Below are 60,948 nucleotides of genomic sequence, written 5' to 3'. Positions count from 1 at the left end.
GTACTCTGCCTCTGCCCTTCCCTTTACTTAATCTTGAAATTCTCCTTCTCTTCCATTCCCTCCGTCCCTTCCTGTCACAGCCCAGGCTGGAGCCAGCCCGGCGCTCCGTTGGAAATCGCGCTAGGTGTAGGAAAAGCAGCGGCTGGGCACGCGCCGGCACCGACGGGAGTGAGCCTGAGGGCAGCGCACAGCTCGGTCACCGGTCTCTGTATACAAATCCCCCACCGTGCAGGTCTATCGCTGTGCCTATCTGTATCACACACACCTACTCACACAGGGACCGCAGAGCCGCCTCAGGGCAGGCAGCGGCCGCAGCCGAGGGGGCGGGGTCACGGGGCCGCGCCGCTCTGCGCCCCGCCCCCAGGGTGCGCGCGCACGCCCGCGCTCGCGGGCCGGAAGCGCTCGCGCAGCGCAGCTTCCCCTCAGCGTTGGGGGGGGGCAGTGGAGGCGGCGCCATCTTGGCGGAGCCGTGCCGGGAGCTGCGGGACCCGTCCGAGCGGCGTGTCCGGTGGGTGCGTGGATGGATGGCGTGAGGGACAGAGCACGCCTCCCCGGGATGCGGCGTGTGGCCGAGGGCGGCGCGGAGTTTGCCGGTTCTCGGTTGCCCGACCCTCACGGAACCGCTGCGCGGCCACTCCGCGTTCCCCGGCCTCCTCGTGTCCCTGGGCTTCCCATTCCCCTTCCTCGCTCCCGGTGCCTCCCTCAGCCCTGTCCCGGTGTCGGGAGGCAGACCGCCTTCTTCGTGGGGGCGGAGCCCCGGCGGCTCTGGCGGGCCGCAGCACGGGTGGCCCTCGCCCCGTGCCCCTCGCCCGTTCCCTGCCCCGGCCCGCGGGGTCCCAGCAGCGCTGCTGCCGGCGGGGCCACCTGCTCGGAGGCGGCTCCGTGCTGCACTCGGCTGCAGAGCTCACTCATGTTTTCCTTCAGCACTGTGAAAACTGCTATTCGCAGCAGCCTGCTTCCTCTATTAATGCTTATTTTGAAGAATAGAATAAGAAACCTTCCCCTGTTCCGCTGGTTATTCTATACTGGTCCAGTTTCGTAGTTGGGGTGTTTATGTGGGTATTCTTTCTAGCTTGCGGTCTGTGTAATCTTTTCAATGTTACGATAAAAATACTAGTCTAGTGCAGACTTAGTTTCCTAGTGTGTTTACAAGCTGTGGATTATTTTAATGGCTTTAATGTTTGAAATTTCCCGAGGTGGAAGAATAGGTATTGTACAATAGGTATTGTACTATTTTCTAGCCAATTTTGGTCATATATAAAATTTCATAACTGTACACTTCTGTGCTTTTAAGTTGTGGCATTAAGTTGTTTATTTATTCTCCAAATCCTTGCTCTCTGAAGTCCTTGTTCAGTTGATGAATTGCTCTTACTTTTCATGACAAGTCAGCTCTTTTTGCTAATGCACTTTAAATTTTTGGATGGCTTGTCTATGCTTTCTACTCATGTGTGATTGTTTGCTATAGGGTCAGTGAGAGCTGTTATTTGAACTTGCATTTGTTTATGGACTTCTTAGAGATCACAATATAATCTGGAATCACTGTCTGGTTTTCACCACTGAAGGTTGTGTTTTGTATCCCTGGTGCATCGTGGAGAACTTGCTGTGTATCACCGAAGAATTATGGAGGAGAGCTGTTGTGAATGATGTTTAAAAATTGGGATCAGAAAGAGGAGTTGTGAATCCAGAAGTACTACAGATTAAACACATCATGAAGTAGCAGGGCAGCGGATTTGCTTTTTCAAGACACGAAGGTGCTGTATGAAAATTCTACCCTTGAATTCTCCATTCTTTTTGGCACTGCCATTGCATCTGTTGAGAAGACACGTTGTAAAGTGTTCTGGGTCTGGCTGGGATGGAGTTAACGTTTTTCACAGCAGCCCGTACAGTTCTGTTTGGATTTGTGGCTAAAAGAATGTTGTCAACACATCGGTGTTTTGTGGCTGAACGGCACTTGCACAGTATCAAGGCTTTATCTGTTTTCCCTACTCTGTTCCTCCAGTGAGTGTGCTCAGAGTAGGTGAGAAGCTGGGAGGGAACTCGGCTGGGACAGCTGACCCAGACTCACCAAAGGGATATTCTGAGACCTGTAACGTTGTGCTGGGCAACAAAACTGAGGTAGAGGAAGAAGTATTTTGATGGTTTTGGTTTCTTTATGTGGATTTATTTCTTGGCTCCCAAGGCTGTTGTTATTTGGAGGAAGGCTGGACATCAGTCAGCCTGTAGGAGGTGGTGAGTTCCTCTGTGTTGGTTTTCCTTTTCACTGATGAAACTATCTTGACCCACAAGTTTTCTGGACTTTGTTCTTTCCCATCCCGCTGGTGGGGACGAGGAGTGAACAATCACTGTGTGGGTGCTTGGCTGCTGGCTGGAGTCGACTCACAAGAAAAGTACAGAGAACAGATGGTCTTCAGTGAAGTTTCTAAATGGGCAGTTGTTTTCAGTTTGTTGTGCTTATAGAGTATTGGTGCTGAAGTGACGTGGAGTCTGTTAGTGACAGAATTTGGGCTTTGCTCTTCTTTTGCTAAGTTCAGGTGGAGTGAGAGTTATGGTTCTTGACAGATAACTCGTCATCAGGATCTAGTGCTTTACAGAACAAGGTTTGTAGGAGTGTTCTTGAATGCTCAGTGTTGGGCTGTTGTGTTTGTTCTAAAGGGATGCAGTTTGCTAGAGGTTTGTGTTTGTTCTGAGAATATTGTGCCATTTATTGTGTGTTGTTAGAAAATGTTGAAAATCAGGGTATGTTAAGTCAGTGTATTCAAGCTTTTATTGTTCTTATGTTTGAAAGGCAGTAGAATAAGGACATAGGGAAAATAAGTTGGCTTTGTAAATTCAGGTACTTCTGAAGTTTGTCCTTGTTGGATATTTTTGCTCTTTCATTTGATGGTCTTCACTGTGTACGTTAAGTGGAGCGCTGGACTGGTGGATAGCATACTCTTGTGGTGAAGTTTGAAACCAGGTGGATTTCAGAAGAATGGATGTGTCGTGTAATCCTGAGATGGACCTAAGCACCTTTCAAGAACTCAGTTGAGAACTGTTCCCTCGATATACTGTCAGTCTGTTTCATTGCAACAGTTCAGTGTGGCACAATTGATGACCAAGTAATCTCATCGTACTTTCATCGTTTCCAGAAGTCAACTTAAATTTTGAATTTCTTTTGCTTCTAAAATGGAAACAAAGATGCAGTGCATGGCATCTTGGAACAAGGAAGGAGTTCTTCACATGGGTTCATAACATGCTTGGCTTTAGTATTAGCCACTGCTATGGATGGGCTGCAGCAGTGTAGCACAGTGTGTAAAGCAAAGTACAGGTATCAGCCATTAATTATGTTTCATTTTCTTTCCACAGTTAAGTTGATTTTACAGAATTTATCAGGTCTCCAAAGCAGAAACAGGTAAGCTGCCAAAAGCTTAACACTTCTCACTGAGTATTGTGACAAGATCATACACAGCCTTTTTTCCTCCCAGAGTTGTGGCTGGCAACTAGAATATGCTTGTGGCCGCTGCAGTTAATATTCTGACTACGCCAAAGAACAACATTTTTGAATGCTGAGAAAACGTACATTATTGAACAGAACTGATCACTGGGTAGAGCAACTTGTCAAAGCAGTGAAGTCATCACTGTTTGTGAATTACTTCATTTTCCAGTGACACAGTTATTCTTTTTCCTTTTTCCTTTTATCAGTTAGTATCCTGTTCAAAAGTAAACTGGATTTTTTTGTTCTTAGGAGTGGGCAGAGATGTCTGGCATATAGTAACTATGCCATGAAAGACTTGAGGTGTTTGTTAGGTATTGTGGATGATGAGGAGTGACTTAGGTGGATTTTGTTGCCCTTAGTGTAGGGAATATTGATAGATTTGTGCACGCGTGCTGGTGGAGTAGCTAATTGTTCTGACTAATGAACATTCAGTGAATTGTGTTTTAATCTTGTTCTTGTGAACTTGTGGGTTTTTTGATACCTTCTCTCTTGATGAGACAAAGGCATTCATTAAAAAGGCTCTAGCTTCTTAAGTGATAAGATACTGTAAAATAGCTGAGTACTAAAGACGTGCTATCATGTGTACCTTTTTGTCTGCAGGTGATTTTTGCTGTGGGTTGAGCTCAGCATGGCTGTAGTCATCCGTTTACAGGGGCTTCCTGTTGTTGCGGGTCCTCCAGATATTCGTCGTTTCTTCTTGGGATTGAATATTCCTGATGGAGGTGTGCATATTATTGGAGGAGAGATTGGGGAGGCTTTTATTATATTTGCAACAGACGAAGATGCACGGCGTGCCATGAGCTGTTCAGGAGGGTTTATCAAGGACTCGCGCATAGAGCTCTTTCTCAGCAGCAAGGCAGAGATGCAGAGTACCATAGAAATAAGCCGGAAACGATTTGACCGTGGGGGACGAGAAACTATGTCTGGCTCTAGAAGAACAGGTACTAATGGTTCTAGTATGTCAAGTGTTGGAGATATACCACATTTAGTTACAGCTTCTCCTAAAGGAATGAGAAAACCTAGTTACGGGCCACCAAATCGCCTGGAGCCTGGTTTCCATACCAACGGCACAAGATACGGTGATATGGGTATGCCTAAGTCAAACTATCAGATAAGAAAGGATTCTCACCCATTTAACCCAGATGATCGTTATTTATTTCTACGTGGTATACCTTACTCTGCAACAGAAGTTGAAGTACGTGGTTTCCTTTCGGGGATACGTGTGGATGGAGTGATTCTGATAAAGCACCGCAATGGTTTAAACAATGGTGATTGCTTGGTAAAATGTGCTACACCTGGTGATGCCTTAGAGGGACTTAAACGTCACAGACAATACATGGGTCAGAGGTTTATAGAAATTAGTCCAACTACAGAGGAACGGTGGATTGAATGCGGTGGGAGGATAGACATGCCAGATGAAATGGATGACTTTTTGTGCGAAGACCATTCTCCAAGAAGTTCAGGCTACGTGCATTCAAGGAAGCGTTCTCGTTCAAGGTCACCAAGGAGACAAAGAACACATTCTCGTTCATCTCCTACCCAGGAGTATTACATACACTTAAGAAATCTATCTTTTAATGTGGAGAAGAGAGATTTGAGAGATTTTTTTCCTGATTTAGATATACACAGCAAGCAGATCAAGATTCTAACAGATAAGCATCAGAAAAGGACTAGAGATGCCTTTGTGGTGTTAAGGAGTGAGAGAGAATATCAGGCTGCTTTGGAATGTCATAGAAAGGTTCTTCTCAATCGTCCTGTGTACATTTTTCCAATTTCAAGAAAGTCAATGTTGAAAATAATTGACTCTTGTGAGAGGAAAAGATCACTGGACAGAGATCATCTTGGACAGGCCATATCAGAAAAAAGTTACCGGGAAGGTCATTCCAGCCCTAAGACTTGTGTTTATGTAAGGAATTTTCCATTTGATGTGTCAAAAATTGAAGTGCAAAAGTTCTTTGCAAGGTTTGATATTGATGAAGATGATATTTACTTGCTCTATGATGAAAAAGGAGTTGGACTGGGAGAAGCATTAGTGAAGTTTAAATCTGAAGAACAAGCTATGAAAGCAGAAAATTTAAATCGTCAGACATTTTTGGGAACAGAAGTATTAATAAGACTGATATCTCAGGATCAGATGCAGAAGTTTGGTGTACCTGCACCATTATCTGCACCAAATGAAATGCACGGTCATTCACATCATTCACATCCATATGACAGAGCTGACCTCCCCCGTCCGGTTGGTTCACCATCTGGACCACCACAGGGGCCACCCATGCATTCATTTGGTCCCCCTGGGAACTTCAGGCATCATTCTGAATTTAGACATCCCCCTGAGGACTTCATGTGCCCCCCTCCTAAGGATTTTAGGGGTCCACCACCTCTCATGGATTTTGGTGGTGACAGTGAACCTTTTGGCAGAATGGAGTTTGGGAATAATAAAATGGGAAATTTTCCTGAAGGAAGATTTATGCCAGATCCAAATTTCAGTGGTGGTTCTGAACGTGTTGTTCCTATTCTGTTGAAAAATTTACCTTTTAAAGCTACTCCTAATGAGATTCTGGATTTTTTCTATGGCTACAGAGTGATACCAGAGTCAGTTTCTGTGCAGTACAATGAACAAGGACTACCTTCCGGTGATGCCATCGTTGCTATGACAAACTATGAGGAAGCTATGGCTGCTATTAATGAACTGAATGATAGGCCCATTGGTCCACGGAAAGTTAAGTTGAGTTTGCTGTAGAGGAAAAGATGTGCTAACAACACGTTCTAGGTTTGACAGTATTGACAGTTATTTTAACTTTTAATTACTGGAAGATGGAAAACAAACACTTTCCATCAACGGTTGTAAATAATACCCAGTTCAGTTGTTTAGCTCTTGGTTGAAATACCTGTAGGACATTGAATGTCATACATCAGGGTATAAAAGAATGGAGTTGTAATGCTTTGGGTTTTTGTTTTTTTTTTTTTTTTTTTAAAGATTAATTTCAGCCTTACGTTTTTATTTGATGCAAAGACATAAGTGCTGGTTGACTGACCACACAACGGTTCAAATAAAAAATTTTCAGTGCTCCCTGCATTAGTAAATGACACTGAGGTTAGCTTAATAAAATTTTAAAAATTACTGATTTTTTTTTTTGTTTATTTTTGTCTAAACTTTTCAGGTTTTACTCGGTTTCATGTGTTTGCAGGCATTCCTGTTTAAGAGCTTCCTGTTCTCATTAGCTGGCTTTGCAACTTTTTTAAAATAAAAAGGAAATTGCCTTTTAAATGTGTGTCTTATATTTAAAACTTGTAGAGTTTATGATCTCAACTGTTACACTCAGCAGATCTGGGTCTTGGTGAGAATGATGCTGGCTGCTTTGTGTGGAAAGAGTGAACTGGTAGTTTATCAACAAAGCAAAGGATGAGTAGTTTACAGAGATTGCAGAGGCTGTATTCATCAGTTAGGCTTTTTTCTCCCTCACTGTAGTACCTTGAGGCAGAAAATGAATGTTGGCATTAGATCAAGAATTCTGACTTCAGTGGTTTTGTTTTATCTTCACATATGCGTAATATGAATACTAACTGGCTCATGATGTCTGGATGCATTCCAGGTCAATCTCTGATTAGTTTTAACTAACATCTGTCACTGGCAACCAAGCTGACAACCAACGATGTTATTTTTTTACATAATAAAATAAATGCTTATGTCAGCATTTAGAATGTGTTGTTTTCATTGGTTTGTTACCAGCACATTTAAATTTTAGGAAGAAATAAAAGGTAGCTTGGAAAAGCTGTGTCTTCAAAATGAAGGCTTAGTAGGAAACTTCGATTGTGTAGGAAAGGACTTTCATTGAGATGGCAGCTGTACAAGATAGTATCTGTAGTACTAAAGGATTAAGCTTCCGTCACCTCAAACTGAGACAACAGAGTTGTAACTTGGCAGTGAAAACTTCTAACCTTTGCTTGTTCAATACCCAGAATTCCTAAATCCATGAAGGAGGGAGGTCTCTATTCCAGTCCCCTCCTCAAAGCAAGTTTTGGCTACTTAAGGCCTTGTCCATTGCATTTTTAGTAAGTTTAAGGACAGGGCTGTCTGGGCAGCCTTTCCAGTGCATGATCCCCCCTCACTAGAGGTCAAACCTTAATTACTTTATGTGAAGTTATTATTGTCATTGCAGAACTTCCATGCCAACTGTTTGGTACAAGAAAACAAAATGAGTAGAATTTTTTGTCCTGCAATATTTACAAGGTTAGTGTAGTTTTATTTCTTCTGCATATTACTTTTTCTGTGTTTTAAGTGCCAAGAAAAAAAATTTGAATGATAATGGAAGGTCTGTATATATAGATTCCTCTGAGCAAAGAAATGCAGCGGCCAGGTTTTCAAATTCACTTGCTTTCTGGTAGGAATTAGCTTTAGAATCGTACAGTTTTGAATCTCCCTCTGAAGTTAAAAGGAAATAAAACTCAACAATTTTGGGCTTTATTTAATTGCTTACTGTAAAAGTGATCAAGAAGCAAGAAGGTGTTGCAGGGAAAATAAAGACATGAGAATTCTCAAACTTCCCTGATCGTCATGTTGAAAACTTCATTGTGATTATCTTTGTAAGCTAGTATCTTTACTACTAAGCTGTATTGAAAATGTGAATACAACTAACTTCTCCAGTTAATCAGTTTCAGATGATTTGTTGATTTTAGAGCACTTCTAGTTACTACATAATAAGAGATTTCAAACTTGGAGGCTGGAAAGGTAAGAGTTTAGCAGGTTGTTTTTCCAGTAAAGTGTGAAATTAACTTTTAGAAAAAAAATCTCTTTTCAAAAAAGGTTAAGAGCAATTGCTGATAAGATGCTATTAGTTTTTCAGATGGTAAACTTTTTATCCCCCTTAGTGAACATATAAAAAATATCTTGAAGCTTGTAATGGCAGAGGTCATAATTCAGGCACTACAAAATGGTCTCTTGTTTGCCCTATAGCTGATTTGTATTTAATTTAAAGTCAGATTAGATTTTATGACTTTTTCAAGTTCATCTGAAATGTTTGATTGATAGACCAAAAAAATTTATTTTTTCAAGGTCTATAAAGAGCTGTATCTCAAAGTAAGTACAGATGCACTGAAGCATAGATAACTTGGGAAGGGATGCCAGTACATCAGTTAAATAATACAGTTAATAGGACAGTTGGTTCTTAGTTTATAGCTGTTATCTGGTTGGTGTTTGTGGTCTGTGTGTCTGTCTGCCTCTGTTCCCCTGGCCTCTCCAGACTGGGCATTGTATACTGATTCTGCCTGAATGGATGGTACTGGTGCAAGGTTGTGATGACAGCATTTCCTGAGAGTAGGGTTTTATAACAGATGTTTAGTGATTTGGAGGCACTGTATTTCCAGCACAAAGGACAAATCAGAGACTGTAATTACATGGCTTGAAATACTGTTCTTCCTTTTCAAGTATCATCCATATAGTAAGGAGTAATGAATGAAATGCTAGTTTGTGATGCTGATATAAACATGGCAAGTTTCCTTAGTTGTGTCTTCTCTGAAGTTGCTTTTGCTACCATTGTCCAAAAATTCTGATGTAAAAGAGAAAAGTTTCTGTTGTCAAAGACTAGAAATAACGATTACCTACGAAAGCAGCGTAAGGCATTTAGGGAAGGTCTAACAGGACAGTCTGATGAGCACTCTTAATCCCAAAGGAATGTGCCAGTGTGTTCCACAGAGAGGTAAAATAATCCAGGTAAGAATGGATACAAGCCTGCATCATCTAGGTGCCAGTAATAAAAAATACAAATGAGTGAGTGGAATAACTGCAAGTCGGTCTTGCAGTGTGCACTTGTACCATGTGAAAATGTTGTCCAGAAGTATCTTTAGGTAGTATTTAATTCTGAATTGTTATTCTGGCTGTGCAGTATTTTAAACAGGGACTTCTTATCTCATTGTGACCTGTTTCAGGTCACAATTTCTGTGCACCATGCAAAGTTAAGACATCACGCATGCAGGACAAAATGCCCAACACTGTACTTCTTTTCTGGAAGTTTTTTTGTGATTCCTGAAGTTGACTTTTTTGTGACATAGGGAGAATGAATTTTATGCTTGTGAACTGCATAATCTTAGGGGGGCAATTAATCAAAACAAAACTGCCTTTTTTTCAGAATTGCTTTCTCAAGGCATAGCACACAAATATTTGCTATTTGTATCTATGTATATTATATGAAATCCTGAAATTGTTATGAAGTTAGCCATCTGTTTTGGAGATGGACTACTTCATTGCATGTGAAATGGTGAAGTGGTGATCACCAGAATTCTGATGTGATACAACTATTTATTGAAGTATCTTAGTTGCTGAAATAGATGGGAATTATTTACATAGCTACTTTTGAAAGTTTTGCTCATCGGTATTTACTCCTTGCCAGCAGTAATTCAATATCAGTGGTATGTAATGCTGGTGTAAAATTATTTTCTGGGTTTAAAACAGAACCCTATATTGTGAGCTTTTCACTTACTTTCATCACATTAATTTTTGGCAAAACCTGTTTTTTCACATGTCGAAACAGGTATGCATTGCATACTTTGCAGTAGTGGACAAAAGCAGCATCAATATTATAAATGCACTTTATTTCTGTAACTAAAAGAAGATTTTGTTATGATTTTAAATTGTTTTCTCAGTCACAAGTTTAAATTCTTCTGCATTTGTTCTTTAGCAGATACTAAAGCTGGAGATGAACAGTGTAGTAGCAGCTTTCTGACAGAACCACACACTGTTAAAAATGAACACATGTAACCTCTATCTCCAAACAGGATAAGAAATTACACTCAAAATGTGTAATTTCTTGTATATTTGATGGAACCAGTAACTGTTATGCTTGAACTATGTATAGCATGTCAACTAATATAGTAAACATCAACTACGTAAAATATCCACTAGTTTTATCATGAAGGCACTTTTATTTAAAAAAGCAGAGCAGCAGATTGAACATAAGATACTGGGCCAGGTCCTTATTTTTGACTGTTCTTTCTGTATGCATACAGGAATCAAAAGTCATCTGTACCTGTTGAAAGCCTGAGGAAAATAAAAGTACACCTCACCCTGCCTTCTGCCATCCAGTGTGGACAGCAGAATTAAATCTTAACAGGTTGTTGCTGCAAACAGTTTCTTAGCTACTACAGTTACTTTAGGATGTATAAACCAAATTATAACAGTTACAGCTAGAGTACTTAATAAATTCAAGAGGTGTATAGCTAGAGAGGTAATATATTGGCAAAGTAACAAGAAAACAATGTTTGTAACTGCTTCAAAGCTTAGTGCAGTTTTTGGACACTTTATCGTGTAAGTTTAAGCAAATGTGATTACAATATAACATCTATGCAAATATAATACAGGCATCTATTTAAATATTTAATTTTCTAGCTACTGAAATTGTCCACTTTCAGTGGCTTTTTTTCCATTCTTTGAAACCAGTCATTTGTCTGGCACTCTAGAATCAGTACTGATTCTTGCTCCTCCTGGAATTCCAAATATACAGCCCCAGTGAAATTTTAGATCCAACATATAAAAGCCTTTAGGTAAAGGGCTTTTTTCCCCCCCTTAATAAAAAACCCCTACTTAGAACAGCTTTGTTATCTCACTTCCTTAGTAGCATCAAATTCATCCTCCTCATCCTCCTCTTCATCATCATCATCTTCCTCCTCATCCTCTTCTTCATCTCTTCTTAGCATTCTGCGGGAAATCTGCTAGAACAAAAATCCAACAAAAGGATATCAGCTGTTTGTTCTCTGCAAGCAAAAAATAATTCTCCAATGGCATTTTCAGTCTAAATGTTTGTAGGGATTTTATTTGTGAGAGGGGATAAGTTGTTTATTTATTAACTCTTCATAACATGTACACCAATGGAATGATACATGACACAGAATAAAAATATATAATGATTTTTAAAAGCTAAAATTCATGACAACTATTATAGGATAGGGAAAACGGTATTTTTATCCAATTAACGCTAAAAATCAACAAGATGCAAATAATTTTTTTCCTGGGTTGGCTGTTGAAACAGCAGGCTGAAGATGAGTAATCTTGTCTTGATGACATCAGACCTCTTCAGTTAAAAGCTCAGAACTATGGTGCTCTAAGCTTTTTACTTTTTTTTTCAAGAAAGAATTAGACAAACTTAGTAAGAGTTTGATTCATAGATGAACTTCTTTCCCTGCCCATCAGTGCTTTTCTTTAGAGTGACTCCTCTTTTTGGTTCATCAAACATTAAAAATAAGTGCCAGCTGCCAAGCTTTCATCTCATTTGACAGATTCTGCAGTCTGTACTTTTTTTTAATGAGGGCTCAATCTAATTCCTATTGAAGATAGATTTATCACAGACAATGCAACATTTACAATTTAAAGAGGGATATACATTTGGTTTTTTTTTTTCCCAATGAGAAAGAGAGCATTGAAGACAGTTATCTAAGTCATCTGGAATGCTTTTGAAAATTTTTTTCAGGTTCAGTAGTTCTCTAAGGGCATCTGCAGCTCTTATTTTGGTTATATTTTCTGTGTCTTCTCACATACAATGATATAATAAAAACTTCTGTACTGAAGACAGAGCTTGCCTTTGTTTTTTAAAGCAATGCCCTGTTTTCAAAGTCCTTAAATGCTCATTATTAAGTTGACTTCTGAGATTTTATAATTCATACAGCCATGTATGTAATGGTTTTTTTGTGTGTGCATAAAGCAAACTGTAGTCACTGGACTTCTAAAAGCAGAAAAATCCTTAGTCTTGTTGATGCTCACAAAGTACATAATTTAGCTCGAAGCAAATACTTTCCTGAACACAACAGAAAATGGAGTTAATCATTGGATGAAGCTGGGTTAATTTGTGCTGAAATGTCTAAAGCAGCAGCCTCATTCTGTGAAACAAGAAAAAGACAATGACAGTGATTTGTAATTGGAGTTTAAGGAATGCTGCAGATTGAGCCTGTTAAGGTGAAATGAATGTCACTGGGATAGACTAATTTTCTAAGTTTTATTTTCTAGTTCAGAGTATCTGAACTTCTTCAGCTGAACTTGCATCATATTTCTGAAGAAAAGCTAGTTTCCCCTTTCCTGAAATAAGAAGTGTTTTGGCTTTATGGCTTTTTTCTGCATGCTACTCAAATACCTCTGACCATGCAGCAATTAACTAAACAGTATATTAAATATTATCACTGGTGGTGCTAAGATGACTATCCCTAAGAACCAAACTGGATCAGGGAAGGAAAGTGAGAAAAGAAATTATGCAATTTAAATCCAAGTTATTGTGCCAAAGAACTAAAACATACCGGTATTGAAATTTAATTTTTCATAACTTAATGCACAAAAAGAATATGAAAATTTGTTGACTGTAAATAATTTTATGTAAAAATCAATTCCATCAGTTGCATGTAGGTGATGACTATCTTGGCTTAAGCAGTTCAGCTCCATGTTTCACTGCAGATGCTGCTACAGAAGCATGGCAATTCTCTCCACATCTTAGTGTTGGAACATTCAGATGCAGACGTTTTCAGTAATGGTTAAAATGATACTTTGCTGTCCTACAGAGTATCAGTGCAAAAGTTTGTTATATTTCATGCATATAGATAAAACCTGTGTAATAAACTTTGATTTAAAATATCTGGAAAAGATCATTTTGTTTTGCTATAGTTCTAAAATATAAGATGTATCAACCTGAATTGGTAAAGCAAAACGTTGAGGATAAATTGCCAAGTGAAGTGTTGTAAAATGAAGGACATAGCTTTTTGTAAAAAAAAGAATCAAGCCCAAGGAGCACTTTATGTTAAAAATCTAAAAATAATACAAAAAGTTAGTCCACAGAGCCAGAAATAAATTCAAGGATGGTATGTGTTAAATCCTCTGAAAAGTTCTGAATTGTGTTACTGGCACACTTTATTCTGTCTGGTATGCAGGTATGCAGTGACTTCCCACACTGTCCCCTCCCTACAGGTTAGAGTTTGTGTGTGTCTGTCTGTCCTCCCATGCCCTACAGACTTGGGCCGTGTGAGTCTGTGAACTGCTCCCAACAATATTTATACTGCTTTACATTGGAAATTGCGAAGTACTGCATTACAGTCAGTAAAGGATTACTGTGTAGCAGGAATCTAGATTTGTCAAACGTTTCAGAGTGAAAGATCCACAGAAAAGATAAAAACCTGAAAGTTTTTCTGAATACAGCATTTTTTCCCATGAGATGTTTGGTGGTTCCAAAGATTAGAGGCCTTAGTGTAATTCAGCACCATGCTATTTGCAGAATCAGGAAGGGCTGCCCTTTCTTCATGTCCTATGGTGACTGCATTAGTAGGGTGTTCCACCCCTTTTTTCTGCCATATAATCCTCCTCTGCAGACACACTGCACAGCCAAGTAAGATGACCTTATTTTGAACTGCATTGCAGTTTCCCTCTGAGTCTAGATGACTTCCTGTTCTTTTCAGGTAAGTGAGAGGTTATGAGAACACTAACACCCTAAGTTATAATTAAGAGAGCAGTTTAGGAAATGAGAAAGGTTAACTTGCAAGTTAGTCACCTCTGGGAGATACCAGTGTACACACTCAGTTTTCTCCTGTTTTGTGTTTTTTCTCTCTTACATTTTCTGAAGTAGCTTGAACATGAAATTTGCCGGAGTGATAGGAGTGGCAAGTTAGTCAAGGTAGTATCATGCACTGAATCACGAGGTTGTATCTCTTCAGATGACACAATTCATACTTTAAACAGTAGAACAGCTCAACTGTAATAATCAATCTGTTTTGTGTTGAGAGCAGAGAAGGTATAAAGTGTGTACAAAGTCAAGAAAGATTTTCCTTACTACAATATCAGTGCATGATTCTGGTCGAAGAAAAGTAAGACATACATTTTAAATGTGGCTTTGTCTTTAACTGAAACACTGGTAAGAATCATTGTAGTTACAGGATTACAGCTGCAATAAATTAAAAATAATTTAGCTATTTTACAGTGTCTGCAAGTTTACTGCTGTAAACAAAGAGATTTGCAAGGTAACTGGTCCAACAAGAGTGGCACTGTCTTCAACTGTTTCACTCATTTTTATCATCCTTTTCCTCATCACCTGCTGTGAACTTTCAGAGTATAAAAGGAGAGGTCTGTTAGTCATGGGTTTGCTCTTCTGCTAGAAGGTATCACAAGTCTGGATTAGGATCTGGTAGAGAGGCCACACTCTAGAATCTGAAATACTAGAAATGTGCAAGTACTTAAAGAATGCCACTACTCTTTCAAATAAGCTGCTAGATCTCTTCTCTGCAAGATGCTACAGTTGGTTGATGAAAGACCAAGTATTGTTGGAAATGGTATTTGTCAAAAATAAGCAACACGGCTTTAAAAGCTGAGGGGTTTTTCTCATCAATGATAAAGCTGCATTATCAAGAGCTTAATATGATATTTATATCATTTAAATTTTCTTTTCATATCTGATGGTCCTGAACTGAGTAAAGACAGTGGATCCATGTGCATTAGCTGAAAGATTATCTTCAGTAGAGGGTTAATACAGTGATTTAGTATGTAATATTTTTCTTACCTGTGCTGTTCTCAGTGAAGATTTTGAGGAGCCAGTTCTTTGCAGGGGGGACTTGGAATTTGCACGAACTATGTCTAAGCGAGACTGATAGTCTGGGGGATAAAGTGAGCTCCGAAAAACCTGATCAAATGGAGAAAGCTGTGACTTAGATGCTTGCAAGCTAAGAAGCGAGACTGAAGCTTGCAGAAATGCAGCACTGGACAATGAAACTTGATCTAGAGATACGCTAGATCAGCTGTAGTTTGGACTGATCACTTCTAGCTGAAACAGTGTCCTTGCTTAACCTGAGACACATCAACATACTTACGTGGTCAAGGTAAACATTCTTCGGAAGTTTGGGGGCATTTACACAGGGAAAACTGCAATGGTTTCCCACCAACGTAAGTAGCTGAGTTTCAGGCTAAGCTAGAAGTACGAACCCCAGCAAATCCTTCAGGCTATCCATTTCTTGCAAAGATGAACTCAGCCCCTTCACAAACAAATCCCTGCCATTGGTCACAACTGCATCAGAAAAATGTTACTTGCAACATGTACTACTCAAGAAAAATTTGGGAAACCTCTTAGCATACAGGGGAGACTGTAACATCCATTGTATTTTCATGTTATTTCAACAACCAATAAAGCTATTTGTGTAAGACTTTAAGTCAAAGAGATGGTATATTATGGTCAGTATTTTTATGAAAAGTAAATAATTGTCCAATTAACAGGAAATTTAAAATGATATTAGAAATTTGGTTGTGAAAGATGAAGTATTGACTTATAGGAGATTTCTGAATTGGTGCCATGTGACATGATGACTGTGAAACTAAAATAGCATGATCTTGCCATGGCATAGTTTAAATGAAGTAAAATTACCAAGTAATCTAAAATATGACTGTCACTGAAGACTCATGGTTTTTTAAGTATTGTGCTAACTTGGTTCTGAGCTATATCAAAATTATGACTGGTAGGATTTACAAAAAAAGACTGAAAATTATTCAACTTTTTGCCAAACCAAACATATATACACAACACGCATTTCAATGATACTAAGTTTAAAGGCTCAACATTGAGAAGAACAGCAAGAATTAATAAAGGACTGAAAAGCATATCTTGGGAAAGAGAGACTATAATTCAAATAGAAAAGAAAGGGGCGAGTTGAAGCTGGTTACTGCCACAAGCAAAAAAAACCAAAGTAGTAAATAACAAATGTCTCTTAATTCTAGAACAGCCTAATGAAAATTATTATAAGATGAAAACAAGCAAACAAAATTCAGGTTAGAAGGAGATCTTTAATGCAGTAATGAGTCTTTACATCATCTTATCACAGCAGTGTAAGATTTTTTCTAAGTGCATCTTTAGAGCAAGACTCACTGCAGAAGTGTTCTTTAAAAACTATGTTAGTTGAGCTTGGAGTGGCAGGTAATTTTGTGAGTCTCTTTTCTGTGTTTTGTGGGAAAGATTAGATTGCCACTGCAGTCGCTCTCTGCATGCTGAAGAAGTTTTTTCTGGAGTTTTTTCTGGAAACCTGAAATACTTGTTGCATTTTTCTGTGTGGGACTTGTAGCCCAACTGTGAAAACTGTTTTTATGTAGGAAGTAAACAGAAAAGCAAATCTCAATCACTCTTACCTCCAAATCTTCATTTTCATCAATATTTTGGATATTTTGGTAGGCAGCAGTATATATCTCTAAAGCTTTCCCATGGAACAACATTTCAATAGTTATAAATTCAGAAAATATGTTCTGAAAGCAAATGAAAAGAAAGATTGTCTTAATGCAGTAAAATACATTTGCACTTCAAAAATTACTCTATTCTATGTTTGGTATTTATATGATAGAAATAAATACATGCTACTTAGTATTTTATGTAGTAAGACTGAATTTTAGGAATTAAACATAAATGTTGGCTGGGCTATCACTTATGCATGATAATTAATAATATAATATGCCTGATAATAATAATATATAATTATTATTTTAATAATAAATTCTAAATAAATACTTCAAAAGTAAAGAGGAAACATTAGGAATAACATGTCTTACTGAAAAGTCACTTGATAATATCCAGTAAGTATTCACAAGATGCAGTCATTCAGAAGTTTTGCTATTTTGGAGGCAGACTTTTATAACAGGTTGAGGATAAATTATCTGTAGATTCTACACAGATCTGTAATTTACAATTCTGTGAAATATTCAGAAATACCATGACATTTGCATTTCACTGAATACACAATGTTGCTAATCTTGCCCCTATAACTATAGTAATCTTATCATGCAAGATGAAATGTGAGCACACATACTTTTATGTCCCTTATCTTCTGTTTCTCAAAATTATCAATGGTTTCCTCTAAATGCCGAGTTGTTCGAGTAGCATCCAGTGTTGCTCTCTGCAGTTCATTCTCAGCCTGGTAAAGTAATACAAAGGTGAAATTAGTCTTGCATTTGATACAAAGCTATTTGCTGTAATTGCCATGAGAACATTTAAGTCTTGAGTTTCCAAAACAATACATATCTGTGTTACAGTATTTGAAATCTGTAGCTTAGTGAACATATAAAGATGACTTCTACAGTGTTGTGACTTTGATGTGAAACATGAAAAATGATGAGCTGCAGCCAGTCAGGAAAGTCCCTCTGCCCTGATTCATTTTCTGTAATAATCTCGTGATAGTTTTCTGAGCCAGCCCTGACACCTCATTGACAACACAGTGACTGGGTTTAGGTATTTAACCCAGCACAGGCCAGAGTGGTGGATGAGCAGGAAGGATCACTCCTTGTTTTATACTGGACATCAACCTGCTGGGTCCAGAAAGAGACTTTCTCAATATAGTGTCATGAACCTCACCTTACTAAGATTTTATAAATTATTTAAATAGACAGCTATAGCAGAAGCTGGAACTAATGTACTTATCCTGTAAATATCTCAATCTTGCAGGCTAGAGTTATTGTAATTTTTAGATTCAAATGCATTTTAGGTATTGTATGTTTTTAGTATTTTTATTATTTAAAAATATTTTTATTATTAAAATATCTTATAAAAAACATCTTCAATAGGGCACTGTTAAGGGAACACATCAACCAATTCCTAACCCATAAATACACAGTGTTTCTTATTTTGTTTCTACAAAAAGCATTTTAATTAGATATAATTATGAACTTAATAGAAAGTTCACTACCATTTAATGAAAGAGATTGAAACTATTCTGATTAAGTGAAGTCTGAGAACTGTGTATATTACAAATTAACAATGTACAGTTAGAAGAGCTTGCACTTGAAATCAACAAGATTTGGGTCTAAACTTCTGTTATTTTCCATACATTATTGGTCAAACATCATACACTAGTGATACTTTCAGGCTCAGTCAGTAAGTATTATCACAAATCTATACTGTCATGAGATTTCAAAGTAGTATATGGATTAAAGACTGTATCCTATGGTCAATTTGAAGGGTTCTTCCCATTTTTACAAAACCACAACTTAAGATAGAATTTTTTTTAATGGAAAAAGACACCACAGGTTCAGTTCCTGTGATCTAGCTTTTTTTTTTTTCTTTTATAAAGAAACCTAAGGCAAAAGGCATGCCCTATTCAATTCTTTGACTGTAATCTGCTAATCTCATTTTACAGGGTTATCAGTTTGAAACAATCTCCTTTCAAAAATAGCCTAAAATCATAAGACCCAATTCTGCCATTACAGGGCAAACAAAATTGATAATAGTAGTACGTAAGGTCACATGTTCATCTCTCTTGATTTTGCCCAAACCACAGGAGGGAAGAAAAGAGATTTTGTGTATTTTCAACTTCTTCAATCAGTCACTCTGTAAGTGATGGCAACTATTATGCATATACAGCCCTTAGACATACAAATACAGTATGTTATTTCTATGATAATCAAATACATCTCCTCAGTACATCTTAGATTGGACATAATTTGTGCAGATATGCTTTGGGAGAGGAATTCTGGTTGTTTTAGGGTGAAGTGTCTAAAGTTGCAGAGCCTGCATAATTTGGACAACAGCAGTTTGGTATTTTCTCTTCTGAACACTCACCTGTGACTGGAAATATTAGTAAAGGAAAAAATGGCAATGTAACAACCAATATTCACGGACATGTTAATGTTCACTTCCACTTTTAATATACCGTGAAATATTCACCTTATTTGTTTCAAAATATTTAGTGCTATTATTATGTTGTCTAAAGCTTCTGGCTGTAAGATGTACCATTTTTTAGAGCTTTGCTAGAATTCAAGAATCTAGGGCAAAACATTTCAGGACAGCTGTTTGTTTTGAACTTTTGAGGGTTTGGTTATTTATTTTTAAAAGAATAACATAAAAAGCAGGCAACCTACAATTTTGCAGACTTCTTCAGTGAAAAAAATCTATTTTGATCTACAGAAGTGTATTTTTGTATTTTTAAAAATCTGGTAATGTTTTCTTTTCAAAGTTGTGCTAATTGTAAGATGGGAGTGAGTACAGATCCTTTGCTGTCTGTGGCTGAAGTTGTTCACTGCTGCAATATCGCAGTGGCTCAAGAATAAGAGAACCCCTGCAGGAGCCCAGCTACTGTGCTCTAATGTGGGAAAACTTCTCAGACCTGAAAGCTGACCTGCACACACCCTCAAAAGCAAATGAACACATTCCTACTCCTAATACCTTTCTATGCATTTTGTGTCAATCACTTTAAAATGCAAATAGGCGGCATTTGGTGCCTTTGCCATGTGCAGAATCAGACTGTACTGAGATTTTATAATTTTTCAGCCAAAGCCTTCAGTAGAGAAAACAGGTGTTACAAGAAGCTAAGTCACAGAAGAGTATTTGGGAGTATTTGGGAGAAGCTTAGAAAAGAAAAAGAAGAAATTAACTAGGTGCCAGTGACATACCCATGAAATGAAATGAAATGGGAATTAGCTTGAGGGAGACAAATGGGACCAGTTTCCCTTTGGGGAAAACAGCTTATTGTTATAATTTACTCTCTTAATTTCAAGAAAAGAGAGCTTTGCAACTCAAGTTCTAACCCTGTGGCTGACACATATCTGTCTTGATTACATGACGAATTCTAATTAGCCATGACTTGTTTTAACTGATTTGATTAGTATTAAATGGAAATTCTCTGGCAGAGACAAAAATAAAATGTATTTCTCCTGTGTTGCGTTTGACCAACAGAGTAATTTTCACTCTTCCTACAGTCTCATGCCCCAGTCACTAGAAAGATCCTGAAGATTCTGAAATAGAGTTGTTAAAACCCAACAATGATCAGGACTGCTTAACTCCCAAGTCCACCACAACAATGTAAAAAAACAGTAAACAGCACATCATGAACCTAGATCCTGAATCATAATACATAAGCATAAAGGAACTGAAGTAGGATTGCCTCTATGCCATTTAATTTGGCATTCTCTAGATTCTGATTGCTTCAAAATTTGAAACTTTGATGAGATTTTAATGAAATTCTAATTCAGTTTGATGAAAGCTTAATTTTTCCTGCTGTGATACAGAATAGTATACTGGGGTGGGTCTTTGGAAAGGAAGAGTAGTCTGAGTATTCTACTAACAGAATTCTGTATTCTACTAACTTATCCTTTCATGCAATGGAGAAAACTCATATCCTGTCTAGGTACCAGGAAACACAATTACCAAAATGGCAGGGAGAAAAATAATAAAACAATAAATTCACAGAAATAAAAAAGGAATTGTCTGATTACACTTACTTTCAAAAACTTCCAAATTCCTAGATGTAATCTATGCCTACCTCTCTTGCATAAACATATCAAATAATTTCTAGTTTCTTTTCAATTCAAAAGTTAGTAACTACTGTTCTGTAGCAACTGTAACTCTTCATGAAGTTTAAGAAAAGATTCAGCATTGGAAACAGTCCCTCTAAGGAGCATTATTGTTTCTACTACTTCCTAAGCATAACAGTTTAGTTCCCAGGAAATTTTAAAAATATTTCTCATAGTGACTAGAAATGCAGGATACAATAATGTGTAGATCTGATGGATTCCGCTGGCGTGTCTTTTCCAGTTGAGATAATTGCTTGGCTTCTCGGTTCTTTGCTGTTAAAGTTGCTTTAAGATCATCCTGGAAATAAAATGTTTTAGACATGTTTGAAATACATCTGGGATAATGCAAAATATGCTCTCCTTCATACATGCATTGTCTAGAATACACAGACAAAACTTCTGCTTTGAATAGAAACAGATTTTAGTGATCTGTTAATTGGTCCTACGAAAGAGAACTCAGTGGAGACTGAGAGAGTTTAGCACCTTGTGCAACTCCCTATAGCACATGCTGTAATTGAAAATGTGGGGAAGGAAAGAAGCTATTCACAGCTTTACATGAAAAGTGTAGCAGATGGTCAAAAGCATTAAGAAGGCAGACTAATTTCTGACTTAGCAATAGAATAAATGTACTTAGAAATAAAAGCAGCGCCAAATAGTGGCATCATAAAAAAACCAAAAAAACAGGCAGCAGTCAGTACCAAGGAGAAATCATGAACAAAATGTAACTGCTGTCACCAGTCCACTGCCAACTGCTGTCACTGCTGGCAGTGGAGCTGCTGAGGGGGCTGGAGCAGGAGTCTGATGAGGAGCTGAGGGAGATGGGAGTGTTTAGCCTGGAGGAGGCTCAGGGGGAACCTTATCACTCTCTACAACTCCCTGAAAGGAGGCTGTAGCCAGGTGGGGGTCAGCCTCTTCTCCCAGGCAACCACTGACAGGATGAGGACATATAAGCTGCTGCAGGGGAGGTTTAGATGAAATATTAGGATCTTTTTTTCCATTGGAGGGGTGGTTAGGCATTGGAATAGGCTTCCCAGGGAACTGATGGAATCACCATTCTGGAAGTGTTCAGAAAAGGTATCAATATGGCACCTGGGGACATAGTTCACTGGTGAACATGGTGGTGCTGGGCTAATGGTTGGACTCAATGATCACAGAAGTAATTTTTAACCTAAACAATTCTGTGCTACAAGGTACCATAGGAATTCCATGGCTGAAAAGGTTAAACTGCATATTTATATATATGCATCCAGTTAAAGCTTTTAAAACCATTTGAAACAAAATACATCCAAATAATGATGTAGCTGGAGAAGATAAAACAACTGATCTAGGAAAGGCAGAAACTGTTGATAACTGTTTTTGCTCATTTCAAAGGAGATGTATATATACTTCTAGGAAGTACATTTCCAAAGTATGTATTTCTAGGAAGACCTGTGACAATTTAAGAATATTCATCTACCAGTTTTCTCAAATTTTTGTTCATGCTATAAAACTGTGTATTGCAAACTTTATATAATGGACTGTAAGATTAACAGTCAAGTATTTGTCACTCCACTGCTGCTGGTATGAAAAGGGTCATTAATTTTAAAAGGAGCAGTAGTTCAGAATAAGCAGAAATACAGTCTAAAGTCTAACAAAATCTGAAGCAGGATTTGGCATGCATTTCAAATCACATTTTACTCTAAAAATACCACTTCCCATTTATTTACAAGTCCAAATTGGAGTTAGATCTATTAGAAACTATCACATTGGGAAGTCGTCTAGGCTCCTTCCTTGGATTTCACAATTTTAATGCTTGTATGTCTCCATCACTCAAAAGGATACGCAACTAAGAATGTGTCTTTCAGGAAGTTTTGTGTTCCTGTGACCAGATTACTACTCAGTGACAAGCAGAAGATTGCCAAGTTTCACAATGCTGTGTTCCTTTAATAACGAGCCTGCACATGAGGTCAGGGTCAAAACATGCAGCTTCTTCTATCTCTATCCTTGCTTTCTGTGTGTCCTTGTATATAACTGTCATTTTGCTTCATCTCTAGGGAAAAAGAGTCGCTTCGGATAATAAAAACTGCTTCATCTTCAGCCCATCAAAACTGACTTCACTGCTCTTCTTCCAGAAGGGAATTTACACCACCTCTAAGGTCAAAGACTACTGAAAAGGCCTTCTGCTTTTATGAAAACCATGTGGCTACAAGAAAAGAAAGAATAGAAATTTTCAAAATTGTTTTTTTCCAGCTTTAAATTTTAAAGGTGGAGGAAGAGAATAGAACGTATTTATTTTTGAAACAACAAAGTTTTCTATCTAATGGTCACAGCTGCATGTTTAGTGCTATTTAATGACTGAGCCCTGTTAACAGCACTGACTTTCTAGGCCCACTTAAACAGTCAATCAGATTTACCACTGTGGCTTGAAAGGGTTCTGACTTTCATTCAAAGTGTACTTGAGGATGCAACCAGGAACAGAGTTGCCAAAAAGCAGAAAAGTGAAGATATATAGAATAATGAAACAGAAATAAATCCTCATATCCTACATTTAAACCATGTTACAGGACAAGAATATTGTTTTTGCTTCCACTGAAGCTATTCAGCATCACAAACCAGAACAATGAATGAAACAACTTTACTGCATTAGCAGATAAAGGACAACACTGCTCTGACTGACCTGGGCCTCTATAAAGCATTTAACAGCACAGGACATTGATGACTTACACCACAGAAAAAGCAACAGTTGTTTTTAGATAAAGCCCAGAAACACTGCTGTGTACTTCCTGGAACAGATCCAGTAAGTAAGTAGCAGTGAGAACATCCCCTTTATAGAGAGTAGCTATAATGACATACTCTGCCTGATTTTACCTAGTCAGCTAAAGCAGTCCTAGAACTAGCAGCTTGTGCTAGATTTACATGAGTGACAAAATTTCCTTTGTCACTAAATATGTCCCAGTGATTATAGATAATAACTGAAGAACAGGTAGTTGAAGTTTTAACCAAGGTTTATGGGCAATGTGCCATGGGAAAAAAAACCCCACTTAATGGCCTACATCTTTAGTGAACTCTATCTTAGTTGAAAGGTAAACTTGTAAAATAGTTGATCCCATCTACAGTTTAAAAATGTTCTTGCGCTCCTCAGTGTAGCTAAAATAAACGTTACGCAACGCTTTCTGACATTCTGCAAGACAAAGACCACAGGAAATTCAATTCACTGTTGCAAGCAGTGACTTGGTTTCAGTTGCTTCTGTCCTCAGCATTACTGGCTATCAGTGGCAGTGCAACTCAAGGCAGACTCTTCAATGCTTTGGAAGGCCCACACGCTGCTGTCATGTTTTGTGTGTCCTCAGCATCCCTACAGCCACAAACACAGGAAATTTGTGTTCCACCCTCAACATTCATACCCCACAAAGTACCCGGTTCTAGATCTCACAAACTGAGTTTCAGAGTGACCATTAAGATACCGGGTTTTAAACTCTATAGTCTACAGCTCTGCTAAGGACTACCATGGGTAGTCCTACTCAAGTGCAGAAGGCATTTCCTTCACTATCATTTCTCTAACCACCAAGTGAGGTAACTGTGCAGTAAGTTCCAAACAATACTTGGTTCTTCACCATATGGGAAAAAAACCACTACCAAAGGTCCACTCAAATTAATCATGATGAACACACCGCAAGATTTTTGTTTTGGTATTTTTGTAAAATACCATCTGATAATAATAATTTAAGCTTTTGATTTATATAGATTATGGTACAGACACACACATCAATTATAGATTTGAGTTTGCAGGATTAAGGTAATCTATGTATAAGATACAAGTATGATGAAAATCTAATTTTAGAATCTGCTTATTAAAAATTTCTAGCTCAAGCTTATCTTTCCTGGAGAAAAGAAACTCATAGATATTTTAAGGGACTATCTCAAACCCCTGTTTTGAAAATATAAGTGAATGAAGAGAGCTCAGATTTTTGTGTATCTTCAGGTCATCATGATGACTTAACAGAGAGGGATTTAGGCCAGTAACTACTTACCAGGTTCAAATGTGTTTTCTAAGTTATGAACTTCAATTTAGAACATAGTTCTGAGTTAGAAAAGCTGTTAAAGGCAGCATATTGATGACTAAGAACCAAAGTAGTAGTAGTAGCAGTAACAATATTATCACCATCATTATCAAAATGAAACAATAATAAATTACATTATTTATAAACAAAAAGTCCTGAATTTACACTATCCAGGAAGTTTCATACTAATGCCTCTTCGGAGCATTTGCTTGTGCTCAAACAGACTGAATATTCTTATCTTCACATAAAAGCTCTTTCCTCCAATATATATATATAGCTTCAGTTCAGATGTCTAACTGCATAATTAAGTTAAACTGATAACTGAAATATGAAAAATCAGAACCCTTTTCCCCATAAACAAAAAGTTTTCAACTGAGTGGCCAGGACAGTGAAATGTACCTTGTGAGTAAACACATGTTTAACCTACCCTTTTAAGTTTCACTATGGTCCCGTAACATTTCAGAGGTTCCACAACTTTGGCTTCCAGCCTGTCAACCTAAAAAAGAAATCACAAGGTTGCTAAAATCATCCATATCCACAGTGTGAGGAAAGGGGAAATCGATTAATTTAACAGCGACTCCTCTTACTACGAATTAAATCAATGTACACTGAAAAAATATTAGGATAAGAGTTTTCAAAAATTTTGTAAAAACTACAGTCAAGTAGATTAACCAAGAAGGAATTTGTTTTCTGAAGAGCTCAAGCTGATTTCTAGTGGAATTCCTATTTTTAAAATTAGATAAGGATAAATGAAACATGGAAAATGATGAATATATCAAACTGAGTAATAAATACATCCAACATTGCATCTGTAGTTTTCTATCTAAAGATCAGTGTATTTGCTCTACATGTACTGATACATTATGGACTAAGCTATCTTTGCTATTAAATATACTGTACAAAATGGAACACTTCTTAAAAATAATGGCAACAGCATCACTGGTACTGAGTGCACTAAAAATACCATACAGGGTATGTAAAATGCATAAATGCTCTCACAGATGAGTGGTTCTGAATTTTTGTTTCAGTTCTCCTAGTCAGAAAAACAGCTACATATAGTCAGACAGGCAATAGGATAAGACCTGCTTGTCAAATCTGACAAAACTGTCTGAGTGGCCCCAGAGTAATCTGCCAATGAGTTTTGGACCATGAGTGAGTCCTGTGGCCCATGGCTGTTACATCCAGATTAGAACAAGGTGCACACTCTACTGGGAAGGGATGGTTCCCTCTATACTGGTAGGTAGTCACCAGTCAGCCAGAATCTATGCCAGGTGAGCAAACGTTTCTCCTTGATACCATCTACCAGTGCATTGCCAAACAATTTCACTTGAACTGCCAATGGAATAAAGGAATAGGGCAGTAAGGCTCTAAACAACACATGTTACAGATGTACCAAATCACCTGCCCATGTGATACCTCATACCTCAGTATTTATATATCTAGCACTGCAGCCACAGACCAGAAATTGGTAATTCTTATAAGCTTATTTTCTCTTGCCCTCTTTGTCAGCATACAGGAAAACTGTTACATGACTTGATGCCCAGAAGAAACAAAGCTGAGATCATATATTTTGTTTGCAGGAGCAAAGGAAATCTTGATTTAAAGACTAAAAGCTTCTCTTTTCCTTTGCTGCTTCTGCCTTTTTTCTTTCAGAGGGCAGTGTTGGTTTACACACAAGCATGGTAGGAGGATGCAGGCCAAATGTCAGTTAAAAAACCACAGATTTAAATCAACAAAAGCAAAACTCAAGCTGTTACATATGTACCTCAAAATTACAGGTTCATAGTTTAATGATGAAAACAGAGAGATCGTGCAGTTTGAGTTCACATTCACCTTTGGCCACAATATAAATTTAACAGGAGAGGATAATTTGCTATTACATCAGTTGAAGCATAAGGACCTACATGTGGCTCAGCTGGAGTCAGCTGTATAAGAGCTTATGGAAAAATAAAAATTGCACACACCCTAAGGTTTCCTATTACTTCTTAAAAATCCCTCCCTAAGCAGATTATTAAAGATCCACACATCTTTCTTGCATTTCAAACTCTCTGACTCTCTGCTTCCCATATTAACTACTTCTAAAAGGTTTTCTTTTTCCACTTTGTTATTATGAACTTGCAATGCTCTCCAAAATAAAAAAGTCCTATCTGAAGACATAAACAATGCCAACTACTTCAGTCTCTTTTTTGAACTATAGTGGGTCTTAGCTGTTCAAAATATAAATGGGAATTTTCTACTAATGGGAATGTTCTACTAAAAGAATAGATACATACTCCAAAAACTAGTATATGTGAATAAATTTTTCTTTATCTCAGTATTTTGAAATCTGCATCATAAGTTCCAGTTTGACTGGCACCACACATCAATGTGTAATTGGCATAAACACCTTCCTTTACACTCTCACTCATCTAGCAGAAATGTCACTATATAGTCATATATGATCCAAATCAAGTTTGTACTAATGTTGAACTACAAACTTATGAAACCTACAGTGGTCCCTGATGGTACCTCTTCAATGCTATTTCTGATAATGCTCACCAAAAGGAAAATGACTGATTTTATGTCAGTTGCTGCTAGACAACTCGTCACACAACTGAAAAAGAACACTTTATTAACCATAAATCATAATCTAAAGTCTAAGACTAATAAAAAAACCCTTGCTCTTTCTCAAATACTTTAAGTGTTCATAGGTATAATTTTGCTAACTTCAACAGGACTAATTTTAGACAGTTTTCCCTGAAGTGATTAGGAAGGTAAATGATGAATGCTTTGGCAGCCTATCCTGCTCAGACATTAATGTATTTAGATGTGTTTTCTCCTGTTTCTCTTCTGATTGCAGAATACGATTTCCCTTTTAATCACAGATAAGTAACTGAAAAGTTCAGATGGCAAACACAACATGTGCAGCTTTAATTTTGTACCTCTGCCTGGCGATAATCCTGAAGTCTGGAAAATTCATCTGCAAAGTTTTTCAGTCCAACTTTTAAGTTTGGTGTCTCTGTAGCTGCATATGCATATATTTCATTTACTAGAAGATCTGCTTTGTCTCGTAGTCTGGCAGTTTTACGTACATATCCAGCAAATATTTGGCACAATTCACCAAAATGTTTTTCCACATTTGAAACAGCATCTTGCATTTGTCTAGTCTGATTGTCCCTGGATACCAAAGAAAAAGAAGTGAAAAATAAGAAGGGCAGAAATGTTTACAACACATACAGAAGAAAAACTATATAATTATACTATTAATAATTTGGATGTCTCAGTGCAAAGTAGAAATTTATTCTGAAAAAGAGAAGGTTTTAACCGTAATATGTGCTTATTATGAATGAATAACAAACAAAAAAGCTGATTTACACTTAAAGATTCAATAGTTGAAAACCCAAATCACAAAAGTCTGCTTGGAAGCTTTCCTCCTGCATTTAAGCAAAAGCACAATATTACTAATGGTATTAGTTACCAATGCAGTGGTAATGCCTGCAGTCTCAAACAAGACTTCTGCATGACCACCCCTTCCTGCAACAATCTGCAATCTGAACAGGCAAGGCAATGGCTGGAGAAATTAGGCAGTAGAGGACAAACTGGCAAAGGTATTCAATGTTCTTTAAATTGCAAACAGTTACCAAACTGCACTACAGAGAATAAATACCACAGAGAATTAAAGAAGAAAAGTGAATGGACAGAAGAGGTGAAAACTCTAATACCACTGAAAGGACATTTATCACACTAATAAATTACTTTCTTTCAAACTATATAAATCTAATTAATTTATCTGATCCAATGCCTGTATGTTTCATTATTAATTATTTAGATACAGTAACTCACATACTTCACTTTGTATTTTCCTTTCATCTCCCTGTATTATTTGATGGTCATGTGAACTCATGCCAGTTGTTGATCTGAGTGAACCAGGTCTAAGACAATTCAGCTAACAGAACCTGCCAGACACCGGGTCCTAAGAAGTCTCTAGGGTGTAACACAAGGTTATCGATGTGAAGTGCTAGCATTTCCTGCAAGAGAATTCACTCCTACCACCATCTTGACAAGGGACAGAACCAAAAACTTCCTTCATATCCTCAAGCTATCCCAATACTGCCGACCAATATTTAAATACTGACTTCATATCAGGATACATGATGATCAGAAAAATTCAAAGAAATTTGGTACTTTGAGACTAAACAACAATGCAATCAATTCAAATGAGGAACACCGTTACTTCAGGAAAAGTATTTCATGCCAAAGTTCTGCCTTGGGCAAAAACCCACTTGGGCTGCTTCATGGCAAGCTGTCTGGAAGATTGTTTAAAAGAGATTCCATTAAGGTTAAAAAAACAAACAAGGAAGTTATTCAGTCCCCCAGGACATGCGGGAGCACAGAACCACTTGAATAGGGATGGTTTCACCAGGTGAGTAGGCAAGTAAGAATTTCATTAAGTACTAATAAACCTGTTTTTCAAAATTATACTACCTCATAAGATCTTCAGTAAAAGGTATGTATTTCCTATTTTCATGAAGGATTATCATGTCAAAAAGTGTTCCCCTCCAGGAGGAAGACGTAATCACCCACCTTACAATTCAGATCTTACAGTACACCCATGCAACTAGTACTTAATTTTGGGATGTGAAACACGACGTTTTCTTATATGGCGGTGTAAAAGTTTTTATTCCCCCCTCATTATCGCAACCGCTTAGAAATGCCCACAGAATTATTCGCGAGAAGTCCAAATAAACACCGGCAGCACATCTTTACTCCATCTCTGCACAGCACACCAGGCCTGGAAAAGTTTCGCGGCCTTTGCCGGAGAAGGCAGAGGGCCCTTCTGCAGGGAGGCAGATGCGCTGGGAAGGGCCGGGCCCGCACCGCTCCCCGAGCCCCGCGCGGCGCGGGCGCTGCTCCGAGCGGGGCCTCCTCCCCCCGCAGCCCGGGGCCGCCCCGGCCCTCCGCGCCCCGTACCTGGCGTCCAGCCCGCGGCCCAGCAGCATCATGGTGGCGATCGCGGCGGCGGCCGGCGGGAAGCAGGGAGGCAGGGAAGGAGGGAAGCAGGGAAGGAGGGAAGGAGGGCGGCGCTCCGCGTGCGCTCGGTTTCCATGGACACCCGGCCGGCCCCGCCTCCGGCCTGCGGGACGGGCTGCGGCAGCTCCGCGATCGGAGGCGCCGCGGGGAGAGCGCGCAGTGCCAGGACACCGCAGTCAGTGCGGCGGGAAAGGAGCGCCGGCATGGATCATCGAGTCCAGCCTCCGACCGAGCACCAGTGTCAGCTGGAACACGGCACTGAGTCCTGATTTCCTCCAACACCTCCAGGGACTCCACCACCTCCCTGGGCAGCCCGTTCCAGTATCTAATCACTCGTTCTGTGAAGAAATTCCTCCTTATGTCCAACCTAAACCTCCTCTGGCGCAGCTTAAGACTATGTCTTCTTGTCCTATCACTCGTGGAAGAGGCGGACCCTTGTCTGGCTGCCGCCTCCTTTGAGGGAGCTGTCCAGAGCCCTGCGGTCCCCATGAGCCTCCTTTCCTGCAGGGCTAACGCCTCTGTTCTCATTTAACTCCCGGCTCCCTCAGCCGCTCCTCACAGGATTTGTGCTCCAGACCCTTCCCCAGCTCCACTTCCCTTCTCTGGACACGCTCCAGCTCCTCAATGTCCTTCCTGAACTGAGGGGCCAGAACTGGACACAGCATTGAGATGTGACCTCACCAGTGCCCAGTGCAGGGGGACAATCCCTGCCTGATCCTGCTGGCCACACCATTGCTGGTACAGGCCAGGATGCCATTGGCCTTCTTGGCACACGCTGGCTCATGTTCAGCCACTGTCAACCAGCACCCCAGGTCCATCCTCAGGGGCAGCCTTTCAGCCACTCTTCCTGCAGCCTGCAGCACTGCAGGGGGTTGTTGTGACCCAAGTGCAGGACCTGGCATTTCACCTTGTTGAACCTCATACAGTTAGTCTTGGCCCGTTGATCCAGCCTGTGCAGGTCCCTCTGCAGATCCTTTCAACACTCCTGCCCAACTTATTGTCATCCACAAATTTATTAAGGGTGCATTTGATTGCCTCATCCAGATCATCAGTAAAGATACTGACCAGGACTGAGATCTGTACTGATGCCTGGGGGACACAGGTAGTGACTGGTGCTACCCCCACATGAGCCCACCCAAGGGCAGGGGCAGGGTCTGTTCAAGGACAAGTGCACTGTCAGGGCCTGGGCTGATACAGAGGCAGAAAGCCAGAAAGCACAAACCTCTCCCACTACAAAAAAAAAAAAAAAAAAAAAAAAAGCCAACTTTTCTTGACCTAAGGGAGAGCTCTCAAGGTTGGCAGCCATGGGAAAAATCCCATGGAGCACCAGAAAAGATCTTAAAAAAAAAGAACAAACCAAAACCAAATGATACTGAAAGCATGAAAAAACCCCTAATCCCCTCTCTGTAGTGTATTGGGAATGTGGCTTCAGGACTATGTGACCATGATCCTGTCAGAGTCCCTGCACATGCTGTATGAGACTAATGCAGAAAAGAGGAGAGTGGGAATTGTGCTGTGTCCAACACGAACACATCTGATATTACAGTGGTCCATGAGAGCTTGTTGGACAACTGTAAGCATGCTACCACAGAAATATGTGGCAACAACTTCATACAGATAACAAAGTTTAATTTGCAACTACAACCAATGGCCAAAAGTAATGAACAAGGTGTTCCCATGGCATTTAACAGGTTCCAAGTTTGGTGTACCCATTGAGATTTGTTGCTACACAAGATGTATATGTGCACACACATACACACACATACACAAAGAGATCTCTCACTCAAGCGTATGCAGAAGATCTAAGGGTCAAAGGATATTCAGTGGGAAAATAGTCACTGCTGTGGGAGAGAGTGGTGAGGGGCACTCAGTCCAGGAAAGTCTGTTTGGATGGAGGTGATGGTGCAGAAATGTCTCTGCCCTGTTGGCTGGAGATCCTGTCTGTGGACTAAGGGGTTCTGCCTCTTCCCATTCCAGCCTTGGCTCATGAAAGGTTGGTTATCCCCATGTGTCAGCCAAGCAGAATGTGAGTGCTTCTACAACACATGTATGAAAATAATTTTATAGGTTTGCATGAGCGTGTGAATAGAAACTGATTTAGTTAAAATTTGTTTTTTAACTTTTCATCTTGTTTTTTTCTCTTGAAAGTAGATAATTCAGATCACTTCAACGAAAACTTTAATTCACATAAAACATAATATTCTTCAAATAATGAAGTTCAAATAAAGTTGTTTGCACCAACTTTAACTTAGGCTAAAACAAAATGTTGCCAATCTTTCTAAAGGCAGGTTTGTGAAATCAGTGGTAAAACTCACTCCAAAGGTTTGCAACCATTAAGGACTTGGCAGACTTGTATGTGTAAATGGAAGATGTCTTTCAGAGGATGCAAGGATGAGAGGGCAGCTATTACCTGGAAGTCTTAATGTCTCAACTTCAGACCTGAAAGGAGATGCTTCAATGTTTATTATTGAATCTACCCACTATTAATAATCTAATAAATCAGCTAAATGACCTGGCAAATAATCACTAATAAATAATTACTAAATAAATAATCACTAATAAATCACAAATAATCACTATTATTACTGTGCAATCCTGTAGCTCCCCACACTATAGCAAGATCCAAGTTTATCACTCTTGGATCTTATTCATTCCACACAACTACCACTGAACTGCAGTTCTATCACCCCTTTCTTGACTGCATCACACTGCTTGTCATTTGGGGAAGACTTTTCCCCCAAATTCCCCTTCAGTTATGTAGTTTCTACTCTCTGCATGTTGTTTATGTGGCACACTTTCTGAGACATACCATTTCATTTTAGTCCCTCCTTCACCCAACTCCATTTACATCCTAAGCACTTTATCCTGTATGCAGACAGTTGAGATACCAGAGCAAGGCTTATCCTGTTAATTTATTTTTTCCCCCACTATTTCTGTGCTCATATAGCATCCTACTCTCAAGTGCTTAATTGCAAGTCATTGCCCTTGGCATGTTCTTTGGACAGTCTCCTGGTCTCTGGAGGTAGCCTTGTCTCTTCACAAGGACCTGTACTCCAGCTGGACTTCTCACTCACAAATTTCAAGAGCTCTGAAAGTTAAAAACATCTATTCTGCTACTTAGGGCATGTTTGAACTTCATCACCCAGGAATAGTCAAGCAAAGCAAGTTCCAGAGTACCCAGAAATTCTTAATAAACAGCTGAGCTGCTATACAAAGAGTAAAAAGAAGTACATTTCTATTTGCTTCAAATTATGAGTCAATGAGGAGCAGAGACTGCCAGTTAATGAGAGGCTAAAAGACTGAAAATAAGGAAAAGTTGCTTGTGATTAAAGTTCAAGAAGCACTCTTCACTGGAGTAAGACCTGAAAGAGAAATGACAAGTCATCTTCAGTTATTGCAAACAAATTCTACTTCAGTCCTGAAGTTTGGTACTTGTCATAGAGATTAAAAAAATTAATTAGTATGTGCTGATTTCACACATGATTTGCCTTAATAGTTCTTAATATGATTCTGTAGATATCCCTGGTATATATGGCCCACCAGCTCCAGCTGCACATAGAAAGCTGAAAATAATGTCATGAGGGACTGTTGAAATTTTGAGTCATCAGAGTGTACAAGAGCACAAGCTGCATAAATCATGGAGTGGAAAAATATTTTTGTACTATGATTTAGAAATAATTACAGAGAATTATGTTGAAAGTAATGCCAAATTTCCTGCTCATTACCTCTAAGTAAGTTTCCAGAATAACATAGTAAAGATGATGACATCTTATAAATGACAAATTCTGCAGATAAGAAAGCTCTGAAATATCCATTTGACAGTGTTTTCCAATATTCCTCCAGAGGATAAGCAACACACTCTTCCTGACTTTAATCAGCTTGAGTAAATTCCCTGTACTTGTTTATTGAACAACAGTATATAACTCCAGAAGTGTTCAGCAGCAGTGAAGAATTGCCTGTCATTACTGTGTAGAAAAACAGGGTATGCATAAGTCTGTGGAAACTTCAGGAACACTAATTGGATAGAATTTCTTTCATCGTATTTAGGGAATGCCTTAGCCATTAGTAAGGTAAGGTAATATTTCTGGGTTGGAATTTCATCAATGAGTGTATTCTAGATATATGTAAAATATCAACAGAATGTTGGAACTTTATTGTTAACTGATGTTAATTTATATGGTATAGTAATTACAGAGTGACCCACACAGGTCCAGAGAGATGCACTGTGGTTGATTAAGTCTCTATGTAGTTGATGAGCTGCTTGTATATTCATGTTACTCTTTCTTTTCTTACAGTGTATTTATAACTTCAGAATATATATTTTTGCAATCTTTAAACTTTTTATATAATGTTTCATTTTCCTGTTCACCTATGCTATCAAGTCTTACATGTATTGAAAGGCAATCACTGTAGACTTTGAATGTCAAACAAAATTATTTTAGCAGAGAAGTTTAGCTCCTAGCAGATTTGGCATTATTTAGATTTCATAATTTCAAGTGTTTTCTCCTTCTGCAACCATTTCCCTCTTTGTGCTATTTCACTGCTTTGGTTTTGCAGCTCCCTTACTTAATGCAGGAACTAGACCGCCTCTTAATCCTAAATCTGTGTTTTCCCAGGAACAAGAGGCAGCTTTTGAGAAACATCCTTCTCTGATGCACAAGTCTCCAATACCGAGTTTCAGATATCTTAATTAAAAATCAGTTAGTTTGTTAGGGAAAAAATTGTCAACATAATTAGAAAAAGAGTAAAACATTGTTTCCTCAGGCTAATACCCGCAGGCCAGTATAACCTTCTGTCTCCATTTTGTCAGTATTGGTGAAAGCATAGCAGCCTCTTGATTTATGCATTTGCCTGTTGTTTTCTTACTTCTGCAATAGAGCTTTAGCTGCTGTCAGGGGCAGGAGGTTGGGCTAGCAGGGTCTTTGTTCAGCACAGGCACTCATGTTTTTAAGATGTTATTTTTTTATAAACAAAGAGGAGTTCTTTTGTTTGGTTCCCTGTTTACCTCTGTGTAAATATTTCTGCTCCTGTGCTTCTCTTTATGCAAACTGCGTTCAAAGGTGAAATGCAAAATATGTCTGGAACATGCTGCTGTACAAGTTTTTTTTATGTGTCTTGTTTTCAGTGATTTGTCAGACAGTAAGGTTTTCTTCAGTGTTACTGCCACTTTTTTCTACCATGTAAACTTTCAGACTTGTTTTTCCCAAACTCTCACTTACATAGTAGGACCCTGAGTCCTTGGCTTGCTTCCTCAGCCTGACTAATCCATGTTGTTTCTGTTTTATCATTAAGACCTACATTCAAATATGGACAGATTAAGAAGTTCTTTGTTGACACTGGTTTATGATGTTTGATGCTCTGTTTCAGATAATCATATTTATTGTGATGAATATCATTTGCTCAGTTATGTTTGGTGAGTACTGATTCATATTCCAGGGAAGGAATTGGAAAACACTGTCTTTGTGATTCTGAATGCTCTTGTTCATTAGTATCAACAAATGGTGCTCCAGTTTTTGTTGGTTGCACTGTAGAAATCCAAGATTAGACTCTCGGAATGCTTCACCTGAAATCTGCTCATGATTCCTGAGCTGTGTGGGCACACTGTGAATGTTTCCAAAGACAAAGGGCCTGTGCTAATCTACTTCTGTTCTCAAAAAGACAGGGCAGAGGGGACTTTTGGAAAGAGACTATTACTACACATGTCCATGAAAATCTTCAGGAAAAAGCAAACTATTTGTTTGAACTTAGTGTATAGATGGTGAGGAAAAGAAGTTTTGGGTAACAGGTCTGCTACTCTTTCTGCAGCAGTGTCTCTCCTTTCTCCAGTGGCAGTAGCACTGTCACAACCTGCTCAGCTTTCCAGGGCTCTGGCTGATGAAGGCAGGCAGTGGGGCCAGGCTGTTTTGCCATTCCCCTCAGGCTAGTGCCAGAAGCAGTCTAATCTGCCTATTGTTTTCAGATAACTGTGTTAATATACGCATTAATTAAATAGATATTTTTATTTTTAACATAGTACATAATTTTAATTAGTAAATAGCTTTTTTTTCAGACATACTTTATTATTGAAATAAGTATGAGTTAACAAGAACAAGTAAGTCAGAATTATTCACTTTCAATTTGGTATTTATTAAACTACAAAACTGGTGGCAAGTCACTTGGCTGCCTGAAAAGTAGAGCAGACAATATAGAATTCTTTGATTGCCCTGTTCAGCAGGCAGGGAATTTCTCCTGTGTCCTTCACAACTGGAGTGAGGTTGGAAGAGTGGTAATATGGATGGAGGTCATGTACAGCAATTTCACGATTATAAGCCGCACCATTTTGACTAAAATTTTGGTCTGAACACAAAGTGTGGCTTATAATCAGGTGCGGCTTATATATGGACAAAGAACAGAAAGTTGCTGTTTTAGTTTGGAGGACAGGTGTCTGCTGAGAAAGGCAGGAACTTCTCTTTGAAATGGAGAATGTAAACCCCCTCTCTCCAAATTATTATAATTTGGAAATCAAGGGGCTTTCAGGAAAAAATATGGGAATTAGGAATAACAGTTCTTTACTAGGGAAATTAAAATAGAAATACAGTACTAGAAAGAAACAAACTCCAAACCCTGACAAAGTCAGAGTACAGCCTGACACCCCGTCAGGCAGGGTGTTGGTAGCAGTCCCATTAAATGGTGGCTGCATCCTCCTGCAGTGACAGATGTGATTCAGTTGGAGCAGTGCTCCTGTAGAAGGTGCAGTTTCCCTCTGGAGGTCCAGTGGTGATGTGGAGAAATCCAGTTTTCCTCTGGAGTCCAGTGGAGAAGGGGGCTCCCTTAGTGTCCCAAAACCTCTGTTTTTATCTTGGTAAGAAATGTTGGGCTCTTCCCCCTGGCTGGAGCAACTTCCAATGGGATGAAGTAATTTTATCAGTCACACAGTGGGACTCAATGGCCATTAGCAGACAATGACTCCCTGGAGGAAGGATGGGTTGTGAAAAGATAAAGAACAATGCCCCGCCTGGTTTCAGTGGATGGCCCATTAGCAGATTATCTGCCATTGAGATAAGGATCACTGTCCCCACCCTCAACAGATGGTGATAGAACAGATACCTTTTATCACACTCTGTATTGTAACATGCGGCTTATAATCAGGTGCGGCTTATATATGGACAAAAAACCAAAAAGTTGCTGAAACCCAGAAGTGCGGCTTATAATTGTGAAATTACTGTATTTGAATCAGGTATCTCCAGCATGGGCCTGGTGCAATGCCTTTGATGAAAGGTTCTTCATGTCTTCTCTGCCAGACTTATGGTGGTAGTCATGGCAGAATTCCTGAGTGATGTCTATAATGCTCTCCAAGAATGAGATCATAGACAGGGCATGTTTCTAAACTGCTTCTCACATAAGCAACTTCTTCCCAGAAATCTCAGCAAGCAGCAGGGGTTGTCTTATACTCTTGCTGTAATTCCTGGCAGTTAGGGGTAGAGGCTGCCCACCTCTGTTCTGTGCTGTGCCTGGATGGATCCTGTGGCCCTTTTGCCAAGCCACTGTGGCTGAAATAATGCAAAGGCATGAAATTGCCCTCGTGAGTGCTCTTATGGCATGGAACTGAGACTATATATGTCCTGAGATGTGGTTTATGAGATATTTGCAAACCTTGCTGCAGTATTGTTGAAGGATGGTAGAGAATGCAGAGAGTTAATCGCAGAGCAAATGGGCACAGCAAACTTGGAGCAGTTTCAGCCAACTGACTTTTGTGAGCATTCCCTGGAGGAAATTGTTCCCAGCACTATGCTTATACTTTGTCTGAGAGAGAAAAATTTGCAACTGACAAAAACAGGGTAGTGATAAGACAGATAAGCAATACTTGGATTTGTCTCATGGCCCTACAGCATTTAACAGTGTATATATACCCAAAGAATCAGTAAAACTCACAGAGTCTCTTCCAAGTACACCTGGGATCTCTCTGCAGGTTTTCTGTGAATCTGAACTGCAGATCTGGTCTTTTAATCAACCTTGAATTTACTCTCAGAAGATTATAAGTATTTTAAAAGATTTCAAAAGGAAGTTGGTATCGGTTTCATTTAAGTCCTTGACAGTTCTGTCATTAGCAATAGGAATCAAACTTTTTTTCTTAAAGAATTATTTTTCTCTTTTTGCAATAGTAATATTCCATTCCTGCTAGATGTCTGTACCAGGAATATTTTCTGCAACTGAAGAGTTAGCCTAGAGCAAGGCCATGCTGAAGACACAAGTATGTGATAGCAGCTACCACTTGGTGGCATCCACACCATACTTTATTTAGCTGAAAACTCCACAGCCAGCAATCTGAGAAAACTTTGGGAGTACCTGGCTTGACATTCACTCCTTCATGGTGTTTAAAATAGTTAACCTTACACTGGACTGAATTGGTCAGGGCCTGGCATGCATGACCCACCTTCTGTTTGTATTTTAGTGTGGGAGCATACACAGTTACTGACCTTGCAGTTGACTCAAATAATCAAAGTGATTAAACTCTATCTTGCTGCCATTCTTTGGAAGACTGTTCAACTATTTTTTGTTCACAGAAAACATGCTTGGTCTTGGACCCTTGGTCTTGACCTTGCTGCTTACCTTACCAGAGTTTTAAATAATGTTTGATTTTAGACAAGTCAATTAGAAGCAAAAGTGGCATAGATCTGCTTAAGGGGAGAGTGTATTTAGAAAGATCTCTTGAATCTTTGATTTACACTTCAAAGGAAAAATATTCAGACTCATTCAGGAAAGTGTGAAAAATTGGCATTACTAAAGAATGTTTATTAGGAGATATAAGCAAATACAGATTCACTTTACCTAAATTTTGTCATTTAAATAAGACGTCAGAAATGTATTTCACTTGCCAAAATCTTAATTTGAAGGTCTTTTTCTCTGAAATGACATATAGCACAAAAGTTGCATTCAGTTTGAATCTTATGACTACCTAACTTGAGATTTAAAGTTGCTGTCCTGCTAAGCCTGTCCTGCTTGTATTTGTTGTCAGAGTACTGGGAATCGAAGCAAAAACAGGATTAATGGTTGGACTTGGCAGGTTGGAAAAGTCTTTTCCAATGTAAACAGTTTGGTGATTCTAAGACTAATTTTTTTAAAAATGGCTGCTAATTATGAATTGATTTTTGATTGGTTAGTGTATATATTCTTAAGTGGGCAATTTTTCTGATAGTCAGGTGTAAGGAGAATCAAGAATTTTTCAGCTGTTCAAGACTTGGTCTGCAAGTCCTTTGTCACTTCAGGGAACATAATAGAGCAATGAGAGTGGTGTGAGATATAACTTAATGGCATTTGGCTATTTGTGAACTGGCACTAGAATAATATTTCTACTTTTACATATTTCACGCATAAAATCCACTTGTGATGGAAATTAAATAATAAATGAATAAATAAAAATCTTAGAAAACCCTATACTTGTAACTTGTAAACAAAATGCATTACACAATGCTAATTGAATGGTATTTGAGTGCTATTCATTCATTGCTTTCATGCTTGGATTCTTTGACCTCTTGGAACTGAATTTTAAAGGTTTGGAGGTTATCTTTTTTTCTTTTTTAAAAAAATTTAAAATAAATTTCATTCCTAATTTTCATTCATTGGGGAGTTTATGGAAATCAGGCACTTCCCAGTGGTTTTTAGCCTTTTTTTCCCCAACTAATAAGACCAAAATGAAAAAAAAAAAATTCCAAGCACTTGATAAATAATTATTAATACATGAGATTGCTACTCCTTTTGGAGGCAATAAAAGATTTAACTATCAATCAAAACTCACTGACTTATTTTGTGGTTCTTTCATCCTACCCTAATGAATCTCCCATTCCTTTCAGTATCCTGTATCAGTGTGGTGAGGATTGGGCTTTAAATAAACCACTCACAATTCTAATATGCTAATTTTAAGTTTTATTAAGCAGAATGAAGCAATAATCTGAATTAACTTCTCCTTGAAAGTTTGATAATCCCCGAAACAATATATGAAACTTACTTGTTTCAAACAGTGATGTTATCAAATAACTGAATTTAGAGAATACTTCAAAATTCTCCTTTGACATTGCTCAGTGTTGTTGTTAGGTGTGTTTTTAAAATTACAGTGAGAAGGCCAGTACTGAATTAAAGCTAAAGTGTGTGTGTCAATCTGCTTCTAGAGGGCAGCAAATGACTGTGTTTTAGTCACCAGAGAAACAAAAAGTCACATGCAGGTCTGCCAGCAAAACCAAAGGCACAATCCAGCAAACAGGAAAACTTCCCACTTTGATGGGAGCAGGATCGGGCCCCTGGTGCTTTCCTTGCCTACTTCCCACACCCACTTTTAAAGTGGATAAATAGTGTATATAAAATGCTTTGGACTCCTGTTGTCAATTGTAAATTTTTTAAACTATGAACTATGGATGCAAACATTATGGTTTTTATTAACATTCTAAGGCTACAGTTCATCAGATATAAAAAGTACATGACACAAGTGTAATAATATTTATATAAATATGAGCTCATTGGGGTTTTTTATCTGTTTTGTTTTGTGGTATTTAAAGGAATGTGAATGATTTTTTTTCTCTGTCCACACATGGTAGAGAACTGTGGGGGGTGCCCCTTCTTTTGGGAAAAAAACACCACTAATAAATTCACAAGTGTTGCTTAATACAATCAAAAGAAAGAAATAAATATTGCAAGTAAAATATTTATTTTAAATGTATTTCACTTTTATTTACGTAGGTTTACTTAGCATAGGTTTTTCTGTAGCCTTCCTTATCACAGCCCTGCTATGTTCACAAGAGTTTATACCAATGTAGTGTGACCTAAATGGTGATGAATTGACTAAACATCTCATAACTACTATATTTTTTCAGTCAGTGATCTATCTTCACAGAAGCGGTTTGAACTTTGTAGCCTCCAGGATCCCTTTCTCTTCCTTTTTTTTTTTTCCCAGAAAAATTATACAATTTCTTCTCAAAATTTCATGGGTTGAATTTGTGTGAGGTAGAGGAATGGGAACAGGTCAGATAGCAACTCCTTTAGAGAGCCTGTTTTGACTCTTTACCTTTTTGGCTCTTTGCTTAGAATGAGCTGAAGTTTTGTGCTCCACATACCTAGGGGACAACCTGGCTCCAGATATAAACTGATGAAATTGTTGAGCTTCTCTAATGTGTGATTTATTCCTCATGACTACCTATGAATGAAGAAGGCTGCAGCCAGCCACAGTTCAGCACATTCTGCTAGTGCAAGCTCTGTGCTGCTGGCTGGGAACATTGGTTGTATCTCCTCTAGCCTAGAGGGCTTTTGTACCAAGTATCGGATATTAGAAATATATCAGTGTAACAGAATCAGGCTCCAGTGTCATTTCAGTGCTATGCAGGTCAAGAAAGGGAATTGTTCCAACAGAGAAGTAGAAACTCTCAGCTGAGAAACATCCCAGAGCATTAGATGGCATGCCTCTGTTTGAGGGAGAAGCACTGTGGATTGTGTTTGCACCACTCTTGCCTGTGGTGACCTTTCTGGGGAGAGTTGTGTCCCTTGAGGGTACTCAGAGTGCAGAGCTGTGGCAGGAGGATGTGTGTGGTAAAAGACTTCTCTTCTGGAGTCCAATGAAGCCTGCAGCTATTATTTTTTGTCTCAGAGATAGCCTTTACTTCTTTTACTAGTGTACGATTCTTGTAGCAATCCTGGTGCAAATCAGGTCTCATTTCAGTTGCATTTTAAAACATTGAACTGGAGCTGCCTTTTCCAGGTCTCCATTATTTTTTTACTCTGTTTCCAGCGCTGGTCCTGGGTATCTGTGTCTGAAACCATTTACAGTTCTGATTCAATTTTCTAATAGAAAAGTCTAAAGAGTGACTCACACCAGAGTTTCGATTTTTCTTTTCAATGGTTATGAATAAAACATAGCATAAAGGGAAAAAAAGCTTTTGTTGTCTACTTCTGAGGGTACAAAGGAAACATAGAATATTCTGTGTGACTTAGTGCCTGAAAAAATCACAGCAAGGCTTCTAGAAAAGTCAAGAGGTGAAATTCTTTAGCTAGATATGGTATCTTTGAGATGCTTCAAACAGGGCACTGTAGAATTTTGCACCCATAAAAAGCAAGGTTTTGTTCTCCAGAGTTTAGACTTAGTTTTTGGCAGTTTGCATATCTAGAAATGATGATGTTAGCAGTCACATACTTGTTTCTCAAAATAGAATAGTTATTCATTAATAATTTCTGAAATATTTGCACAGATACTGGCCCACAGCATAGTGTGGTTTAGGCTACTAAGCGTACTACTTCTTGCCTGCTGACTTCTCCAGCATATGGAACTTTATTTTGTTGGCCACAGAAATGTTCTATAGCCTTGCAGTAGCTTCGAGTGTGGTTCATGGCTTTCAACTTTAATTACGCTTAATAACATAATACATATACAACAAATAACATTTCCCATATTTAAAGTGTGGTTCTACTTTGAAATGTGATGATTTAAAGATAATTCAATAAATAAGTTCCTTGTGCTAGTCAAATCATAACTTACTACTAACAACAATAAATTTCCATATCTGCCTTTCCCTTATGTAGTGGGTTGAAGCTGGCCAGACTCCAGACACCCACCAAAGCCTCTCTATCACTCCCCTCCACAGCTGGACAGGGGAGAGAAAATGTAACAAAGGGCTCATGAGCTGAGATAAGGACTGGAAGAGATCACTCACCAAATACCAAAACCAGACTGGAATTAGAGATATTAACTGAATTTATTGTTGACAAAACCAGAGCAGGATAATGAGAAGTAAAATAAAACACCTTAAAAACACCTTCCCCTCATCTCCTCCCTCTTTACCAGCTCTGTCTCCTCCCCACAGCAGTGCAGGGTGACAGGGAATGGGGATTATGCTCAGTTCATCACCTGTGATTTCTCCTGCTGCTCCTGTAAAGGAGCCCTTCCCCTGCTCCACCGTGGGAGACAGTTCTCTGTGAACTTTCTGATGTGGCTCCATCTCACAGCTCTCTCTGCAAGCTGCTGCAATATGAGACCATCCCATGGGCAACAGCCCCCCTCCAGCTGCAGCAGTGTGGGTCACTCTCCCTCGGGCTGCAGTCCTTCAAGCACAGGCTGCTGCCCTGTAGGCTCCTCTCTCCACAGTCCCACAGGGTCACAGCCTCCTCCAGGCATCCACCCTCTCTGGAGTGGGTCTTCTCCTTGGCTTGGGTGGATGTCTGCACCCCATGGACCTCCAGGGGCTGCAGGGGCACAGCTTCACCATGGTCTTCACCACAGTCTGCAGGGGAATCCCAGCTCCAGTACCTGGAGCATCTCCTCCCCCTCCTTTAGTGACCTCACTGTCTGCAGAGTTGTTCCTCTCACGTGTTCCCACCCTGCTCTTCTCTGGTCTCAATTACAACTGAGCAATAACTTGGGTATTTTTTCTTCTTAAATGTGTTATTGCAGAGGTGTTGCCACCGTTTCTGATTGGCCCAGCCTTTACCAGTGGCACGTGCATCTTTGGAGCTACCAGGGATTGACTCTGACAAAGAGGAAGCTTTTAGCAGCTTCTCATAGAAGCTGTCTCTGTGGGTCCCTGACTACCAAAGATTGGCCATGCAAACCAAGTACACCATAGCAGGGCAGAACCAGCAGAGTCGATGCCCATGCAGAAATGCATCTGGTGTATTCAAGGGTGAGTATACTGCCCTGTGGCAGCTCTGTGAACTCTTCCCTTATTATAAAACACCTTTTAGGATCTCTGCCTCCACCCAGCTGAGTTTTTTATACTGTTTATATTTGTTAAGCTATCAGAAAAGTCTTAGATAGACCTCAGTAAATGACTCAATCTTTTGTTCACATTTCAGCAAGGACATCAATGAGAATCAATAAAAATAATTTAAAAATCTGCAGATTGCTGACACTTTTTTCTTATGCTGTAGAGAGATGATTATGCTGAGGTAGGGTTTTTGTTTTGTTTTGCTTTCTTTCAGTTAGACTAGAGGATTTTGTTGTCAGCCCTTTTAAACTAGCCATGCTTTCATTTTGATACAGAAGAAGACAAGCCAGCCTGACAGACACAAGCTCAAACACAAAAGCAATTGGGAAGTAAAGGACTGAGACAACAAAATAAAAGTTGAGACTTAGCTTGGAGCGGTCAATACCGGCTTAGTCTATATCTTACCTTGTATCAGGATATAAATATGCTGTGGGCACAAGAGACAGCAGGCTGTGTGCTGCCCTTGGAGCTGGAGGTGCAGCCAGGGATGGGGAGGTTGGTGCTGGCTCCGGGAGCCATCCAGGCACAGTGTGTGCTGGCTGTGGGCTGGTGGATGAGCTGGTGTCTCTGCACAGCAGTGCGCTGTGCACAGGGCAGCTCACCTGCAGTTCCCTGCAACAGGCTCCTTTCTTTGCACACGAGATGGCTTAATTTTCCTACAGAGAAATGGTTATGAACAGTTCCCAGCTCTTTGCACTAAACCTGCAAAAAGCAGGAATTTGGTCCTTTTACTTTAATAAACATGACCACCTTTACGAGCCAATATAAAACCCCAAACCACCTCAGACTAATAGTAGTGAAATAAGCAAAATAAGCCTTGGTTGCTGGTTTGAATTTCCAAAAAAATCCATTCAATATCTCACTCAGAGCACATGTGGAGGCAGTCCTGCTATACAGTAACATGTACTGCAATAAACTCATCCCAGAGTTTCAAATACAAACACACACACACACACACACACACAAACAAAAGTAAACCCTTTAACTTAATCAGAAAGTAATTGAAAATGGAGATTTTTTTTCTTAATTACATTGAAAAGAACTTTGTTTTAAATGGTCTACCAGTTTTCATTTCGAATTCCCCTAGAGATGGTGATATTGGATGAAGAATTTATTTTCTACAGCTTCCTCAGTATAACAGTCTCTGGTTTGTAATAGGAGTAAGGTAAATGTAGATTTGAAAAGTAGCACTAAGCAGGGCAGCTGTTGCTTAAACTTTGTTTCAAAGATCAAGGCAGCCCAAAGAAGCTAAATCTTTTGGCAAAACCTAAACTCAAAGATCAGAAGAAAATGCCATACCCTAAAAATAATTTCATAAATTATTTTCCTTGTGTCCCTAGCCAAGGTTGCAATAAAGTTCACAGAGAAAAAAAGATCAGTCATTGACCATTTTTGTCCTTTAAAAGATTGCATTAACCCTGGTCTCTGCAGTTTTAAACTTAGTTCAGATTCTGGCACTCAAGAATACCCCTGGAAAGGTGTGCTAATGGCTTTGTGAGTAGGGATGTTCCCTGCAGAGGTTCAGCTAGTGCTTGCCACAAGGCTTGGAATTGTAGTGCCAAGGGTTCTTTAGACTGGGCCTGGCCATGGTGAGGTCATGCTCTTCCTGCAGAGTTTGTCATCCTGGCTGCACAGCTGCCAGCTAGGGAGCACTTGGGCACGTCACCTTCTTGCTGTGACACCAAATGTTCAACCCCTAACACTTTCCAGGTGGAAAGGAGGAATGGGACACTTGGTTCAGTGAAGACAATCATGGGATGTGCTTCTTCAGGCTTGCTGTAGCTTATGAAAAAATTTTGCAGTTAATCATTGTGGATTGCCAGATACAAGGCAAAAGCAGGTCTGAAAAGTTTCAGCATGGCTTCAAAAAAAGACACACAGAAATTTTTCTAACTTCTATAAAAAATAAAATTCCTTAAGAACGAACAAAAAATGCACAATAGAATTTATGCTCACCTCCAAAGCTTGAATAATGACAATGACAAATTGGTGTTGTTCTCTAAGGTTCTCCTTGCTAAAATGATAGATCCCAGTACAGCAGATATTCTGTCTGTTAACAATATATTATATCCTTTTTTCACTTGAGAAAATAAAGACTTTTGAAATGGGCATGTGTTTATTTTGGATTCAAATAATGGAAATACTAAAGTGTTTCCCATAATTGTTTTTAGCTACACAGTTTAAAGCAGAATCATCCACCATAGGCATGATTATTTTCAAGACATTAATAATATTCCATTAATAGTGTCTCCAGCTCTAAGAGACTCCAGCTTTGAACTTTGATAATGCATCATCACGATATTGTATAATTTGTAACAGATAATGCTGAAGGAAAGTATATACAACTTAATGAAAAATGGAAAAGTTATTTGTTTTCGACTAATTGTACAGTTCCTGTAGTATATAATACATGAATAAATGTAAGAGCTATGTTATTATTTCTTCTTGAGGTTGTGTGCAGACACTGCATCCTGTCTGTCAAAAAGCTTAAAAATTACAAGGGAGATTTAATGTTGTCAGCCTTGAAGATGAGAAAATAATGAAGCATGTCCCCACAAGGTGGTTAATTCTATATTGTTAATTTGAAGGAAATTTAAAATGTTCTTTATATCACATAAATTACTGTTAGGTATGAAGTGCACAACTGCAATTTTATATTCTTCCAGGAAAATGAAAATATAGAAAACACAGAAATATTTCCAGTGACAGTTTACAATGTGCTAGAAGATTTCTATGGATACACTTTTAAATTAAAGCAGTTTGGGTTTGTGTGTGCTGAAGCTTAAAACACAATTTGTTAATTGAATGGTGAATTACCACAAAAAGCTTGTGACAATTTTTGGCCATGGGCATTTGTACATAAAGCATGCTTCATGGAAAAAGAGGAGAAAAATGGAAAGCGATGGTGAAAAAAATGCTGGTATTTTAGTAAATTATAAGCATGGTTGGAAAACTAGTGGGCCTGAGGGATTCAGTTGAGTGTTTGGTCTTGTTTTGGAAGTTAGAAGGTCCCTTCTTATCTCTAGTATGGCAGCAGGAGGATACATTCCTGGTGCAAACATACTTGGACGATTTCCAGAAATTTGCCGAAGACTAATTGTGCTAAAGGTGAACTTAAATTAAATTTATTTTTGTTTTATATGCAAAGAGGTCTAAGAAATGATTAGGAAACCAAAAGAGAGTGAATGATATTACAAATGTTAAATATAATTTAAATATAATTTAAATAATAAAATTACATTTTATCATTTATTGTTAATTTACCCTTTTGTTTCATAGTAGCAGGAATACATACTTAAAGGGAAAATGAATGATACACTAAAATTAACCATATTTTTATAATATTTGCTTTAAAGTATTGTTTATTATATTTTAAAAGAGCTAATAATGGTTTATTTGGTTGGGTGTTTTTTCTTAGTGTCTCTGTTCACAAGTTCTTTTTTTTTCCTTCTAAAAATTCAGTAACTTACTTCACGGCAACAGCAAATAAAAATAGAGAGGAGTCTGGCCTGACTAATTAAATTATAGTAAATTAGACTTGTTGCACTGATTCTACACTTCTGCTAGAGAATATGCAAACAGAACTAAACAGGATTTTCTCTTCTGTCAGCATTATGTTCTCTGAGTAGGACCTTGATATTTTTACTCAGGTTTTGAATTAAGCTAGCTGCCTGTTTCATCACCACACTTGGTTTGTTGGGGCCACATTTTATTTTGAAATCACAGCTATTTGACCACTTACAGATATCTGTCCTTGTGGGTGGAAAGCAACTTCAATGAGAAGGTGCAATGAAATGCTGGTGAGTTGGGCTGTAATGGAGCAAGGGACTTGGATAGGAAAGAGAGGTTAAAGGCTTAGCTGGATGTAGAGATCTGGAGGCACTGGAGAGTTCCAGTAAGCAGCTTGTTCCTTGGTGAGCCACGTACTGTGCAAGGCTGGGAAACTTCCACCACTTGCCTTTTAGTCGAATCACCTGACACTCCTTTTTGTCTTCTGCTCCATACCCCATCAGTCACCACCTTTCTGAGAAGGTTCATGAAGCTATGCCGCCTTTCTGAGAAGGTTCATGGAGCTGTGCCCACCCTTCTGAGAAGGTTCATGGAACTATGCCACCTTTCTGAGAAGGTTCATGGAGCTGTGCCCACCCTTCTGAGAAGGTTCATGGAACTATACCACCTTTCTGAGAAGGTTCATGGAGCTATGCCACCTTTCTGAGAAGGTTCATGAAGCTATGCCACCTTTCTGAGAAGGTTCATGGAGCTATGCCACCCTTCTGAGAAGGTTCATGAAGCTATGCCACCTTTCTGAGAAGGTTCATGGAGCTGTGCAGTACGAGGCTGAGCCTCAGCTGGCAGGGGATGCAGCAGCACAGCTTGGTCCAGCAGCTGGAGGAGGTCTCTTGGTTCCTTCAAGGTCCCTGGCTAGGCTCAGAGTGTTGCACTTTCTGAGCACTGCCTTTGTGCATGGATGACTTCCCAGAGGAGAGGCACTCCTGTGAATATTGTTCTCACAGTTAAAAGCTGTCTGTGCTGGCACAAATCAAAGTCGAGACCTTGTGGGCAGCTGCTGGATTTGCATCACCTGAGAGAAGTTCAGGGCAGGCATGCTGGGTAGCAAAAGAAAGCTGATGGCTGAAATCACAGCTGAGAGCATACAGGGAAATACATCTAACTCCTGGAAACTCTTTTGAAAGCAACAAGGTGAAGGATAAACTTTCAAATTGAAAGCTGACATTTTGGTTTTCATGACGTATCACTGGCATCAGTCACAGTTTTGCAGCAGTGAGAAGGTGTGACCAGAGACCCCATGCCTGAGCTTGCCTCCCTGGAGACTGGGCATCCTACTGAGGCACACAGGTCCTGTGAGATGCAGTGTCTCTAGCAGGCTTTTAAGTTTGCAGGAAACCCCCATGGCTTTTATGAGATGCAGGTAGAGCAGCAGGCCTGGTTGCTACTAGTGACAGAATCAGGCCTTTATGTGGTTAATAATATGCTCTGTGCAGCTTTAGTAATCAGTTGAGAGAAATTTTGGCTTCTTTTGAAAAATAAAAGTGATCATTAACTTACACTGAACTGACACCAGAAATGAGTCAGAAAGGATCTTGATCTGAAAGCTTCCCTGTAGGGCACGTACATGCATCCTCAAGCTTTTCTCTTCTTTCCCTGGGAGGGCTTGCCCTCATCCAGTTCATAACTCTTTGACTTTCTGCCTGATATTGGTAACTATTGAAAAGTTGCCAAGGGGCAGATTATCTGAATCACAGGAACATTTGCACGTTCTCCAAAAACCCATTTTATTTCTCAATAAGAAAGATCCTTATGAAATCTCATAGGAGAGTGATCATCATTTTCTGCTCAGAACATGGGGAAAGAGGCACTTGCAGCACTTAGCCTCTCCATAATTATTTTTCCTACTGTCTGGAATCTTTTGTTGAAGTGGATGAATGGAGCAATACTGAATAAACAAAAATTTGAGGATAGGGCTTTGAAATCTGGACTGATCTATTTATGTTCACACATCATAGACTTTAACTGATATACTAGGCCAACATTGCTTCCCACATTTCTGTAGGATTGCTGTATGTAGTAATAACCCAGGCAGAGGGCTGAAAAAATTATAAGGCGATTTTGCAGTGGAAATTATTTTGCTGCAATGATTATTAACAAGAAGGAGAACAAAATGGATCAAATAAATTTTCCTATAAATGCCAGAATGTTACTTCTTCTAACATCATCAGAAGCTGTAAGGAGCAAAAGTTATATTTGAAGACCCTCCTTGGTTTCCAGAATAAGCACTGTGGCATGAGGGAAGGGATCATTCCTACTTCATGCTCCTCTCCATATTTGACCTGTGAAATATTTGAGTGAAAAATGAACTTTGGAGGCAATATGAAAACAAATAACAGGAAGGCAGGACTTCACCTTTTATTTTAGTTTATGAGCTGCTAGAACCAGACCTTTGATTCTTCCTGTGTAAATGGCCTCTCAGCTTCCTGGGAAGGGATAGTCTGCAGTTCACTGTCTCATTTCCTTGGAAGGAAGAGCCTGAGTCTATCACCACGTGAGAGCTTCTCTCCTCACGATGTCAAGGTTGTCATTGTCTGTGAGCACATGTCAGAGGCTCTCCCCAGGGTGGGCAGGCTCACTGCTCCTTCCTTTCACCAGAGGATACTTCCCAACACTGTGTTTCTGTATGTGTGTGCACATGCCTTCTCTCTAAACTCTCCCAAGAGCTATTAAAAAGCAGTTAAACAAAATTCTCCAGCTGAGACCAAACAGATCTGTTGCTGAATAGAATTCCATAGCATTGCTTTCCCAGACAGAAAGAGAGGAACAACTTAAGGGCAGATACAGACAACAGCAACTTTGCAGATTGAATAGATCTATAGCCCTAAAGCTAAAAATATCCATCTTTTGAATCTTTTGTATCTTCCTGTAATCTTTTATGGGAGTGTTTTCCCACCCACTATCTAGTTTCTGGAATTTAAAAGGTTTATTATTTGCTGAGGCCTCTTTATGAGATCAGTACCTCCAGCAGAAACCAGTCTGGTTGCTAAACAGCTTAAAGTTTTGGTTGTTATGACAGGATAAAAGGACAAGGTGCTAAGCTGTCCCCAGCTGTAAAAGGTGGTTGCTCTTGGGAATCATTCAAGTACAGTAATTTCACGAATACAAGCTGCATCGTTTTGACCAAAATTTTGGTGGAAACCCGGAAGTGCGGCTAGTACTCCTGAGGGGCTAATTTATTAACAAAAATGTGATATCTGCCCTTACCTGGTACCGTCTGGTCCTGTCCCGAGCAAAAATGGTTTGAAATCCATGGTTTCCCGTTGTTCTGACGATGAACCAATCAGAGAACAGCTTATTGCCTGCCTGTGGATGGCGGCGTTACTGAGGGGCAGGGGGTGTTATTGGGGTGAGTTACCTCGGCGAGTTACCTCGGCAGTTTGATAAAAGTGTGGATATTTCTCTGTACTTTTTAAAGTGTTTTCAGTCTTGTGCGGCTGCGCGGCTGGGCATGCTTGTGTGGATCAGGGGAAAGGAGGGGAGGGGCCAGGCCGGGCCGGGCCCGCGCGGCTGAGCTGCTGTTTAAAGGCAACCTGGATCCGTTGGGAACGCTCGCAAAATGACCACACTATTGTTCGTGTCTTTTTCGGCTTGTAAATAAAGGGTACGCTGCTGCAGCTATGGTCTGTGTCTTTTCTTACTTGGAAATAATGTTTCCAAGGTCAGCGATCCGCGATTCTGTTACTAAATGACGACTTTGTGAAAGTTCGCTGCGAACGAAAGTGTGGCTAATATTTGGGTGTGGCTTTTTTATTGACAAAGACATCAACGTTGCCAACACGCCAGAAATGCGGCTTATACTCCGTGAGGCTTGTATTCATGAAATTACTGTAAGTCTGCATGATCTGGGAGAGACTGAGCAATTTTTAATAACTGACTGAACATTAAATCCTCCTGTAGCAACCCACTGTCCTCTTTCTTCTGGTTCTGGTCTTCAATTTCTGATGTAAATTTATTCATGGCCATTTGTGTTGGTGTTTTGCTTTGATTTATATAGCTCTTTCCAGCCCTGATGTTGTCCTTTTATATTCCTAGAGAGAAATTGTATCTCATCTGAGACTTTCTTTTGCTGGGTTAATAACCTGAGCTCTTTGACTCTTCCTCCTCCCTCTACCCTCACCCCTACCCTTCCCAATAGTTCTTTTAGACCATTCCAGCATAGTCCCAATTTTTAATTTTTTTTTTTTTTGGTGGAAATTGGTCACCAAGCTGATGAACAGCATTCCAAATTAGAATTTACTGTTGACAGTACTGCCAATGGCAGTAATGACAATCCTCTTTTTGCATTACTCAGTTAATCCTAAATTGCATGATTTGTCATGCCAAAATCGCCTCTGGTTTTGACACCTTTGCTTAGGATCAACCATATAATCAGTTAAAAAAACCCTATTTTTTTTTAATCTCTGGGTATTAGTAAACCAACTGGTGACAAAATTTCTTGTTATTAGCCCCAAAGTGCAGTAATTCACCTTTATTACTATACCTGCTATTCTTATTCCTGCTTATCAGGCCTGCAGGATACTCAAGAGTATTATGGGCACATCATAATAAAATAGAAGAATAGCCATTGTCATGAAAAGAAACTTGTAAACTTATTCAAAATGTGACACTATGTAATGGCATCAAAACTGGAAGAGGGTAGATATTATATTGTATTGTATTGTATTGTATTGTGTTGTATTGTATTCTGTTCTATTCTATTCTATTCTATTCTATTCTATTCTATTCTATTCTATTCTATTCACACACACATATATATGTATATATAAAATATTAGATATTAGGGAGAAATTCTTTACTGGGAGGGCTGTGAAGTACTGGAACAGATTGGCCAGAAAAGTTGTGGATACCCCATTCTTGGAGGTGTTCAAGGCCAGGCTGGTGGAGCTCTGAGTAATCTGGTCTAGTGGAAGGTGTCCCTGCCCATGGCAGAAGGGCTGGACCTTGGGATATTTAACATCCTTTCCAATTCAAACCATTCTATGAATTTATGACTGAGTCTGAGGTAAATATATAAGCTCACAGTGTAGCTCAGAAAGACATGTCATGGCATGATGGGATTAATAATTTTAAATTTCATTACTAAACAAAATAGAGTTTTTTATTGATGTGAAGCAGCAGACATAGCTGACGGAATGTTGGACATCGTCAGAAAGGGTGTTCAGAATAAGGCAGGGGATTCTGAATGCCATTTGGTCCCTGCATATCAAGGACAGTATGGAGAAGGTACAAAGACAGCTAAGATGATTAAGAGGAAAGAGTAGTTTCCTTTTGAGGAGAAACTATAAAGGCTGATACATTTCCAACAGGAGACAAGAAGGTTGGGGTTGTGGTATGATCAAACTTTTGGAAATTGTGGAAATATTGGATAAGCTGGCCACAGAACGACTTTTTAGCAAATTTCTTGATACTAGATATATAGGGAGCTTGGTGAAGACAGTAGGGGACTGGTTTAAAACATGAAACAAAACTCTTTTAACTTTAAAGACACGGTATTACTGGATTTAGCTACTACAGAAGTCTGTGTACAGTGTCAGCAGGCTCAAAATAGATTTGTTTGTGGACATCAGGTCCAAATAGATGGAATGACTTAGAGCCATATAAACTCAAATTATGAACAGCTCCAAATACAGAGGATCTGTAACTTCTCAGGTTTAGCTGGTCCACTGTGTAAGCACCCTTGCAGCAGAAGAGATTTTTCTAATCTTTAATGGAAGTTTTGCGTGTTTGAGCTTGTGTCTGTTGCCTCTGGTTGCTGTGCACCTCTGAGAAGAGAGTGACTCCATCTTCTCAGTACTCTTCCATCAGGTAGCTGAAGACTTCAGTGTGATGCTCCAGCGAGCCTTCTTCCTGCAGGTAGAACAAATTCAGGTTTCTCACCCTGTCTTTATACCAGCTCCCAACCATACTGATGGCTCTTCATTGGTCTTGCTGCAGTGTGTCCATGTTTTTCCATTGTTCATTTCAAAAAAACATGTTAATTTGAAGTAATAGCATTTTAAACCGATGTCTTCCTTTTAAAAACTTTTATAAAACTCATCTCAAGGAGTTTTTACAGCTGGAGAGACACTAATATCATATTCATTCCCATCACTGAAGTTATGACATCTGGTCACTGATATAGCTGATCCTACAATTCGGGTTTTCAACTTGGGAGTGCTACAGTCCAAATATTCGAAGTGACATTCACAAAAATATTCTTCTTCCACCTTCTAGAAATAATATCATAAACCTTGTCAAAATTCATTAAGTTTAAAGGACAGGAAGGTCTAATCTCTGCATAAGGGACAGGATGAAAGGCACATACTCCAGAATTTCAATGAGAATCCCCCAGTTGACTTAAGCTGGCTGTTCCAGTAATGGTAAGATCCAGGCATTATCTACATCTCCTGTAGAAATTTTCCTCCTTTTACATCTGAGGTAGAAATTAATTTTGTAGCTTGAACAATGAAACTAGTGATACTTCTGGGACTAAGGCTGCAATATTGATGATGGAGTCAGCCCACTGAAGAAAAAAGCATTTAATTGTCCTATGAAATCTAAGAGCCAAATGTAGTTTCTAAGGTGCATGTCTGTATTGTACATACATAAAAGAATGTAGCAACTTACAGGTTTTCCTCCCTGCAAACCAGCAATAAAATTCAGATATCTGCTGTGTATTGATTTACTCCACTGCTCCTAGACTGAATTGGGTAATAGCTTGCCATTAGCTTGCAGTTCATCATCTTGTGGCATCTAATCAATAGATCAAGTGGTAGTTGCAGTTAATCTTATTTCTACATATCATTGTACAGATCAGCACAGACTTTTGTTTCTCTTCATCCTCTTCAAGACTGATCCAGGAATTCCCATTCTTGGTGGCAGGATGGATCAAAAAACCTACTGCATTCCCTCCTTCTTCTTCCCTATAACCAGAGGAGCAATTCACATCACTATCTAAACTCAAATTTAATCTTATTCTAAACTTAGATGCTCAATCTTCTCTTTCTTCCATCCTTTTCAGCTTTACACATTTCAGACATATCATCAGCTCTTTCTGTACCTGATTGGCACTTGGTTTCCTCTGCCCAGCTCTTTCCCGTCCTCTCACTTTATAGTTTCCCAGAAACCTTTACTTGGGCAGTTTCTTTCTCCTTTCTTTTATGAAAACACCAGACTTTTTGATGTTCCTGACTGCTTTTTGATGTTCCTGACTCTCTGGTTAAGATACCTGTACAAGACTTAATCCATAGAATCACAGAATCATAGAATGGTTTGGCTTAGAAGGGACCTTAAAGATTATCCAGCTGCAACCCCCCTGACATGGGCAGGGACACCTTCCCCTGGACCAGGTTGCTCAGAGCCTCCCAAACCTGGCCTTCAACACTTTCAGGGATGGCACATCCACAGCTTCTCTGGTCAGCCTCACCACACTCACAATGATGAATTTTCATGGAACAGGTCCTCTTAGAAGCTAAGGCACACAGAGAACAGGCAGGTGACTTGAGTTGTCCATCACAGCTTCACCAAGGGCAAGTCCTGCCTGACCAAACTACTGCCTTCTGTGGTGGGGTGACTACATCAGTGGACAAGGGGAGGGTTACACAGATGATCAGAGGGATGGAGCACCTCTCCTGTGAGGAAAGGCTGAGAGAATTGGGATTTTTCAGCCTGGATAAGAGACAGCTTCAAATTGACTTAATTCCAGCCTCCTAATACATAAAATAAGCCTACAAGAAAGACAAAGAGGGACTTTTTGCAAGAACATATAGTGGTGGGAAAAGGGGGAATATCTCATATGGTCCAATAATTTTGTTTATTTTTCTAATGCTGTGTGTAAATGAATTGGTGCATGTGGTACAGCAGCATCCCTGCAGTCACAGTCCCCTGAAGGTTCAGGTCATGGGTAGCTCTGACTCATGTGTTCTGCCTCTCACTCCAGGGAAAACAGGCAATGTCAGGATGAAGGAGCTGGTGTGTGTGCCTGCCTTTTGCCCAAGTCCAGATTTCTGAAGTGCATATTACAGCCCAAGGAGATTGGAAGTGCTCCAAAGTGCCCCAGCTTGGATACAGCCTAAAAGACAAGAACACTCAGGGATTTTGTTATTTTGTTTTCATTACTTATCTATATTTGGACCCAATTCAGACAAAAGTAGAAAAAAACCACAAGGCTGGATTTGTGTTACCTGCTTTGCAAGGCACTGCTTTTAGTAAAAATACATTCAGATGTATTACATAAAGCAAAGAAATAATGTTCCTAAAAATAACTGTAAGGCCTCTTTTTGAGAATATCAATAAAAATAGAAAAAAAATCAAAATTAAAACAAAGATGTATCTGATCTAAATTTGACATTTATGAGCCATTGGCTTCAGATGTACATTTGACAGGTCTGTATGGATCCATCAGAAAAAAAAAAAAGCTCCTTCACTCTAGAGGAATAGAGATTAAAAACTATTATAAGAGAGTATGTGAGTCACATGAAATGGTGCCTAGACCTACAAATGAGTAGTGTGGGCAAATTAACTGGGGACCTGTGGCACAAGTTACAAAATGGCAGCAACAAAAAAAGGATGAGATGAGAGGGATGAAGTGAAAAGAAGGAACTGAACAGCAATGGTTGTGCTTGCTTTGGGTGGACTTCTAGCTAGTAGGAAAAAATAATGGATACAGCTGGATAAATTACTGAGTTTTGGATGAATTTTGCATCTGGGGTGGTGTCATAAAAAAAACTACTTGTCATCACAGCTATTTTCCTTCATTTATAACCTGGTCACTCATCCATCTCCAAACATCACTTTCTTTATAGTGTACACTTTTGAAATTGTGCCACTCAAAACTGGGAAGTCATCAGAACAATAAAGAAAATATAGAGTTCTTTCAAGAACTAATAGTTTTGTTATCTTGTGTGAGTCAGCTTGTGTGGGAGTTGAAGAGCTTTGTAGCACATTTGTTAACTCTGTGCAGCTAGTAAAGTTTAGTGTTTAAATGAATGCCTGTGAAAGTTGTCTCATCCAACTAAATCAATTTATTTTAAGTCTTTGCAATAAATCTGTTCTTACAATCTCTTTGGTATTGGGTTAAATTCCTCAGTGTAAAATGAATTGCATATCAGATTGTACACATTAAGAAAGCTGTACCCATAGTGTTTCCAGGCTTGAGAATATTAATTGGTGGAATTTAAAGATGAATACAGATGGCAAGCCTATTAATAAATGATGGGAAGGGAAGTACACACCAATTCTTAGAAAAATATTGTATGTGGAGTGTGTGGTATAGTTTAAGATAAGCATGATTTTCATCCCCAAAGAATTTTTATACACATTTGCAAATTAGATGTAATATATGTATATCATAGAAAATGATATCTCTGCAGCAGGTTGAAGTTGCTCACTTTTAGTGAAAAATATAAATATTCTTGTTAAGACAGAATATGAAACAACTGGCAGAGTGAACATCTCTTGGCTGAGTATAAGAAAAAAAAATCAAATACAGCATCTCTCTGTGCAGTGTAACACTGCGAAAAGGCAGTCCTGTAACATCCGAGCGTGTGATCTCAGGGCTCAGTGCAGAAGTGCATGTGCTTTGCAGAGATTTATGGGCTGTGACAAAGACAGTGAAACATTTTATGAGAATATTGTGAATGCCAGGACCACTGACCAACCTAATGGTGCTGCTGCTGCAGTCCTACCTGGTGGTAACCTTGGTCGTGGTGCATGTGGATGAGAAGCTGATGGCGAAATGACACTCGGTGAAGTCTGCTTTGGAGTACAAAATGTGTATGCAGTCCAGGGAAAGGAAAAAGCTGCTGTGTTACTGAGGTGTGTGAATATGAGCAGAGCCCCCTGGCACCACAGCCTTAAGAGAAGAGCACCCTGTGGGTCACTTGGTGTCCCTCTGCTGTTCTCCATGCACTGCTGGGAACTCTTAAGGGTTACACGGTGACTTTTGCTTCTGTGGCACAGACAAAAGTAAGGACTTGAGTTTAACTGTTTAAAAAGAAGCCTTTCCTTACTGAAATGTACTGAAGAAATTAATCCGGGAAGTGAAATTTATGAATTCAAACTAGTCAAAATACTTTTATAAAAGTGGTTCTTAATTTTTCACCAATACCTTGGATGAAGGGGCAGAGGCCTCAGCAATTTCCCTGGCAACACAAAGCTGGGAGGAGTGGCTGATACCTCAGAGTGCTGTGCAGCCCTTCACAAGGACCCTGACAGAGATGGGCAGAGAAGAACCATCTGAAATTCAGCAGAGGTGAGTGCAGGGTCCTGCCCCTGGGGAGGAACAACCTGCACCAGTCCAGGATGGGGGTGCCCTGCTGGAAGCAGCTCTGCAGAGGACCTGGGAGTCCTGGAGGACAATGAAATGTCCATGAGCTCGCACTGTGTTCCTGTAGCCAATAAGGCCAAAGGTACCCTGGGGTGCACTAGGATGAGCACTGGCAGCAGGTCCAGGGAGGTGATCCTGCCCCTCTGCTCAGCCCTAGAGAGGTCACATCTGGAGTTCTGTGCCCAGTTCTGGGCTCCACAGGACAGGAGAGACAGGAGCTGCTGGAATGGGTCCAGAGAAGGGCTACAAAGATGCTAATGTGACTGGAGCATCTCTCTTATGAGGAAAGGCTGAGGGAGCTGGGCCTGTTCAGCCTCGAGAAGAGACAACTGAGAGGGGCCCTCACCAGTGTCCATCAGACTCTGAAGGGAGGGAGTCAAGAGGATGGACCAGGCTCTTCCCAGTGGTGCCAGGCAATAGGACAAGAGGCAATGGGCAGAAACTGATGCACAGGAAGTTCCACCTGAACATGAGGAAAAACTTCTTTACTGTGCAAGTGAGCAGGCCCTGGAACAGATTGCCCAGGGAGTCTGTGGAGTCTCCCTCACCAGAGATACTCAAGAATTGTCTGGACACAATCCTGTCCATGTGCTCTGCGATGGCCCTGCTTAAGCAGGGAGGTTGGACCAGATGACCACTGTGGTCCTTTCCCATCTGACCATTCTGTGATTTTGTGACAATTTGGTGTTGACTTGACGGGGAGGGAGCTGATGGATGGAAGGAAGGTTGGAGAGAAAACACCCTTCATGCTATGAAATTACAGAAAAACAGTTAAGTTAAATTTGATATATACTTCTGTCATCATGAATGCCAGCATGCAAATTTCCCTGTATATTATAAATGTGGAATATTTCTTACAACACTTAAGTTACCAAGCTCCCATTGGCATAACTTCAGCCTAAATTTTACTAATTTTCTTCATGGATTTAAAATCTCTTGATCAAATCCAAATCACCTTTTTAAGACTCTGGGATAATCCTTCAGGAATACTTTCAGTAGTTCAGGGCTTTAGTTTGTGCTGCTTTATGATCAGTCTTTTGTATTTCCTGTACCTAATTATGCATTTTAATGAAGCTTGCCTCTATAACTTTCATCTCCCATAGAGATGATAATTTTCACTTAGAATAATTTTAGAATTCTTTCAGATGATTAGTACTCTTTAGAATATATAACTTTTTTACTCTGGCAGTTGGAAAGATCATATTAGTAATTTATGCCTGTTCTAGGCTCAAAACTACCTGAGTTTAACCAAGCCAATTTTAAGTCACACTGTGGGAATCTACCTGCAAATATCCTTTCACATTGACTGAATCTTGGGTTGGATTGATAGATATCAGCACAAACACAGAGATGCAACCTGGGTTTAAGTTGATCTGACAGCATCCACAGTACACGTTTGCAGTGGTTCCCCTGTATTGGCTTGTACATCACTTTAAGTTTTACTATTGGAATGGGCTTCAGGATCTCCAGCTTTTTCCATTTCACACAGGGTAGGAGCTAACCTTTCAGCAGCAGCAAGTCTGGTTCATATGGATGTCACCACCCACAGTCTCCCCTGACTAAGACGGGGTGTCCGACGGTACCAGTGGCAACAGGTTGGGCAGCAAGCAGGCGCTGGGGAGGGTGTGGTGGTGGCTGGGTGTGATGGGCTGCTTATTTGTACAGGCAGAGAGAAGACTGGAAATTACTGAGTGAAAACAGCCAGCTTTAGAAATCTCCCATGAATTAGAGCTGTCAATGTTTCCAACTATTTTTAATACTTGCCTTGTGGGCAGAGTTACACGCATGAGTTTGAGAGCAGGCACAGGTGGTGCCATGATCTGTCCTTTACTGTCCTTGGTCATGGAGGTAGAGGATGATGTTACTGCTGAAGTCCTCTTCAGTTAGGTGGGGAGCTGAAAGTGGGGTGATTGTAAGGAACATTCCTTAACTGAGACTCTATGTGTTTGTTGGGGAGGGCTGGAACAGCCGGAAGTGTTGACACAGACCCTTTGTAACCCTGTTGGGATCATCATCCCTGAAATAAATTTTCAGAATTGGAAGACATATGAATAACATAAATAAAAGGTGGTGGTTTCCTTGTCTTTCTTCCTTTTTCTTTCCCCCTGGAGTTTTATACTATAGTTGTGACACATCTCTGTTAGTAGTTGGTTGGTAGTCTGCTGTAATGAATTATTAACAAGTGCTCTTTAATTATTGCTTGAAAAAAACCTTTATAATGAAAGCACTGAGGATGAGTGTTATTCATAGGGCTTTTTTTTTTTTCCATTTTTCTGTGAAGATATCTTTATTTTGCTTGCTTAAGGAAATAAGACAGTGTGGTAAGGGCCATATACATGTATGTGAATTATGTTTGTGAAAGTTTATGGATACAGCTACCTTAGTGCCTTAATGTTTGTCTGACCAATTTCTACAAAATTTAATGAAGGGATAGAAGTCTTACAGTCACTTTTTTCTTAAACATTTTGTGAAAAAATAGAAATCCTTGTAGAGGAAAGAAGCCCTTTTAAGGACCTTGCCAAAGGGAAGTCTGCTGTCTTTAAGAGACTTCAAAGAATCCCAGTGGAAGGCTTCCCCCTTAAGATGTAAACCAGCAGGGTGTATTGGCTCCACTGCAGAGAAAGCTACTTGTTTACTCCATCTGGATAACTTCCACCCCTTCTTCAAGTCAGGAGACAATTTTTTAGTTAATTGTAATGCTAACTTGAAGGGAACTTCAGGAAATGATTTTTTTTTTTTTTTTTGTGTGTGTGTGTTTTGTTTTGGACAATGCATAAGTCTAAGTATAAATGGCAAATCTACTTCTTTCCCTTCCAAAGTGCAGCTGATTACAGGTGTTGTGTTAATATAATTTATTCTGGAGAAAAGCCCCCAGCTCAACCTGTAAATAATAGGGGCTACATAGTGTTGCTCTCTGCTCTCATAAAAGCAGAGGGAGAATGGATGGAACACAACAGTCAATGTTCTCAGTTACCAAATTGGAAATTCAGTCACTCAGCAGTCATGCTGGGCTGCCTGAGAGAAAAATTTCAAATGACAAGAGGACATCTGAATGTGATCTGATCTGTAAGAACTAATAAAACTATGTTGCTATCTCACTACCCTCCTTCTACTAATAATGGGAGAGGATGCAGGTTACTCTTAAATATCAGCTATGAAATATGATTGCTTTAGAGAAGACATTCCTGAACCATCTTTACCTTAGGTACCACATATATAGGTGCTATATGTGACAACCAGCTGCTGAGAAGTGCCCAGCTTCTGACGTAGAGAAATCATCTGATTCACAGAAGCTGTTGAATCCTATTAATGTGGTGCACCCTGTCATCCTTTTCAGTTGATTTCTAGCATAAAAATGCAAAAAAATTCATGTTACAGGAATAAGAGTCATTTGGAAACTTTTGACTGCAAAGAAAAATCTCAGAGAAAGTGGAAGGAGCCTGGGACTTACCAAGGTGGATGTATATTTACAGATGGATGTTGGAATGAAGTCTTGAAGGAGGCCCAAATAGATAAACACATTTAGCAATGTCTAGTTAAGTTTTGAACAGCCC

General features: G+C 39.4%; 2 protein-coding genes across 10 annotated transcripts; one reads left to right on the top strand and one right to left on the bottom strand.

Annotated features, from left to right (window-relative positions):
* The first annotated feature begins 397 nt into the window (after positions 1-397).
* Positions 398-6,446, top strand: RBM12B (RNA binding motif protein 12B). 5 transcript variants are annotated; one of them, XM_033071073.2, is made up of 3 exons: positions 398-508; positions 3,346-3,391; positions 4,076-6,446. In XM_033071073.2, the coding sequence occupies exon 3, from the start codon at positions 4,104-4,106 to the stop codon at positions 6,213-6,215; it is 2,112 nt and encodes a 703-aa protein (XP_032926964.1). In that variant the 5' UTR covers positions 398-508; positions 3,346-3,391; positions 4,076-4,103; the 3' UTR covers positions 6,216-6,446. The 5 variants fall into 5 exon arrangements, with proteins under 5 accessions (XP_032926964.1, XP_032927049.1, XP_032927293.1 ...); XM_033071158.2 differs by having other exon boundaries at positions 1,563-3,391; XM_033071402.2 differs by having other exon boundaries at positions 398-512.
* Positions 6,447-10,370: 3,924 nt separating this feature from the next.
* CIBAR1 (CBY1 interacting BAR domain containing 1) lies at positions 10,371-29,886 on the bottom strand. Of its 5 annotated transcripts, XM_033071532.2 has the most exons (9): positions 29,738-29,886; positions 27,709-27,943; positions 25,215-25,283; positions 20,944-21,045; positions 19,018-19,023; positions 17,273-17,377; positions 16,602-16,715; positions 14,992-15,111; positions 10,371-11,179 (listed from the first exon to the last, which is right to left on the bottom strand). In XM_033071532.2, the coding sequence occupies exons 1-9, from the start codon at positions 29,767-29,769 to the stop codon at positions 11,066-11,068; spliced, it is 897 nt and encodes a 298-aa protein (XP_032927423.1). In that variant the 5' UTR covers positions 29,770-29,886; the 3' UTR covers positions 10,371-11,065. The 5 variants fall into 5 exon arrangements, with proteins under 5 accessions (XP_032927423.1, XP_032927762.1, XP_032927840.1 ...); XM_033071871.2 differs by lacking the exon at positions 14,992-15,111 and having other exon boundaries at positions 29,738-29,860; XM_033071949.2 differs by lacking the exon at positions 14,992-15,111 and having other exon boundaries at positions 10,371-11,176; positions 29,738-29,859.
* Between the last annotated feature and the right edge of the window lie 31,062 nt (positions 29,887-60,948).

The sequence above is a fragment of the Catharus ustulatus genome, chromosome 1 (assembly GCF_009819885.2).
Source record: "Catharus ustulatus isolate bCatUst1 chromosome 1, bCatUst1.pri.v2, whole genome shotgun sequence".
Taxonomy (NCBI): Eukaryota; Metazoa; Chordata; class Aves; order Passeriformes; family Turdidae; genus Catharus; species Catharus ustulatus.
This window is presented reverse-complemented; position numbering and strand designations above follow the sequence as displayed.

What these genes read in the sequence shown, in the direction of transcription:
- RBM12B (XM_033071073.2), top strand. Translation starts at nt 4,104, where the DNA reads ATGGCTGTAGTCATCCGTTTACAGGGGCTTCCTGTTGTTGCGGGTCCT.
- CIBAR1 (XM_033071532.2), bottom strand. Translation starts at nt 29,769, where the DNA reads ATGATGCTGCTGGGCCGCGGGCTGGACGCCAG. An exon ending in ATGAAAATGAAGATTTGGAG is followed by an intron (nt 15,112 to 16,601) that starts GTAAGAGTGATT and finishes CCATTTGATCAG; the next exon opens with GTTTTTCGGAGCTCACTTTA. An exon ending in CTTCACTGAGAACAGCACAG is followed by an intron (nt 11,180 to 14,991) that starts GTAAGAAAAATA and finishes TTTTTGTTCTAG; the next exon opens with CAGATTTCCCGCAGAATGCT.